This window comes from Centropristis striata, chromosome 6 (assembly GCF_030273125.1).
Source record: "Centropristis striata isolate RG_2023a ecotype Rhode Island chromosome 6, C.striata_1.0, whole genome shotgun sequence".
Taxonomy (NCBI): domain Eukaryota; kingdom Metazoa; phylum Chordata; class Actinopteri; order Perciformes; family Serranidae; genus Centropristis; species Centropristis striata.
Genome location: NC_081522.1, coordinates 6230672 through 6291619, shown reverse-complemented (window position 1 = coordinate 6291619; position 60948 = coordinate 6230672). Strand labels below are relative to the sequence as shown.

Genomic DNA, 60948 nt, shown 5'->3' with positions numbered 1-60948 from the left:
TCAAACCACACCCGCTTCCCCTTGCACAGCTGTGACTGCACAGGGGAGAGGAAAAGGTCAAACCCATTGGTCAGGATGTGAGGACTGGCAGAGTTGGTTTAACCTTTGACCTTGCAGTTAGATGTACAAGGAGACATCTGACATCCAGGTCTAAAAGGTCACTTTCCCTCAGCGTTCCTCTGTGAATCCTCTAAGGCTGCTTCCTCTCACCGTTTCATGTTCTCTGACTAAATCTGAGTCCGGCTAATTGACGGAAGTGTTAAGATCAAGCAGAATAGAGAGTTAAAGGGAGACGGCCGATAGAGATGGAGAGGGGGACTTTGCGAGTGCATAATAGCCGTTTCCCCCCCTCTTGCCTGGGGCCCAGTGTAGATGTGGTGGACCCAGCCCCAGACGCCACTCCATGGTTTGGCACGCTCTGCATTTCAGCCCTCTCACTGTTTCCAGCTGAACCAGCTCCCATGCAAACACATGGGCAACCGGTGGGTTTTCTTATTTAGTTGTCGGTCAAGAGAACTTAATAATATTCAAAAAGACAGTGCGACATATCATCCCAGGCTTGCCAAAATATGATCCCCTTCTCTCCCCCCCCGTCTTCCCAACATTTTCCCCTCTACAGTTTGGGCAGAGTGCATGCAGATGAAAAGGAACAGATACACAATGGTGCAATCTTTAAAAAAGTTGAGCTGACAGTTATTAAAGTAATAGAGCAGACTGAGAAGAGGGTAAGTACGGAGCAAGGAGGACAGCGACCGCCTTTCAGGAGACTGTAAGAGGAAATATTTCAAATACAATGGCCTGTAATGCAGCATAAAGCACGAGCAGTGATGTGGTGTATGACTTACTCAGATTGATATGTCCTCGCTGACCCAAATGCTCTCATCCCTGCCTCAGCTTTTTGAAGTTAAATAAACAGTGTGTCACAAGATCTTCCACATACCACCCAAGTGCTACAGTGTGTGTGAGAGTCTCCCTGTGTGTCCACGGTGCTAGTGTCTACGGTTTGATTTGTGAGTCTGTATGCATGCTCACTGTATGTGTGTACACGGAGAGACAGATAATGTGTGTTAGCGTGCACAGGAATGTGTGCACCACCGACGAGCAAGTGTGGATGTGTGCGACACGTCTGTAATGACAATGGCGGGTGACAAATAACGCTGACGCACACTGTCCCTAGTCTTGATCCTGCTTTAATAAAAAAGTGTTGGCTCTTTGAACATTTTAATTAAACTAAACAGGACCATCCCCACCCAGGCCTCGACGATGAGCTATGTACATTTGAAGACAAACAAGACCATCTGTTACGGGGTAGACATCAAATACATGTCTTTTTTTATGTCACCCTGGGCCCGCATGTTGACTTTCATTATTTCTAAAATCCATCTGGAATTTTGATGGGCATGTTTTGAAGGAAAAGGCCTTGAAACCACAATGCAGGGATGTCTTGAAACAAAGGTCTCTGCGGTTTTGTCTGTTTCTCGTGGTCAACAACAGCCCGGCAGTCTCTTCGCTCTGATAGCTCATGTCTGTAATTTTAGTTTATGCCATCATTATTACAACACGTTAGCCGTTTTTCATGTAGTTTCTTGGAAATACACTGAACTGATGGTTTATGTGCTCTTTTAAAAAATTGAACTAAACTATAAAATTTGGAGAGAAGAGAATGAGGTTGCTTATATTTCTGACTAGCAAAGCAGAGGAAAGTATCCGGATGAGTGTTGTTTGCTGCAGGAAAATAACTTGACTTAATTTGTGTGGATGAAAAAGGGGTTGAAAATCAGAGCGGCCTTGTCAAAATAATATCACCTTGGTTATAGTCAACACATATCTTTATATTAGATTTTCTCCCCACTTAAGACAAATTTATTGGGATGTTGATGAAAGAAAAACAGTGATAAGTAGATGGTATTTAGTGTAATAGCACTTACTTTTAACTTCCTGCAAAAGTCCTACTACAACACTTAAATTTAAGGCCCTTGCATGAAGAGGGTGATCTTATTTATAATTTATCTTATATATAATAGTCAGGATGAAAAAGGTCCCTAAACTACATTTCATTATTTGTAACACAAACATTAATGCATTTTTGTCTTCAAACTTTCTGTAGAGCGCCCACTTTATTTTATTCTTTTATTATGTATTTCTTGACTGCCATGCAGGAGGACTGCAGAGGCTTTCAGTGTATATTTCACCAGATCAGTTCAGCAGTGTTTTGTTGCCACCAGAGGGAGTCTTCTTAGTCAAATTATAGCTCCCATAGGAATTGACTCTGTATTCTGAACATCTGCACAAAATTTACATCTTTCTGAGTCAAGCCCAAGTAATGGGAATATTGCTGTTTTGTTTATATTGTTTACTTCATGCATTGTACTGTAAATCAAAGTGACTGACAGAACCTCCACTGACACATATTTATCATGACTCCAGTTCATTATTATTAGTCATTATTAGTCATGCAATTCTCATCTTTATTCATGCAGCTGGAAAGCCAGTCCTCGTCTGTTTAACTTTATGGGGCTTACTGTTGTGGTGGAGCCCATCCGGAGAGCCCGCACTGGTGGGGCAATGCCCAATGTTGCAAGGCACCAGCCTAGTCCGGGCCACAGGCCTATAAAAGGCCATTTCACTTGGTTTTCTTTTAGTTTTCTGTACAACAACTACACGTGTTGAGCTCAGGCTGGAAGCCCGTCCCCATTCCCTGCATATCCATGCTGGAGGAGGAGGAGGCGTGTAGCCCTTTTGTTACCTGTATTAGAGTACCTGGCTGATAGTTAGTAACATGGACTGCGTTTAAGATGTCTTCAGATATCAGCGAGCGATGCACAAAAGCTTTAAACAAAACAGGGCTGACAGGGCACTGCAGTAAGTGCAACTAGTTTTTTTTCTACCTGAATGGCGCAGCAAATGGGAATCGTTAATTAGGCTCTACCGTGAAAGTAAGGACGAATAGGAGGCACTTCCTCCAAGAACTCATTCACCTTTCAAGTCCGACCCTCTCTCGAGTTTCATTTTGGAGTTGTTAGCCACCTTTTCAGGTCGTCATCAGCATCTCACCTGTACTGCTTGGACCATGGATTTCACACGGTCGAACATTTCCAAGGCGCTTCAGCTTCACGTCGCGGAAAATAGGCGGTATACGTGCATCTGGAAGGGTTAGGGAGAGCTGCCAATGTGAACGGGAAAGCGTGTGACCACTTTATGTTACAGTGCATGGCCTCTGGACAAAGTGGGAACGATCATGCACAAACCCCTCCGAAAGCGGAGTCTCTACGTGTTCCTGTGTTTTGGCATCATATACCTCAGACTTGGGTGAGTTTTTCATTACCTGTGATTACATGCGTAGACTGTTTTTCTTCACATGCGCAAACCTGATTATGAAATTCATTGCGACACTCTTGACTATTATACAATTTACAGGAAAGCTGCCCTCTGACCTCACACTTAAGCATGATGTAAAAAAAATCACTTTTTAACAGGTGTATTTTAAAAAAAAGAAAGAAAAAGATTATATCCAAACGCCTGCACCTGGGGAATGTGTCGTGCGTAAAAGTGGGAGATCAGGTCTCATGCCAGCACACAATAAGATCGATTCGTATTCGCTATCAAAGAGCTACTTAGTTCACCTCATGAGACTCCTGCTCCTTTTGTCGCACAAGATAATTTGAGCCGCTGTCATTGCTCCAGATCCAGCTCACCCTGCATACCTTCATTAATAGCGGCACACTGAGTTGTATTTCCACATTCCATCGGCCAGACGGAGTTTTTACCTGTTTTGCAATACCTCACCTTGATGTATAAACAGAAGGACTTCTATCCATTCATACTCAGCGGCAGCCTCTCGTGCGCGATCATATTAGGACCCCCATAGACAAACATTAGAATTATGACGAATTATTTCTCATGTGGGAAGTTGTTGTATTTTTGTACACGGTGTGCATGCATGGGGCGGTTAATGTTTATCTACTATAAAACACTTCCCTGAAACTTAACTATAACTTTAATCTATTATGCACCAAATTTATGATAAGCCCCGTGGCTGTGAAGTTATACAGGTAAATATATAACAGTGCACAAGGCGATACAGTGTGTGATAAACGCACCAAATCTATATAGTAATTTTAACTTTTTTGATTTATTTATTTTTTTGCAGATTATTCAACAATATAATTAGTCAACCTTTATGCAACACTACATTTGGAAATAAGTAATTTGTTATTAACTGCAATATATTTGATTATGTACAAACCCATTTAAGTTTCTTATACTGATTTGATAGATTCCTGCAGCCACAATGAACCAAACAAGAAAAAAAAAAGTGTCAGCCCTCCCTGTGAGCACCTCATGTGGAGTGAAGCGTGTAAATGACTTCAAGTTCCACAGATGCTCATATCACATGACAGTAGCTCCACAACACGGTGGGGTAAAGAAGTCACCCATCTCCGTGTTTTTACTGAGCCGGAGCAGTTAGCTCATTCCTTCCACCCCTCCTTTTTAACCAAATCTTTCATGGTACCCTCTTCATTTACAATGGCTGGAGCCTGCAGGTGTTGAGTGAGAGGCACGATGCTGAGGCGATAAAAGCTCTCCAACAAAATCTCCGCAAGTATTTTATTTCTCGGCTCAGATCCAATCTCAGGCAACAGGAGTGCAATTTTTTTATACCTTCACCTTTAGAAATCTTTAAATCTGAGTGGATTATTACACAATTGTACAGCATCAAATACCACCAGGGCGCACCAGACAGAGCAGAAATATTGCCGACGCCTAAATGAATATTATTGTGTTACCCCAGGAAATAATAACGTCCCTGAAACTCATAATTGAGCACCACACATATGCTTTATTTTATATATCTCCTCGTGAAATATTATGGTAAAAGTTCTAAAAGGACATAGGTCCCCAGAATATTCTAGGACACTTGTCAGCAGGATAATGACGCTTTATGTCCACTCTCCCAGAATATTCTGAGAAATATATCTGTTATATTATGAGGATTTCTCTACTTTAATGTGACACCAACTTGTTGATTCAGAATGACACGTCCTGCCAGAGAAATGTGCTGATTTTGTGCACATGGAGCTGCGATGATGGTGCGAGGCTCGAGCAGCCAGCGTCTATGTTTGTTTATTTTTGGCTGGATGGAGGGGTGGGGTGGAGGTCGAGGGGTGGAGGTGTGAGGGGGTGTGATGATGAATGAAACCCTCCTGCACGTCCAACGGGGGGATCGGATCAGTGTCACCCTATTGTCCCGCTGTGGCAAAGTGGGCGGATAGCAGTGTCTCTCCCTGCCCAATGGCAGGCACGACTCTCATGAGAGTGGAGAGAGGCACTTTTCTGCCATGCAAAATCCCTAAAACCATCATCATTCCGGCTCGGGAACCCACAGTACTGTGTAACAGCCTCCGCCGCTGAGAGATGACAGAGCCAATCTCAGCGCACACACGGCCCTGGGAGCTTGGAGCTGCGTAGAGCCACCGCACCAAAGACAAGGAGACGCACAGCAGCACCTTCTTTTTTTGATTTTGTGCTAAAGGGACTTAAACCCGGGGAATTAAGGGAGTTTTTTTCATCCTGTCCGCGTCGTCTCACTCAATCCGAACGTGGCCATTTGCTCAATGTCATCATGATCATCTTCTCGTCACGCAGTGTACTGCTGTCAGTCTATTATCCGCAGATCTTCCTGATCCTGACGAGTGGCAGCTACCTGTAAGTTTGAGCCAATTAACGGGGTCCTTAATTAACTTCACAGAGTGCGCGCGCTCGTCCTCAGCAGCACAAAGACGCACGGGGTTTTGGTTTTGCTTCCGTGCAGCTTTCTTACCGGACAACGAGCTACATTTCCTTTTTTCACTAATCTTTAAACGCCGGTTCAGATATGAATTTCTTTACTTCTCTGCGTCCACACGTTGGAGATTCATTTGAAGTTGTTAATATTGTGTCACCAGACTGTAACGGCACAGGGAGCAGGCGTAGCAACTTAAATGGGATTTAATTCTGGAATATTTTTCACACACTTCCTAATGTTATACACGCGTAAATTCAGTAGAGTGTCCGTCGGCGGATGTATTAACCGGGGGAATGATCCACGTGGGAATAAACTAATTATGTGAAAACCCGAACGCGCTAATGCGCAGTGTGCAGGCGGATGGGCATGTCTTGTGAGTAAGCAGTGCTGGTTTGTGTGAAGCTGTCGTTTTTTGCAAATATTCTACAAGATCAGAAAACATTTTGGTAACTGCTACATAGAATCATTTTGGCCACAGAGTGGCAGAGATGTTCAAGACAATTGGATGTTGAGATTTTTCCCTGTGAGGATAATTTAACACAATATGGGCACTTTTTACGCACCGTTAACCTGTCAGAGCGTGTGAAAGATTATCTCCGAGCATTACCTCATCTCTGGTTAATTCTCAGTATTTCGATGTTATCATTTGAAACCCACATCATAGCATATCTGCCTGCAAACATGCACGTGATTGACGCTATAATGCGCTGCTGCGGCTTTGAATTAAACGGGAATTGCTCTTGCAGGAGGCTTTCTTAAAGCTTCCAGAATAATTACTCAGCCATGCTCCCTCGCTCCTTCCTCTGCTGCCCGGAGACCCCAAACCTGATGCTAAAATAGATGTGGTTTCTGGTTTTTCTGTTAAAAGTGGTCTACACTGCTAAGTATAGTAATGGTTTGCGCATTAAAACGACATACCATTGTTTGTTTTGATTATTTAAGTATGTTTTATGTTGAGCATTAACCACAAAAGTACGTTAGGAGGAGAGCTTTTCTGTATGGATTTAAAAAAAATGTCATGCCCCTTCCTTTAAAGCTGCACAGCTCATGTTTTGGTTTGTTAAAGTGTAAAATTTGTAGAGCTGTGTGTGGCAAATGAGCCGTTAGCAAAAGGATCTGACCACGTAGATCATTTGGACCGTTGCACACCTCACACTTCAATATCGAGGAATTTCGCACTTAATGTTCCAATGGCAATAATCTGACCATTTTCACTCTGATGTGTTCATACCACCCTGGCCTAACCAGTGTCTGACACGCAGATATAATTAAAAACAAATGTAAATAGGATTTTGTTGTGATTTAAACACCTTAAGTGCACTCTTAATCATCTTATTTGCAAAAGAGGAAAATCACATTCAGCACTAAAATAAGCGTTAATTTCCTGCTCTTGGAAAAAAGAAGAAGAGCATTAATTCTCTCGATTTAGTTAAGTTGTGTCTCAGGCATTTTTGAGAGTGCATTCCTCGGTAGAAGATGCATGCCTGGGAGCTTAATAGTGTGTCAGTTAGGTTCAAAGTGTTCCATGTGATGGAGTAGGTGGCTGTGAGCATGCTATATGCCATGACGTGGACTACAGTTTCTCTTAGGCCAAAGTACCCTGTGATAGACTCTGTAAGCTCCTCAGCGCTCAAACTGCTGCTGGTTTGATTTTTTCAAATCATGATTTTTTCCAAAGAAAATGATTGTATGTGTCGTGTGAAACTGGCAGAGGCAGTTTGCCATCACGTTTATCCGTTAAATCACACATTTTGTGATTCATATAACCCATGTTTTGTCAAAAATAATTTCAAATTATAAAGGATAAAGATTTGTGTCACCTGTAGGTCTCTTATGCACACAGTGTTTATTGATTATCCGTCAATCCAACAACATAAACATTTAAATGAACATATAACTCTAATATGGGCTCTTAATTTCAGAGATTTACTTACAATTTTTGATATGCACTTTCACTATCTTTGCAACAAAAATTGACCAAAAGTCATGCCACCTGTTGCTTTATAAAAATAGAAAAAAACGAATGTCTATCACAGCTGTGATGATATCAATGATCAATCAAACAGTGAACAGTTTGCATCTCTTTATACATCAGATCATTTGTGTAATACTACCCTGCTCCAAAGAAGATGCCATAACGTGCAAAATTATAACAGAATAGATCACATTCTGAGTTCAGAGTTTATATTTATAAAACAAAAGTTCAGTTCGAATGTTAACTTCTTAAAACCCACCTGGCCAGGTAGGTTTAGGTGTAGAGGAAGGCGAAGGATCAGTCTAAAAGAAAATTTAGCCAGAAAAACTATCAGTCCAAACTGCAGGCTTCCCTTTACAGGTAACATCTTCTAGTTTCTGCAGTCGTGCTTGTTTAGCATGTCGCTAAAACACATCAGTTAAAAAAAAAACCCATTCCGTTTATTTGCCTTTTAGACGACATCCTAACCTTTTTGGAATCAGGGTTGTACCTACTACATAAAATCAGACTTCCAAGGTTTGTGTTGGCAGTCTATCAGATGGTGGATCTGTGACTGGTGCTGAGCTGTCCCCAAGCCGCTGGCGTACACACAGAGTATACGCTAAGCAAACAGAATCGCATTTGTGCACTTTGATGATTTCAGGGATTTAAAAGCTTAGCTCTGGAATTCTCTGTTTGGTGTTGTCTGATGGTTTGGGTTGCCCGTGGTAGACACTGTGATTCTGTGAATTAGCAGGTGAATGACATGAGAAAGCACCAAGAGGGGGGCAGGAGGTCTGTGTGTCAGACTTGAAAATATCAGTGTGCTCTTGTATTAGCCTTTAAAGTGATGCATTTAAAAATATCAGAGGTATAAAAGACTCAAATCTACTTTACTGCGTTTGGATTTACGTAAACAAACCAGTTCCATTCACCCGTAACATGCATTATGCCAGACATTGGATTTCCCCAGTTGCACATTACTTGTCTTAATGAGCCTGACCTTTTGTTTCGTACAGACTACATGTCATTGTTGCCATGAACAACCACATATACAGCGGAGGGTCAAAGAGGGTCAGGGGAGTTCAAGCCTGTTTAACAGCAGAGAGAGCAAAGAGGGTATTAAAGCAGCAGCAGCAGGTCTCAGTGTTTACTGCAGACACTCAATGCACCTGATGCTTTTCTGGTTTTCATTTTGGAAGTGACACGTTTTGCAGAACAAAATGACTGTAACTGAAAAAACTTCTTAGTTCAGTTTGATTTTTGTTGTAACTTAGAGCAGAGTTTGCAAAAAAATCAACAGTTTACACAATAGCACTTTCCCTTTTTATGCACTCTGTTGCGTTCCCCGGACTGCACCGAGAAGGCCGAGAGAATGTGCGTCGTCCTCAGTCTGGTAACAGATACTTGTCTCGCTGCCGTTAGGATTTATTTGAACTTATGTGTTTGAAATTGAAATTTATGTTTCTCTGTCTTTGTGGAGAAACTCAAGCAACCAGCAGGAAACGGAGCGTGATTGTCCGAGGGCCATTTCTAATCAACGAGCTTATCTTTGTTCTTAGTCAGGGGGTACTGCTACTAAGATCACTGTGACCTAAAATCCACAGAAATCATTGTGTCTCTCCCCCTCGCCCATTCTTTCTTTTCACTCCTCTTGCGCCGCCATCACTATTTGCTGACACACAACTTGCCTGCGTTTGGTTTGCCCCGTTTGTGGTGAAGCCTTTGGAGGTCGACGTCATACTTCAAAGCTGGCGTATGCCTCCACGCTCGTTTATGGCTCCCCCGTCTCTGACATGTTTGAAAAGTATGTATCTACATGGTTTTGAGGGCTATAAACAGAGTTGTGGAGAAAGTCAGCGCTTTGTTTAGCTGTAATCTGTTTTGGCTTTCTCAGTGGTTGCAAAGCTATCTTTAACACATGTTTTGATATTATCACATCGAAAGATCAGATGTGATGACTGTCTCCCTGAGGAGGACTGTGTTATTTACTATACAGCACATTAATACCCTTTGCATTAAGGCGGCTAGTGTTAAAAACCGTACATATTTTCCATGCAAACCAATCTTAGGATGTGGCTGAAGTAAAAGCAGTCTTCAGGAGATTTATAGGCAGCACTTTACACCCTGAATAACTTTTAAAACACATAATCACACAAATCATAAAAAATAATATTTTATTTGATATTTGGTTGGTGAGTGAAGCACACATCCACATCGCAAGACACTGAGCAAGTGTGTATATATTTTCGTAAGAGGCAAGTCTGGCAGTGATTCACACCACTATGTTACCTAACAATTAACACAAAACCCCAACTCATTACTCAAACTACCACTATCCAAACCCATGTGGAATGGCGTTGTCAGTAGTCAAATAAGCATCTTGTTTTCTCTCTTTGCGCTGTTTTAGCAAGTATGTTTTTTTTATGTTTTGGGTTAAGTTTTCAAGTTTTTGATTTACCTCTAATCCATTAAATAGCAATCCTTTCATGTAGTACAGCTTTCACATCACTACGGAACGTGCATCAATCACTGGTTGAATTGAATCCTGTTCTGGAGAGTCTCACATAAATGAGTCAGTCTGACCATCCTCTGGAGGTTCTAACTGAGTCTGTGCGTGGTGTGTTTCTCTTATTTTGGCAGGGCCCTGTCCTCGGTGGTGGCTCTGGGTGCCAACATCATCTGCAACAAGATTCCCGGGCTGGCACCTCGCCAGCGGGCCATCTGCCAGAGCCGCCCGGACGCCATCATTGTTGTGGGCGAAGGCGCCCAGATGGGCATCAATGAGTGTCAGTACCAGTTCCGGTATGGACGATGGAACTGTTCGGCGCTGGGGGAAAGGACAGTCTTCGGTCAGGAGCTGCGAGTAGGTCAGTCTGGGTTCTATGACAAAAGGGAAAGGGCACAGTGTCTGCATGTGTGTGTATCTGTATATGTGTGCTGCTATATAGTGCTCGTTGCTGGAACTTAATTGAGCTTCAGCTGTTATTGAGTGAGAAAATAAGTGATATTAAGTAAGTCATTTCTGCCAGAAATCAATTCTTTTGTGAGCAAGTTTTGTAAGAATAAGGATGAATTTAGGTGTATTTACATTCATACAGTCATTCAGAGACTTCTTCTACCCCACAGGACTCAGATCATGAAGTCATTAAGATCATGACAAATGCATGTTCTGTAGCATGACTAGCTGACCTTTTTAATCTACTAAGGGAGCCTGGAGCAAATATTATCCCTCTGTTTCTGTGTATTAATTGGGTTGTGGTAATTTAATTAAACATGGTTCTATTTAGGAATAGCACAAAATAAACCTAAAATTATTAATATAAGATTTAGGGCCACAAAAATAGGTTTTAATACAGTCTAACTTTTGATTGATATACCTTCAGGGTGAAGATTCAAACTCTATTAGGTACATGCATGTTAAATTATGACTTTACTTTATATTTGAGGATGCAGCCATGAAAATGGCATCTTGCACTCAATTATATCTTCAGTTTGAGTAAAATTCAGCTCTAGTGATGCACTGGATCAAACGGACTCCAGCACATATGAGGCATTGTTGTGCAGAATCATGTTTTTGTAATGTTGAAGCTGTTTTAGGGGAGTATCAGGGTTCATGACGCTAAGGTTTGGAATGTTGTGTAAGGGAAACGGTCATTGCTTAAGAGTATTACGAGTGATGGATCTTCACAAGTGTGTGTGTGTGTGTGTGTGCGGGTTGTTCTCAGCGGATTATAAAATGAGTAATTGAACATTGAAAACACATGACAAAAAATTGATTACAACTTGGATGCTGTGTGTGTGGGGTGCAAAGCAGAGGATAGAGAACTTTGTTTTAGCAGCCTGTGATCACTGATTGTCATTTGGTAATGATAATGAAACCCTCAGTGATAATACCAGTGACTTTCCTCTTGAAGAGGGAACAGATGTTACATAATGCACATTTTCAAGCCATCCTATTGTCTCAGTTTTAAGAAACAGTATCAAAAAATGTGGTACCAGCCCCCGACCTTGTGAGCCCCATGAAATATGGCTTTCCACAAGCCAAACCCAAGCTGCACACATCACACAGTCAAAACTCAAACCAGCAACACACAGCCTCTTTGACTCTCTATTGTATAACCGTCCGCGTTGGCATTGCTCAAGAAGACTTCATATACTGCCGATTCCAGCCCATCTTAGTTGTCCTCTTTTCAGTTGACAATGTTGTATTTCTCCAGCACACTCTGGTTTCTGTTGATCCAGGTCCTGCAACGAGGCTGTTGGTTAGCAGCATGCCGACCATTGCTGGCTATGCCAAAGTTATGGAAAAGCTACCGAAAGGCACTGAAGCCCTAATGGAGAAAACGTATGGTTGAAAAATGATATCGCAAATGAGGAGACAACTAATGGTGTTATTGCAGAGAACGCATGTTGAACCAAAATAGATGGACACATCTGTTGTTAATCGGGCTAAATTGGTTGTGTCCATGCCTGGCTGTGCACATACATGCAGAAAAAAAGACCTTAAGCAGACAAACATTTACATTTACGATTCTTTTGTTTGAGAGACTTGGCTCTCCGCAAAAAACTCTTTTGCGTCGCTTTTTGTTTTACAGATACTTTTATATATTTCCTTTCATTTAGAAGATGCTTTGTTGCCATTATGTTGTGGTTCGGCTGTGCATTTAATCCAGTGGCTCTGTTAACAATCACTCCTCTTAAGGAGTAGCTGAATTAGCTCCAGCTCCCTCTCCAAAAGCATTTTTTCTTTGTTGTGAATGTGGTGCTTTCTTTTGTAATGGAGCTCATGTTGTTTTCCTCAACACTCAACATCCCCTTTCCTGCTCCTTTTATTCTCTTCTTTTATGCCCTTTTTGAAGGGCGTATATATTTGGGAATGATATTAGGCACGGCTCCAGCAGAAGCATCTGTGTGTCTACTCTGCCGGACTGATGTTTGTGTTTTTACGCATTGTACTGGTTACCTAAAGCACTTTGTAGGATAAAAATCTACTAATTTGCAAAGTTTTTGTTCTCTAATGGGGATGTAGAAGCATCTTGTGTATCTGATGCACATGCAAAGTTACATGAGCTCAATCAGGTTAAGGCCATTTAACCCCTCTTGGGATCTTCCACTTTTCAGTGATGTGACATCCCAAAGTGGCGTCATCTGAATTTAATCCTCGCCTCTGTTTGGTTTCCATAGTGGATCGGCACAAATAAATGCCCGCGCCGAGCACATTGGTGTCCAGTTCTGGTCAGAGAGCGATGACTACTGGGCCTGCCATGATTGTCCAATAATGATGGGACTTGGTGGCCTTCTCAATAAAGTATTCCAACGATGACATCTTATTTTTAGACCAGTAGGGAACTGGTTTTTCGCTCGGGGTTCCCACGACAGATTTACAAAGACAAGAAAATAACAAGGGGGAAAAACACTTATTTTTCTGCTTTTTTTATTCTACATGACAATCACTATAAATCTGACCTTCAGTTGTTGCATTTAAATCACATACATAGGTAATATTATATAATCAATTATAAAATTATTATTTAAACATCTTTGAGGATAATCACAAGAACACTTCTATTGGATTCTATGGCCCCATCTGTGTGTCGTTGGCTCTGTTGTTGATGATTTGTATAAACTCTAACCGCGGTGGGTTCTTCCTCTCTCCTTCAACTGAATAGATTTGTTCCTCTACTCCACGGGGGCAAAAAGGAAGAAAATGTCGCGTCGTTTGTGCCTCTTGACAGTGTTGGCATATAATGTGGAACCCATGGCTGTACTGAGGCGCACACAGCAGCTCTTTGTCCGTCGGGTCGGTAAACTGTCTAAACAGAGGCTTACGTGCTGGTTTTGTGATCTGGATGTGGGTTCATGGTTTTAGAAGCTAACACTGGCCCTAAAAAACTTCAAGCGCTAAACGAATACCAAAAAAAGGGAGTTCAAGTACACGTTTTAACATTTATATGAATTATTTCTGTCAATAAATGCACTGGCAAATGACAGATCAAAACCAGAACACACACCCAATCACACACAAATATTATTTGTTTAATAAATGTGTTTTTGATAAACTGTTGTAAAAAGCAAGCCAAAGGTCCAGAGATGAACAATAAATTCACTAACTTGCTGGAACATCAGTTACACAGAAAGTAGTGTCGTATTGAATTGGCTTGAAGTGAGAAATCCTCCCAGTACATCATTCTGGAGACGTGACAAATCTCTTCTAAGCTTTTTTTTTTTCAGCTCACACAGGTATGTTAATGTTACCTGATAAGGGAGTTATGATATTGTACATTTAAAATAGTTTAAAAATAGATTTTTACCACACAGACACCCAGAAATGATCACAAAACTCTTGATCACCAATGCTACAATGATCATTTCTGCACAAAAGTATTTATTTAGGGAACATATTAGAGATAAGATGAGTAGTGAGATTTATACTTGTGTAATCACATTCATGATCTAATCCACTTTATTATATGAGGAAAAGAAAAACACCTTTAATGTTGTATCCATTTGCACTGTCAACAGAGTGGACTTTTTCATAATGATCCTAATTATTACCCAAATTATGAAATTATTGATTTTATTTTCATCATTGCTGCCTAGTGATGTGTACAGGTTACTGCCATGCTAGTATGAAAGATATGTTCAACTGTTAAAACCAGTCAAAAGTCAGCTGTGCCAGCCACCATCACCATCTTTAAATGAATGAATGAAATGAATCATCCTACAGATTATAGATGAAGTGCAGCGGCTGTGCCAGTTGACTTTCTACATCAATCTATAGTCAACCTGGCTTGTTTTAAACAGCACAGAGTATTCCAGAAGAAGAAGTCTAGTTATCTGGAGTGGCACTGGCCTCAGATTTTTTTTTTTTTTTACACATATTAAAGGGATAGTTCGGGATTTTGGACATTAAGTTGTATAAAATTCTTATCAGTAGTGTAGTGGATGCAAAGCTATGTAACGTGAGGGTTCAATGTGTGGTGGTTGGATCTCACTTTATAAGGAGAGACAGCAAGATGGAGACAGATGACTTTCTCAAACAGCCTTTTTACTCAGTAACCAAACTTCAATACAACTTCACTTCCTGGTTTCTCACATCCACCAGACTGAATCAACCAATCAGAAGCCAGTCCTAAACTGTCTTAAAGACGCAGCTTTCACATATCAACATGTAAATATGTAAATAATAAATGTGCAATATAAATACACAAACAGCCAATTAATGAAAATGATAACATTGTAAAAGCATATTTTAGTCAAATATAAATTATATTAACTTCTGAACCTTACAGCTATTAGCTTACTTTCCGAGCTCTGGTATCGACTTCTGGCCAGTTTCCGATGATGGAATAGATAGCTCCAAGGTCACAAAACTACAAGATTTTACACCACAAAACTACACTAACAGGTCACCCATTCCCCCACAAAACAATGGCTCTCATGCATATCAGAAACCAGTTTCACTTGGCACTATTTTTTTTCTTGAAAAAGCCGATATATACAATGGTGTAACGTACAGGCATCCTGTACCTGCAGTTCTGTGTGAAATAGGACAATAGTTCAATATTATGGCTGTAGTTGAGATGTACGTCATCTTGCAGTAATAGAGGAAGAAGGATGAAGGTGTTCTTTAATAATCCTGCAAGGGGAAATTCAATTTTTTCAGTCTGTTGTTGTTGTTGTTTTGCCCAAAAGACACACATGCACAAGCAGGACCTGCACACATACACATGCATTATGTATAGAGAGATGCCAGAGTGAGGGGACTGCCTTACAGGATGGCACCCTGAACAGTTGAGGGTCTTGCTCAAGGGCACTTGGGCAGGGTCGAGCAGGCAAACTGGCACTTCTCCAGCCACCACACACTAAGCTAATAGCACTAATAGAATAAATATCAGATAAAAACTTAATATGTGCAGCTCCTGAAAAGATATTTTCAGGAGCCAAGATATTTGGCTTCAGATCGTTCTTAGAGAGTTCCACTCATTCAGTTTCACTACTTAACCATTAATGAGTTTTTCAGCCTTTTCCTTATTTTGTTAGCACGAAGATACATAATTGTTAAAGTTTAACTCTGTGGCTGTTCACTCTAAGGCTGCTGGTTGCTAAGGAAGGCTGCTGGTTGAGAACTGACAGCGCTCGTTCAGTTTTGCAGTGTCCCACTAGGTCATCGTGGGAGACCACAGAAGCCACAGCTACTGCAGAAACTCCACTGCCAAAATTGGGCGATTTAGCGTTTTTTTCTCTCAACACCTTATTGTCAAACTGCCATCGGCTCGCACACGACATCCTCAATTTGTGATAGTTTCCAGTGTTTGTTGCTCGCGATTAAAGATGTTACCATGTTTTCTGACCATGTCTGTGTGTATTATGGAATTCTTTAGCATGGCATATGAAATCATGGAATACACCCCTTCAACAAAATGTTCCAATCCCTTCTCCGAATCTGCAAATTCCCACATCATCATAATCAAGTACAGGGGAAAAGCTATTCCCGTTCCGCTCCCATTTAAGTTTTTCATTCAAATCCCCCAAATTATGAACACTAAACCTTTCCCCCCGCTCTGTGATCCAGTCTTAGTTTTGGACTGGAGGGAGGAGATGTCGGCATTTTTTCAAGAACTAAAGATCAGCCGACCGCAAGTCTAATGCATTCTCTCTGTGCTGCCTGCTCTTGGAGGCAGTCTTTCTGTTCTGGAGCTTCTCCATGGTATTACATTGGCTTTCCAAGAGAGCACACATTAATAGTTGGGTTATTGAGCATTACAGAGCCTGAGATATCTTCATTCAGCAGAGGTGGTTCAGTTTCAAAGGCCGGTCATTTGATATTTATTTCACTCTTCTACTGTAAACAGAAAGTGTATTCAGTTCAGAAGATGGCTTCTGCTGGCTCCTTCCCTGTTGAATGAACACAAGATTTGAGGGTGGACGGATTGATGGAAAAATGAAAGCATCCCCATTCTTGTTGCAGCTCTATCCCTCAGCAGCTTCTCAGTTTTGTGCAAAAGAGTGTTGGCTGCCTTATTATGCTCTGACAAATTGGTGAACAACACCATAAACCTCGCAGTGAGATTTGAAACTGGCAATTTAAGTTCGTCTCTGTTTCCTCTGCAAAAGCAGATTTAGCGGTCCTCTGCTTGTGCCCTGCTACGGTGCTGGCATGAGTTGGTACTTTCAGTCTGTAAAAAATGTGGAATGAATTATCCTGTGCTAACAGAAATGGGTGTTATTGAGTGGCTTGTTGCAGTCTATTAAGAAGTAATAATGAAATTAGAGACAAATCCATCAGCGAGTCAGGGAGGAAAGGAGGTTTGAGGAGGGATGGGGTGGGGGGGGTCAGGATAAGAACATGGTCAATCCTCCAATCATAAGCCTTGGCCTGGTTTCTGGATGAATCATTCTATTTTAAATATTTCTGTCAAGACTGATCCCAGGGCTGTGATTTGTTGATGCCTTTTTATTATGCGTATTTAAGTGTGTTCACCCACGCGTGAAGTGCATCGAAAGCCCCATGTGGTTTCTGTTACACATCTCTCATAAGAAGTTGACGTGTCTTCGATCCAGCCAGTGATCTTTGCCCCATACCTCAACTTTTACACACAAACAGTATTCTTCCTAATACATTTATTATATTGCACAATCGTCCACTATTACTGTTTACTTGTACTTTTTTCTTTCTTAAATGTTTTGACTGGGGGAAAAAAGTCTCATCTCGTGCACCATCAGACACTCCTCTGGTTAACCACCTGTAATAAAGATGCCTTTCACTTAAAAGACCTGCTTATGAACACCTTACAGCTCCGTTCAAATCGCAATGCACTTGATGTCGGGCCGATTAGAGCTTGAAAACGGACACCTTTCAACGGCTACACTCAGCATCAAAGGCCAACACTGGCCCCCTTGTCATAAAACGGCCCGCTCTGGTTACTCTCTGTTTGACTTTCCAGCCAGTTTGTCACCGTCCTGATTCATGCTTTTCATCTGAAAGAGGTTTCTTGTTGTCCCGGTAGTGAGATATTACAGAAGTTCAATCATTCTGCCTCTGGCCCATTGCACAATATTAGATGTGGCACTTGAGCAGGTGAGCCTTTTGCTGCAGTGGGATTACTACAGTGTTTTTTTAGCAGTGCCAAAGAGGACCAGATTGACATGCTTAGGTAGAGTTGCATGCAAGACATTGTTTTATTAATGTTACTTTTAAACAAACAGAAACGCTGGGAAAAGTCTGTTTTGCTCCGTGACCTACATCGTACCTCTCTCCCTTTCGCTTTCTCTTCAGTTTACTCCCTTTTTTCTGTCTCTCTCTCTCTCATTTACCTCAGATAGGCACTGAGTTGTTGCCCCGAGCTGTGCGTCATCACTAGAAACTCTCAGGATGAGAACAGGGAAACTGGATGTCTATCTTAGTAGTTAAAACAAATGCAAGTATGATAAAATGTGGATGTGTAGGCTGAAGGGAGGTTGGAGAATAGAGGACGTGTTCACGTCTGTATTTTCCCATCCTCCTTTATAGTATCACCTCCTTCCCTCTCTCCTCTCTCATTCACCCGTCTCCCCATCTTGGAAGCACGGAGTGTGGTGAAGGCAATAGGCGATCCACCTGCCAGGACTACAGGGCTGCAGGGGCCAAACCAGCGTCTAGTCAGATAAAGGATGTTTAAGTCAGCAGGTTCATTGAAAACCACTTGTGTGGAAATAACTCCCGGACAGGCATGTACTTGATCGGGAGAGATGCAGGACTCCTCGGAGCAGAGTTTCCTCTGAGAGGAGGGGAAAGGTCACTACAGACAGATAGAGCCAGACATAACTCACGGCTGAGGTCGGGTTTTGTATTCCCCAGTTTAAATAGTGGAGGAGGACATGTGCAAAGAGGATGTGGTTGATAGAAGTCTTAGAGTTTGGTTTAGTGTTTTACCTAACACAGGCTTTTAAAAAAGCTGAATTCGATGAAGATTCAAGCTTTTTTAAAGCTCTTTTCTTATGTTAGACAATAGATGTACAGGATTTGGTGCAAAATCTGTGCATGTGTATTCTTTTTTTTACATTGTTATTGTTAATTTTACCCAAAATCTTCTATCCTGATAAAGGTCAGCACATATCACGATATTGCTTTTTTGGGGTTATTTAGGAAATAAATATTCTCTATGAAATTACCACATGGTGCAGCCCATTTTGTATTCTCTGAACACCTGCCAAACATCTGTATCAGGTTGTTGATTGCACTCCGTCTATCTGCACATAACATGATGATGATGATATCCACTGATGGAAGTGGCTGATGCTAGTTTAACACAAGTCATTATTTTTTTAATAATGATTTATGATTTATTTGTTTCCCTGGCATAAAAGAGGTAATAAATAGCAACAAAAAACATTTCTATGGGCATCAACTATTGGCCAAATTGTTATTTCAAACATTGTACCGGTCCGGAAACGTGCAAAGATCAGAATGTAAAGTTTCGCCTAAATGACGTTAATATTGTCAGAATGGATTCAGATGCTGGTTTTTCCACATCATGATAGAAGTTGAAAGACTATATACCGTCATATCGTCCAGGCCTACCACACATTCTTTAATGAAAAAGATTGGTGATGGGTTTGGCTGTTATTTGAGAATCATTGTGTTGTCAATCTAATTTTCCTGAACAGTTTTCCACTGAAGACAGTTCTTTGGCATCCAGACTAATTTTAAAAAACAATCTGCTCACAGCAGCTTTCACAGGCAGAAATGAGTCACATGATTTGATTCATAGAATCAGGTGGAGTAACAAAAATACACTGGCAGTCGTAGCTAATCATTATGATCCTTGTGTTTTATTTGTTGAAGGCTTAAAATAGCCATTCATTTGCTTTCCCCCCACATAAGCAGCATTTCTCCTCTAATACGCTGCACTACAAGCTCCTGGTCTGAGGACAACAAAATACTTGCAGATTATAAATGCATTGGCGGAGCTCCTTCCCCTTCTCGGAATCAGTTGATGGTCATTTGTGGTGAAATCATATCCCCGCAGAATGCAAGTACAACATCACAGTCCAACCTAAGGCTAATAATGAACGGACGAGAAAATCTATTCAAATGACCATGTGGTTCCATTCGTGCTTTGTTTCCTCATTTTGACAAAGTAAAAGGAAATGCAAGTTGAAATATTAATTTCGACCAGCTGAACTTTCTCGACAAACTGCCTTTAAATCATGTGATGCCGTCTTAAAACAGACTTGCAAGTTAAATATCAACTACAGGATAAACATTCTTTCCTTGAAAGCAAATAAGTCAGCCGTACAGTGTAACTGTAGCCACCTACAGTGCTTATTCAAAATGCAAAAAAGGAAGAAAGAATCTAAAGACTCAATAGATTTCTTCGCTTCTCATATTTTAAAGGCTATCATCATTAGGGAGCGAGGCTTCACAGTTAAATTCTTCTTTTTAAAAAAATGACAACGTTACCCTGTTTGACATATGAGCTTAGTGAGTTGGCTATGAGTGTTATACCCAGGACTAGTGTAATAAAGACAGTCAAAAACTCATTCTTCAAAACTGGGGGTTTTTCAAGAGCACACAATTGGGTACTTTGACACTGGTGAACTCTACTAAAGTACCATCAATCATCTCGCTGCCGCCGAGGTTTTTCCCTCTGTGGGATTAGTTTCTTGTTGGTCGTACACCCTTCAGGCACATTGTGGTTTTTGACTCCGATATGTAATCACTCACCCGATTCTGTATCCCGTAAAGATAAAACAATATCATAAAAGGGTGCAATATCCAGGCAGCTATCACAAAAAAATAAAGAAAGATAAAATATCTGCACAAAAAAACTGCAGATTCACTCCCAGGCAGCCAAGTACTTGATGCTCTGCGGATAACAGCGTTGAAATGATGCGTGTATTGTGTTATGGTGGAACGGTGGCGGATAAAAGGCCTATTTTTCAGCCCATCATCATGTGGGTAGCCGTAATCCTTTCTGCCCTTCTCTATGCAAGTCCAGGGAAAACAGAGCAGTCGTGTGTGTGTGTGTGTGTGTGTGTGTGTGTGTGTGTGTGTGTGTAGGATGTTTCCCCTAACTTTTATCAGATACGGGAGTCTGGTGAGTTGTTGTTCTACAGTGTGTGGGCTCTGGTCATCACGGCTTGCTAAAGGTCATCTCTTACTCTTTTTCTCCGGATTTTTCGCCTCACATCCCCTGCCCACAACATGTGTCAGTATCTGGGGTGGGGCCTCTCGTCCTATGCGACCAAACAGCGCTATCATCATTGCCAGGCCCCTTGTTCATTCATCAGCTCTGTCTCTGTCTCAGACTGTGTGGGTGTGTCGGGAGCTGGGGTCCCTCTCCTTTCCCTCACTCTCTCTCTCTCCTGCCCACCCACCGGCTGTCTGCTGACGTGGCCCGGGGGTCGTCCTGGGCCCTGGACTTCGGGCCCCTGTGTATGTGTGTGTGTGTCATTTGCCCCTCCCCGCCGCGGCTCTGTGTTATCGGTGGGATCTGCGTCTGTCTGTGTCTGCCAGTGCCGCTAGACGCAGGAGGAAACAGGATGCAAGAGGATCAACTGTAATCTCACAGTGCGCTTTGTTCCACACAATCCCAGGCCGATCACTGTATTCTCTACACGCAGGGCCGCCACTGGACATTTACATGTGCCAACAATCACACCGCTGCTGGCCCACTTAGGTGAGAGCTCAGAGTGAGTGAGAGCTAGTGGGTTTGAGGCAAAGAGACACCGCTGGGAGGGAGAGGATGTTGAGAGACCTGGAGCTTTATGTGAGGGTCTGATGAATATCAGCGAATATGGAAATGTTAGGTTTTTCTTTTGTAATGACAAAGGAAACATGTCATCAGTGGCATATTTGACTCGCTGATTATAGTCATGATGATAATGATATCTTCAGTGATATGATGTGGGATTGATATATATCTCAGTAAATATGTTTCCATCGTAGATGAAACGAAGTCAAATGGGATCGAAATTGAGGAAAATCCTCAACAATGTCCTCGAATGAACTTGATGATTACCGTGCACGGCACATACAGGCCTACATTTCCAGATCTGAGCAGGTGAGGTCCTGATTCAGTCTCATTATTAGGATGAAAGGGTGGGAAGAAGAAGGATTTGTGCCTGTTTTAGCAAGTCTCGGTATTCAGTGAAAAAGCTTTATCTCCACCTCAGGGAGATCAGGGAAGAAAAAGGATGCTTTTGAGATGTTTTCTGCCAGCCCAATTTTCTATGCCTGGGGGGCAGCTTACTCAGATTCTCAGCATTTAATACCGGCAACGTTAAATACCCTCATAATTGTTTTAGCTTTACTGCTCAAAGCCCTCCTTATTATATGAATCAAACTGGAGACCCTACAGTGAGCGGCTGTGCCAAAGCGTGTCACTTCCCTAGCTCCATGATGTGAGTACACTGAGAATGTGGAGCCTAGTTCTGGTAAAACAATATTATTTTATTGTACAGGAACACGGCTGTGCTAATTCCTCAAGCTGCAAACCTCACGGACCACAACTTTGTCTATAATTTGCTGGGAGCATATGTTCATAGCAACGGTACATAAAGCGGAACGGAAAACAGTAGTAGAGAGCGCATTAGTCAGTTCAGTGATTGGTATACAAAGCAAGGGGTTTTCCTCCAACTTTCTTCCCCTTCCATGGGGCCCTGGAGACACAGTTCCAGGGCCGACAAGGCTTTGGTTAGAGCTCGCTTTCAGTGTTTTGGGTGTCATAACTTTATTATAAATGTACAGTGTGGAAGAATAACTTATTTTAATAGAGTGGGCAGGAACTTATACATACAATTACTGATAAAGAAAGAGAAATCTGAGATTCTTTTAGGCCTATTTGTTTCATTCTTTTGCTGACGTTTTTGCTGGTATGTTTCCTATTTTTAATTTATCTCCATGTATAAAGTGTCTTGTTAAGTTGGGACTTTCTGGGTTTTCACTTGTTTTTGGGAAAGTGCAGCAAGGCGGAGAGAGTAGAGTGAATAAGTAGAAAAAAAGCAGAATTTCCTCAGTGGATCTCCTTGTAGCTGCAGAGTCAGCAGTCAACTTAACTACTTTGGTTACCTTGCTGTCCATCTTTAAAAAATACACTGGGTAAATACAAAGTGGTGATGATTTTTGGGACTTTCTAACTGCTGTATCCTCTAGATTATAAAAAAAAACAACTCCCTTCCTTTCCTGTTTGTAATTTACTGTCAGCCAACATCACCACAAGTGTAAAGACCCGTGGCCGCCAGCAGGTGACACTTTTCCCTTTGTTCACTGCAGTGCCATTTGTCCATGACAGGATGTCCTTGTGCTTAATGGATACGAAGCTCTAAAACTCCAGCGTATCACCGCGTCGTCGAGATGTAATTTCTTATGCAATCCAGTCCTCCTCTGTCCCCGGGGTGTGAGTGCATGTCCGGGGATGAGGGGGGCCTTTAAAAAGCTTTCCCCTTCACTGCTTCACCAACAGGCTTGGCTTGTGTGGAGAGGCCATTCAACTGCACTGCTGGGCTCTGCCGGTCTGTGTGTGTGTGTGTGTTTGTGTGTTTGTGCATGTGTGTGTGTTTTCCTGTTGCTTGGCAAGACCCCCACAAGTATTCCAGCCTAAACTACTTCTCTCTAGCCCTTCTTATCTGCTGAATTTCTCCTCCTGTCCTCTTATATCCTCTATATCCGGTCGTCCTCACCCTTGCAGTAATTAAGTTGCATCTCTGCTATTCCACCATACATGGCTGCAGCATACCAGGCCACACCTTCTTATGCACTTGTGTAACCATAATTAATCAAGTCAGGATTAAGTGTTGTGGCCAAATATGCTATGAGGTTGAAGCAGGTTGTCAGTAGCTGTGTTTATAAGGTAGAAATTGTAAATTTGTTGTCTCTCTCCAGCTTGAAAACAGCTTCCTTCAGTTTAGATTCAAACACTTTATCTCATGATTGGATAGACGCACAACAAAACAGACCTCAAGCTGTTTTTTGGACAGAGCAGTGCCCTCTAAAGCCCTGCATCCCTCCAATATATCTCTTCCCTTCCCTCTCTTGTCAACGACACGGCCTAATCATGGCTTGCGAGCGGTGAAGAAAGCGAGGCCCGTTGAGGTCAGCGGCAGTGTTACTACAACAGCTAGCCTACACTGCACCAGCGCTGCCTGTGTAGTGTCGTCGGTTGTAAATCTCCAGTGCTGTGTCATGTGAAATTTGTCTAGCGGTGTGCCTGCCTCCGGCTCTAAACACAGATTGCCGTCTTAGCGGCGAGCCACTACATCCAGAGATTTCTTTTTGTGTCCCAGTGTTCGGCAGATGGTCAAAAGACACGACGGGTACTGCAGCAGGGGCCGCTGTCCAAAGTGGTGTGGTCAAGGCCAAGGCATACAGAGTCAGTAGCTTTCACTACATCTCTTGTTTTAGTCCCTGACGCAGGGATATAACAGGGCGCTTGTCTGTGAATGCTTGTACCTGTTCTGAGTGAAGCAAATCTTCTTCTGCTTTCTTGGAGAGTGTAACAGACACTTGCCACTAAACTCCATTAGACATCTGGTTTAATATTCCCCCATTCTTCTCTCCTGGATGTTTCCAAGTTCATTGAGGTTTTTCTGGTCACTCCAATTTTCCACTGGCAGCCAGCGAGGCTATCCCAGGGTGGTTCCTCCTGGAGGGCTGTCAGGACTCTGGGGCCAGCCTCTGTAGGGCTTTCAGCTGCTGTTATGGGTGCTTTTTCTCCTCCGCATTTCATCAACCGCACGGCTGCTCAGCAAAGCAGGGCCTTCCTTTCCTGAAGGCATGGGAGTGAAATGATGTTGCACAGACAACATCCAACAACAGAGCATTGTTGGTGTTTCCTGGTTGGGGTTACATTAATATGTTTGTCTTGTTCATGAACATTTGTGTCTCTGCATCCTCTATTCGTCATGCATTTTACTTAAATTATAACCTGAAATAAGAGTTCAGTTCAGACATTTATATAGAGTGAATCACTTTTTTTCTGTGTTTTTGATTTAAAAAATAGTCACCCATAATGATTGAATAGTCAAGAGGGAGATTGAATGCTCCATACACATGGATTTTTATACCCAGCGGACAACATATTTAAAAAATCTGATTTCCGATGTCTTCTTTGGTTCATTGCACAAAGAAAAAAGAGGGTCTTGATCGCCACAGTTCCATGGCTTGTGTAATTGGCTTTCATTATGGCCAGGCAGAGTCTTGGCAGTGCCAGACCCACCAGGGGGTGACAACCAGTACAAGCCCCATCATCATCATTTTCCCCATGAGCAGCACAACTCAATGGGCCCAGAAATGGGCATGCATCTAGGCTCAGGGAACCACCCTTTCTCTGGAAACTGCCTTTATCCTGTTTTAAACATTACACTGACGCTCTGTTTGTGCGTCTATGTGCAAATGTGTTTTTAACAGTGTATGTGTGAGGGTGGAGGGGAGTGTGTTGTGTATTTTTATTATGCGGCCAGTCACCGTGCATATGCATGCGTGTGAATGCACGTACATTACGGTTCCTCCATCCATGCATGTGTGTGTGTGAGGTGGGGGCAGCAGGATGTTACCACAAGCTGGTGGGGCACAGCTCTGCTGCTAACCAAAGAAGCAAGTGGTTGTGAGTCAGTCCCCACCAGGCAAACCTGTGGCTGTGGTATTAGCTCTGCAGCACCAGTGCCAAGATAGGAAATTAACAGTGGCTTTGGGTGAAAACGTCTGAGAGAGTTCAGAAAATGCCCCTGAGACTAGAATAAGAGGTGCAAAAAGAGCCCTCTGAAGGAAGAAAAGGAAATGAAATAAAAAACAGCTGCAAATGACTGCATAAAAGCAGTTAATTTAGAAGTATGTGCAAAAAAAGATCCATAAAATTAAGCATTAGGCAAACTACCCCAACAGATAAGTACATTTTGCTTTTGTGTTTTATGCAAAGCAGTCATGCCAAGATTAGACTCCAGCTAACGCTAGCAGCCTTGGCTCTATCTGACCACACTGTCTGGGCCCATTAAATTAGGTAAAATAAGCAAAGAGTTTTTTTTATTTCTAGTGACTTTTAAAATTGTTAAAAGTTTATTTCGTCAGGGAAAATTACACAGACCATGCTGACGCATTTTTGTGTTTTATTTCCTTGTAATTTCCACTTTATTGTTGTACTTTGCTGCTGCAGATGTAAACATTTCTTCCATTAACTCATTTTAAGGATATTATTTCTGTTTTTGGTGGACACGACTGTGTGTATGTCTGCAGTATCTGACAGCTTATTTATTGAAGGTACTGCATGTTTATGAAGTTTATTTCTTCACCAGATTCAAAACTCTCCTAGCACACTTGCGCACTCAGAAACTTTTGTATATTTGTTTTAAATTCCATGCATTTGCAAAATATTCACATCTGACATGTTTGAGCATGTTACAGCCAAATACAAATAGATTTATATTCACCAATAACTCGTTATAATTCGTCAAAATTGTATTCCCTTAACTATTTGTTACAAACATAATTAAATTATTCTCTGAAAGAGACGGTTTTGATATATCCTTTTTTCTTCACACCCAAACCATCTGCAGTTACATAAAGTCACAGAACATTGGGGTTGCTGTTTGGGTCTGATGTAATAAAGTGAACTTTGTTGCCAAACTGATCTGACAAGCTTCTTTGCTGTTTTTCTGAAAGCAATTGAAGAAATGATAAATCATCAAGGAGCTTTTGGCTCTCTGAAGGGCAGAAAAAATGCATTTCACCTAGAGAGATTCAAATAATTGCAACTGAGTACATTACACAACATACATCAAAAGACTTATAAAACATTCCTCTCTGCTCTGCGGTTAGCCTTGTTTCTGCTGCTCGGCCGGCTGCAGATTACTGCCAGTTGAAGGGAGACTGGGGTTGTAATAGCCCACAGTCTGTTTTAGACCAGGGGAGGCCTTTTAAGCCAGCCCTCTGAAGCCATTAGGAGAGTGGGAGAGGACTCTGAGATATTTAAAAGAGATAGGAATGGTATGGCATGGTTACTGTCACCGACCTTTTGGCTAAAAATGTCCCCTACTCCTTTGGCTCCCTTTTTATCTGAAATCCATTATTGATATCCAAAAAAACTTTTATTTAATAACATAATACTGTAGTAAAAGTGTGCTTTGTCTTAGGTCTGAAATGACTAGTTGATCAACAGAAAATTAATTCAAAAATAATATTTTAGGTCTTTTATTAAGATTAAGATTCCCTTATTAGTCCCACAGTAGGTATGTGCCTTGCTCAAAGGCACTTCAATCATAACCTGTAACCTCTCCGGTTACAAGCCCGATTCCTAACCTCTAGGCCACAGACTGCCCAAGGACAAATGACAAACAAAATCTGATGATTTCTAGTTTTCTATGATTCAAACTTGAATATATTCGGGATTTTGATGATTATTCCAACAAACAAGGCATCATACTGGACTCAGGAGGTTTCTGAATGGCATTTTTCACAAGTTGTGATATTAAATAAACTCAACAGTTATTCAGTTGTTTGAAAATGAATCAATAGAGGCTCCGTTGTTCAGTCCTTCTGCATGAGTGTGTGTCTTTTTGTCTGCGGCTAGTCTTGCTTGCTACTGGACCCTTCAGCCGAAAATATTTTGTTCACATTTATGACTATGTTCAAGGACCTCTTGTGGTTGAAATGATTCACAATTTCTGTAAATCCTATTTCTGACTGCTCTGTCTTGTATCATCATTGACTGCTGACTCCTCACTCCTCTTAACCAGCATTTAGTGGATAATCAAAAAATTGCATCAGTTACAACTGTCTGGCTAAAAAAAGTCTTATCTAGTGTGTTGCAGGTCACATTTTAGCCTTTGTCATGGCTAAAAAAAACCCTGACATCCATAGAAAGATTTAGTCTTGCTACCATCTTGACTGTAAGGGAGCTGGGAGGGACAATTGAGTGACAGTCACCTCTTCTTTGTTTTGGAGGCGAGAGGGAGATACACCTGTTGGAGATCTGCACTCTTGAGAGCAATTTCCTAGTTTAACATTTAAAATGGTAAATGGACTGCACTTATATAGCGCTTTTATCCAAAGCGCTTTACATTACTGACTGCGCTCATTTACCCTTTCACACACATTCATACTGGTGGCAGAGGCTATTCTACAACGGTGCCACCTGCCATCATTGGGATTTCATTCTCACACCGATGAACGCAGCATCAGGAGCCGTTTGTGGTTCAGTATCTTCAGTATCCGAAGGATACTTCGACATGTAGGCTGGTCAGGGATCGAACCTACGACCTTCCGATCAGTGATCAGTGATCTACCAACTGAGCCACTTATTAGTCATTACAGTTCATTTCAGTTTTACCTGGTGGCTTAAGTTCGTGCTAGATAATTGTCTGTTCTCAAAGAAAACTTGTAGTCATTGAATTTGATCATCACACATGTTCACATGATCAGATGAAAGCACAGAAATAAGATAAGATTTTCACACAGCTCAGGTAAAACTGTTCACTGTAGGTTTAGCTGCTGATTTAAAGTCTGGGTACGATCTGGCTCCTGCACTCCAGAGTGTCTCCTTTCTTTCTTTCTTGTCATGGCGCAGTGTGAGCGAGGCAGGCAGACCTGCAGACCCCAGCTGTTTGCACTGTGGGCAGCAGTACAAGGTGCTCCTGTAGAGGAATTCAGCACTTTGGACAGCACCTAGACCAGCTCTCCCCACACTGGAATTCCAACACTGCAGTCTCGGCAGACTGGGCCCAAGGACTTTGCGGTCGGAAATGTGACCACATTTCTACCAAGGTGCAGGAGGGAAGCTGTTAGGAGAGGGAAGGAAAAATAGTTAGCTTATCAAGATGATGGAGCAGACTTGGAATTTGAAAGGTCAAAATCTCTGCTGCAACTCCTAATGTGAGTGGAGTGGCGTGTTGAAAGTTTGCTGTGCTGAAGGTGACCGTGGTTAGCATTTGATGCATGTTCACAATAAAATGAGAGCATGCTTAAATTCTTACTAAACAATGTAGGAAGCTGTTTTGAGTTGGTTTGCAAAATATATTTTCATATAAGGTTCACAAACTAAGTTAGAATGGGAAACTGTCATATGTTTACATGGGTTTTTAATGTTATGATGGCTTATAAACATACAGTACAGGCCAAAAGTTTGGACACACCTTCTCATTCAATGTTTTTCCTTTATTTTCATGACTATTGACATTGTAAATTCATCAAAACTATTAATGAACACATGTGGAATTATGTACTTAACAAAAAAGTGTGAAATAACTGAAAACATGTCTTATATTCTAGTAAGCAAAGGGTGGTTACATTTAGGAATCTAAAATACAAGACATGTTTTCAGTTATTTCACACTTTTTTTGTTAGGTACATAATTCCATATGCGTTCATTCATAGTTTTGATGCCTTCAGTGAGAATCTACAATGTAAATACTCATGAAAATAAAGAAAAACGCATTAAATGAGAAGGTGTGTGTCCAAACGTTTGGCCTGTACTGTATAGTGTCTGCTCATCTCATCATATTACTCAAAAAGAGATCTCTTTTCCCTCTTCCAGGCAGCCGGGAAGCTGCGTTCACCTACGCCATCACAGCGGCAGGGGTGGCCCACGCCATCACAGCGGCGTGCAGCCAGGGCAACCTGAGCCAGTGTGGCTGCGACCGGGAGAAGCAGGGCTACTACAATCAGGAGGAGGGCTGGAAGTGGGGAGGCTGCTCGGCTGACATCAAGTACGGAATCGAGTTCTCTCGTCGATTTGTGGACGCCCGCGAGATTAAAAAGACCCCACGGCGCCTCATGAACTTGCATAACAATGAAGCCGGGAGAAAGGTAAAGGGTTTTTTTGAAATCTCAGGAAACGGGAAAAACATTTTTGAGTCTTCTTTGAATGATATAAAACTTTGAAGGGGAATTCTCATTTATTACAACTTGGATCTAATTTTTTTAGTTTTGGCGACAGTCAGACTAGTAATAATAAAACTGTGCTCACCAAGTGAACTACAATAACAATATAGAAATGTGGGGAAATAGGTAAAAAAAGAAGTTATTTTTACTATTTATTTATTTTTTTTATCAATCTTGCAGCAGGTTTTTCTGTGAAATGAAGGATTATCGTCATCTCCAAATCTAGTGGTTTAGATAATCTGCCTAACTGTTTGGCAGATTGTTTTACTGCTCATGTTTCATGTTTGTTGTGCTTCCACATCTCAGCAATTACTTTGGTGAGTATAATGTTATTTCAAGCATTGGAAAATATGTCCAAAGTGACTAAGATCAGACCCAAGTTGTAATAAAGTGGAATTATTATTTAAGTAGGTCCTTGAGAAAAGATGACACAAAATAATCTTTGAAGGCAAAAAAATATGACTCATTACTTGACAGGCTTGATGCATACATGTTAATGTGTTCCTTTGCAGAAGAGCAAACAGTCCCAGATAAAGAGCTAAAAGTCACACAGTCATGTGACAAAAGACCCAGTTGCTGATTGATTGATCACCCAGTTAGCCTTTCAGCAGCTTTTTTTGTTTCAGGCAATTATTGACATATCTTTTGCTTCTAAGAGGGCGTCTTTTATTTCTGAGAGTGTGTTGGCAAACTGCATCATGGACGTGTTTGTTTGCTATTAGTCATCAGAGAACTGCCATGGAGAGAAGAAAAGGGGAGAGAAAGAGTGCAAGATGTAAATAAGAGAGCATAGATGATGTTATGGTGACAAATGGATCTAATTAATAACTCAGGCTTTATGGTGTCCACTGGGAAAGTGGAGCCTGGACAACAGTTGCCAGATGGAGAACTGCCATCCCCTCTTTCCAGCTCCTTTCATGGAATTATGAAGTGTAAAGTCAGGAACAGGATATTATTGCAGATCTCTGCACAATACCAAAACATGTCACTGCCATTTGACTGCGTCTATTCAGGGCGTGAAAGCAGGCCGACAATGCCGGTGTTAACACAGCAAACTGACAGGGTCTGTGCTGCATGCCAGGGTGCTGGCATGTTGGACTGTCAGGGCTGGAGTTGGCACTGTTGCTGTTCTCACTCTGGGGCTCGGAAACTCGGATTCTCGGAGGATGTGCAAAAGTCAGATTTCCTCTTTGCTGAGACAGTAAGAAGCTGAAATCTCTCCCCGACTGGAAGAGGTTATTAAGGATACAGAGGTCTGAGCCTCAGAGACTTTAGTCTCGCTCATAGTCCCTGAATGTGATTCATCTATGCATTTGTGTTAGTTCATGGATGATTCTTAGCCAAGTCGCCATTACTGCTCATGCACAACTTAATGTTTTTCTTGCATTCTTGATAGTTACCAAACTGTTTTTTGGGCCTCTGGATTGGAATATAGACTGTTTTGAATGCAGCCTTGACAGTTTGCCATCACATTTGTGAGCCGACCAACAAAGACAGATATAGTGGAGTATAAACAAAGTATATTAAAGGGAAACTTAGTTATTTTCCAACCTGGACCCTATTTTCCCATGTGTTTGTGTGATCAATGGGGACAACAGTCAGTTGCAGCAATAACAGCAATAGTATTGAGCAGGAGAAATGTAACATGAAGTGCTTGTTTTTGCCACTGACAGGTTCAGATTGTTATTATAAGTGTCTGACAACATTATGGAAAGGACCCTACAGAGAAATAGAACATTTTTCTTGACCTTTCACTTGATCTGGTCTGTTTGTTATTGTATCTAAGTCCCGCTCAAGAAGTTTTGTTTTGAAATCTGAATATCAGGCAGCAACAGTCTGTCAGGCAGTCTCTGCAAGTTGCCCGACTCTCTTCTCGTCTGCTCTTAATTTGAAGGATCTCTTCATCCAGCTTTGGCTCAAATAAATAAGGGAGACCAGAATAAGACATTTCTAGGGTTCTTTTCATAATGTTTTCAGACTTTAATAATAACATTCTGAGCTGGTCAGTGGCAAAAACTAGCATTTTTTATGATGCTGTTTGTTGTTCTATGCTGCAGACGATTATCTTCCTCTTTCTACTGGGCTTTTATTGTGAAAAATAGCTTACATTTAAGTTGTTTGTTTTACCCATCCACTGCAGGTTAGTTTAGTTTATTCTTGCATCATGTATCAGCATGAGCCATGAAATTTTGCACAAATAAAAACAACTTCAAGACAAATGAGCTGATAAAAACGATCCTGACTCTGATGAGGAAGGAAGTGGTTCATCCAATGGGTTCCAGCTGAGATTGTGTTTTCTAATCACTGATAAAAAGCATCATTGAAACCGAAAACTGTAATTACAATAGATTCCGTGACTAAACAGAATGTAAAAGAACACCCAGTAAATCACCAGATCTCTTTCATCTTGTGTCTGGGCTATGTGTTTGACAAGTGATCTTTCGATGGGAATCTGCTCATACTGGACTAATTAGTAACAGATCAGAGGCTTTGATGGACACAGTTTAAGTAAATGTTTCCATGCATCTGTCAGACTCCTTATGCCAGGCATTCCATGTGGTTTTTGAGCTATACATTTTTGGAAATCCTCGTTCTGAATCAACATGCGACTCGAGATTGACAGCTGACCCCGGCTTTTTATGAAGCCGGCGGAGCTCATGTTTTTTCAATCAAACGTCCCAAAAATGTTTCCAAATCGGGAAACTGCGACCACATGAGTCCGCGGACAAACAGACAGATATTGAACAAACTCTTGTGTACATTTAGTAAGTGTCTGATAGAAATGATGACTTGTGCTTCTGGCGAGGCGTGCTGCCAGGAAAAAGCTGCACTGGAAAACTGCCCTGCCAACCGAACTTACATCTTCGACAACAAAGACACACGCTTCGTTCATGCAAGTCAGGGGTTCCTAATTGGGTTAAAGGAGTCATGTCAGGACTATTACAGACGTGTTAATACATCCCATTCCAACCCACTCTTTTCCTCTGTTCCTTTGCCTTTGAGAAAAGTTCAGCAGAAAATGAAGAGGGTACAGTTTTTATTCTGAGTTTTTTTAGTCTCTCAGTCCCACGGGGCAAAGGATTGACACTTAAATACTGACGACAGCGCACAATATTTCCCATATGCCCCAGGATTAGGCCTCAAGGAGGAGACATTCTGCCCTGTGTACCATATGTTGGACATAACCTCAAAGAGAAATTGAGTCCAAGTCTGAGTAAGGGAATAACCTAAAAAATTCAACATTATTGCATTTAAAATGAGTCTTTGACTAAAAGCATCTGAATATATAACTGTGATCCACTTTCATGCATGTGGAAACATTGCTTTCTTCTATTTATCAGTCAAATAAACCTCAAGACTCTTGTCCAGCTGTAAACAATTAATCGAGTTTGTCTTTGTTTTGAACTGCATGTGCAACAATGAATGACACAATCATCTGGAATCAAATTATCCGAGATGATTGATAGCTGTATGAGAGCCATGTTTATTTTTCTCTCTGATTGATGTGGTGTAGGGAAGGTAGACAAAATTACAGGATGGAATATTACCAGTAAGTGCAATTTTCCCTCCCTCAGGACATGAAACTGCATGTCATCCATGACGAGAAATTCAGATATGCTTGGATTTGTCGGCTTCACAGAGATCTGTCACTCTGCACTCAAGCCAGGTTTCGATTTGATTTAAGTACCTGTGGCTCTGAACTCTATCACCACTTACTAGAAGTATGGATATAGATAAGAAACACTACTAACACATTTTTGATCACAAAAAGTCTAATAGACATTTCAAAGTTGAGTTGTTCTGACATATTTTCGCATTTGTTTACACTTACATTGACACAAAGCGAGCATTGAGCCAGCCTCTGGGTAAAAAAAAAGCATTAATAAACCCAATGTTTACTGCCCTCTTCACTCAAACTATGTGTTTATGGAATGCAGAAAAAAAGAACAGAGAGATTTCAACAGTTCCTATACCAGTAGAGTAATTTAACATGTATTTGATCATGGAAAATGTCAGTGGCTCCATGTGTGATTAGAAAAATAACAATAATAGCTGAAATTGTGTTGGTTCACCATTGTATGTTTTTTTAGTCCCTCTAGTGGCATACAGGCATGCAGATAAGGTCTGATGGTGTCACGTGATATGAATTATGTAGAGCATAGTTCCTCAAAATTCAGCCAATGGCAGCCCTCAGAAACATTTTGTGCAGCTTCTGAATGAGACATGGAATGTATGAATTATATGCACTAGTGCAATGGCCGTAGGAAGTATGTATTACATTACATTACATTACATTACTTTACATGTCATTTAGCAGACGCTTTTGTCCAAAGCGACTTACAATAAGTACAATTAGTACATTACATGCCACACTACAACATCTGCAACTCCATACAACACTTACTTTTCATAAGGTACAAACACCATCCAGCACATACACATTGAACATTGATATTCGCTGGAAACTATTTGAATATTATTGGAAAATCAAACATTTTAGCGCACTTTAAAACTCTGAAAGATAGGTAGGCTAAATAGACTTACAGATGAGATGAGTCAGGGTGGAAATCCAGAGTGAATTGTGTTACTGACCAGGTGTAGGCCTATCACACAATGGGGCGGAGCTCCCCTAAAAGGCGTCCGATCGGAAACAGTGCAATGCCGCAACACGGCCTACGTAAATAATGATATTTTGAAAAATCTTAGGTCAGACACACACACACACACACACACACACACAGGCTTCTTGCTCTGGCATCAAACTACGCTTGTGAAATTGTCACTTTGTCATCAAAACTTTGAACACTTTTGATATAGAGTAACAGGGAAATTTAATCAATATGTTTCTTTTGATTTTCTTTCATTGCCTTTTCTTTTTTTTAAACAAAAAATATTTTTTCTCCATTGTATTGGAATGTGAGAAGACCTAGAGAAAAAATCCTTAAATATCTAGCTATGTGGCTACTAAGTATGTTTTTTTCATAAATTATGTGAGCTTCTAAGAGAGGGACGGGTTGTTCTGTCCTTGGGATTGGGATTGGGATTCCATTTCTTTATGTGCTGCAGTTCTCCAACTCTTTTGTTTTCTTTGTTACCCACCAGGTACTAGAAGAAAGGATGAAGCTAGAGTGCAAGTGCCACGGCGTCTCTGGCTCCTGCACCACCAAGACCTGTTGGACTACACTTCCCAAGTTCCGAGAGATTGGCTACGTACTCAAGGACAAGTACAACGAAGCCGTGCACGTGGAGGTAGTCCGGGCTAGCCGACTGCGCCAGCCCACCCACCTCAAGGTGAAGCAGACTCAGGGCTACCGCAAGCCCATGGAGACAGACCTCGTCTACATCGAGAGGTCGCCCAACTACTGTGAGGAGGACGCAGCCACGGGGAGCGTGGGCACCCAGGGACGCCTGTGCAACCGCACCTCGCCACACACAGACGGCTGCGACCTTATGTGCTGTGGCCGGGGCTACAATACACACCAGTACACCAAAGTGTGGCAGTGCAATTGTAAGTTCCAATGGTGCTGCTTCGTCAAGTGCAACACATGCAGCGAGAGGACGGAGGTGTTTACCTGCAAATAAGGACGCTTAAGGAACGCAGTGCCAGGGAGTGAGGCGCCAAGGACTAAGTGAACGAGGAAGACTCGAGCGAGCGAGATAAAAGTGTGACGTGGACCAGTGAGAGATTTAAAAAAAATAATGAAATGGAATTTACACTATCAGCTCTTCATGGCATCGTTTTGCACAGCAAAATCTATCTAATTTCTTTTCAGAAAGTAAATGCTAAATATCAGTAGGTAATAGCCCAGAACTTTACTGTCACATAGAGATTGTGCTCATGTACTGATGTATCTGCAGTGAAGTCGGGACTACAGGTAATGAACGAGGCCCTCGTGGGGACTGTGCTTTGCACTCTGGGATTGTAATTGTTGAATTCACAAGAGACTCGTGCATGGAGAGGAAACACAGTAACCTGGGAGTTGATCAAAATGACAGCAGCTGACGAGGGGTGACTGGGAGACATTTGTCAAGTCTTTGATTGAAAACTTTTAAGGGTTTTGTTATATTTTCACTTAAAAGGGGAGAAAAAGTGAATCTTGACATGAATGACCCCCCCAAATTGGCTGGGGCTTATGTTGGAGGTTTGTAGAAATGAAGAACATTTTGTAAGTATGGTGCGTTGGGGTGCGCCAAAATCTGAGTGGAGAACTCTGTTAAACCCTCTGCTGCCAACTGGAATATGGTGGAGTATGTTAGTTTTCCAGTCACACTGGAACTGTCTGTTCTGAACACTGAAAATAAATTGTTTATTTATGTTATAGTATCTTAAAACGAAGCACTAACGGGTAGAGATGTCTTTTTTGTACTAAGTGTAAAGAGAAATACTTTTTAGAAACGCTGACTGAAAATGTTTGTCTATTAGACACCCCCCCCCCCCCCCCCCCCCCCCCCCCCCCCCATCCCTAAAACACCATATTTTCTTTAAAAAAAACAAAAAAAGAAAGGAAAAAAAAATGGACAACAAAAAAAACATCATTACAGTGTGTTTCACATTCAAACATCTTGGCTCTATTTGACTGTAGTGTGTCTGTATTCCCCCGAGCAGGTACCATCTACTTTGCATTTTCAGTGAATAGACAGTAGCAAGAAAAGTCATTTAACTTCAGAGATCCTTCCTCAACTCATTAAACATGAAGCTGATATGTTGCTGGATGTGTTGTCGAGTGCTGCACTGATATTTTCTATTCAGATACGACTTATTAGAACTAAATAAACTCCCATTTGGCTCACTTTTCAAAATATCGGTTGGAGTTGAACCTGCAGTCTGCCTTTAGAGATACTGATTATTACATTTTCTAAATATCTACAGAGTTAGTACTAGTAACATATACACACCTGTATAAAAGAGTAGAGATAACTCAATTTATAGAAGAGATTATTATATTTATTTAGCCTAATATGCTGCCGGACGTTTATAGTTAAAAATAAATAGAAATTGCTAAGACAAGGCTAACTTGGGTCTAATGATTTCCACTTGCTTGTTCTCATTAGGCCAAAAGGGGAAGTTTGCTCCTGGCTAAACTAGCTCTGTTCTACAACATAGAGTGCTTCAGGGATGATGTTTTTGTCGGCTAAGGGATTTTTCTATTGGAAAATTGCAGAAATTAAGTTCTGTGTCAAACAAAAGACACTTGCATGTTTTGTTCAGCATGATACAAATAAGCATCACTTCATTTTTGAAGCATAAATGCAATCACCAGAAGTAAAATGTCTATAAACGACCTAGACCAAGGCTAAACAAACCTCAACGTCACCACCACCAGGCTGACAGGCTCACAGAGACATCACCATTTTTTGGACACATAAAAGCTTCAAAATTCACGAGTGGAGTATTTATTGATGTATTTTATGTTGTAGAATAAAATGTGAATCTCTTGAGCTTATCTTAATCCAGACATTTAATTATAAACATCTTCCAAAAACCCTCCGGACTTCATGATGAGGGGACTGGAGATGCAAACATGCAGATTTATTCCTGTGTTTAGGACTCATTCCTGCAGCACTCTAGAAGAAAATTCCACTTTTTCACAACTTGCAACTTGTTATTTTTTATATTTGGACACAATCTCTGTTAAAATAACATTGTACTCACCATCTGGGATCTAGAGCCACAGTAATACACAGACATACTATACCCAGGCCTAGATCATCTAAAGCACTTTGCTGGTAAAGAGGAACTGAGCACACCCAGAAGTAAAATATAATGAGTGCACAGCTACAGCAAGTACAGTCAGATCTGTCCATTTAAGTTCGCCTTTTGTTTCTTTTTTTTTAAAGAACTTTAGCCAAAGTCTTTTTTAGCAATGTTTCAGCATTCCCAGATAATTGTTATTTGACTTGGTAAGTACAATGTTGTCATAATTGATAAGAACAAGGGCCAAAACTATAAAAATGAGTTAAGTGCTGTAACTTTTAGTTGTTCAATAGTAAGTCTGTGCAGCGTCTTCGCTGGTTGCTGGTGATAACAAGACTCCACAAAGTCAGCAGATCCATGATGTTGTTCTCCAAGAACTTGTTACTGCATTTAATTCCCTGTAAAAACATAAATTATTATTCATTTGAATCTTGGAGAGAGAGAGTCAGCCTACTAAACTAAGATAATTACCTCCTGGCTCTAGCTCCTGATACTTATATCAATCTTCTCGTCTAACTGTCGGCAACAAAGTGAATAAGTGAGTTTTCAAAAATGATTCCTTTAATTCATGCAGTGAGAATGAACCACACACTAACAGCAGGCTTTGGGCTGAGAATGTGCAGTGCTTTGTGGCACTTTATGTTATAACCACTTTTTGTTTTGTTGGCATATTCATGTTGTTTCCGTCTATTCAGCTTTAATATATAATACCATATTTTTTCAAGGTCATGTGAGGTTTACCGACAATGCAGGCCAGTTAATCTTTTGGTTAACATATTAATTAATAGGTTTAGAATGTATTATAACTTTTGCACATTAACCACACATTACAGAGATTTAGAGACTGATCTAGCCTAGTCTTGCACTTTGCATGATTAGTATTTTGTATGTGCATCAGTCTTTAACTTATTTTAGTAGAGGGGCTACTCAGATGGATCAAACAGTTGTCATGTAAATACATTTGCATATTTACTCAATTAAAGTAACTTATTAATATAACAGCATATAGCCTCATTCTGACATTTATATTTTTCTTCTGAAATAGATTAGATTAACTCCAAACTGGAGGCATTTCAAATAACCATGTTCCCTTTGAGAAAGATGACATTTCCACACATAAAGAGCTGACTTGTCTTTAATTTAATAAGGAGTTGTATTATGAAATTTTACAAGAAGATTTATCTTTGAACCCTGAGTAAGGAATCCACATTCTTTATTTTATTGTCGACGCATGTTGGTACAAGAATGTTCCCGCTCAGTGCTCAGTTGCCCATATCGACTGTTCCAACAAATATCCAAAGCTATTATTTTCATAAATTCTCTCCCTATGAAGAAAAACACACACACACACATACACATTAAATCTGGTCATTGTGTGTGTCCAGGTTTGAAGCCAAACTTTATGTAGAAGTCTGTTATTCAAACATTCCAACCACGCTCAATATAGTAACTGGCAAATGCTTTAGGAAGCATAAATCATTAAAAATCAAAAATAAATAAATCAAGCCGTATGCTGACTTGCTGACGTTATTTTGTACACAGCACATTTTCATAATATACTGTGGTCTTCTGTCTTGATTGTGGCACGCATGGAACAGAAGTCAATTATCTCTCCCAGCATGGAAAGGCGCGTCTTCTCCGTGTCTGTGTTGAGCCGAAATGTGATCAGAAACACAGAAAGAGAAGGAAAAAGGCAAGAAGGATTATGGAAACTGTGATTTTCTTCCATTTAAAATAAAAAAGCAATGCCCCACATGAAAATAAATCCTTTGCAATCCTGCAAAATGTGATTATTCATCAAGTTGGAATTGTTTTTTGTTTAAGGATAAAAAGCACCCATACTGTTTTCTTCGGGGTAATTAGGGCTGCCAGACTTGGGTGGTCACACCCACCTGTGACACCCGCAGTAACTCTTTGCATGTTTATTTTCTGTTGTGGTTGAAACGGCAGATGATATTAGCAGCGTATTCTTAAATGCATGATGCGGTACGATTCATGATACTCAGGAATTAAATGAACAAGGATTTAGGACGGACAGGATAACTGGCTGGGCACTCCAGCCTCTCCTCGTGCTTTCTGTGCTGGAAGAGCCGCTCGGGAGTCACTAAATGGGAAGAGGACCTTCATGCAAATGACCTGATGTGAATAGGAAGTGGCTCAGTGTGCCTCTTGTTTTTAGACACACAAACAAGAGTGTAGTTCTTTTGTGAGGGTGTTTTTGAGATGGATGGGATGGCTTGATGAAACAAGGAGGTGCATGTGTAGCCGGAAACTGCAAGTGAAAAGAGTGGTTATTTAGGAGTGGAGCTAATTGAGAGTGGTTTGGAGAAAGACTGGGTACACTATATAAGTAGGAGCAGCTGTCGAACCAAGTCAGAGACTATGTGCAGAGCATGGTGAAAGATATGGTCAAACAGTTTTCAGCTTACGGATAAATTCATGATACTTAATTCATCATTTTCACTCTCTTTCAAGCCTTCAAAGTGATGTACTCTGTATTTTTGAGGCAGTAAGGGATAATTTACATCATTCATAAATTACCATTTTGGACATGATCACCGTCAGTGGTTCAATCCAGCTCTTTCTATGAAGTGGCTCTTGTGAAAGAGTGCCATGCTATTTCATTCATTTGCTGGACGCTCCCACTTGTCCTCCTGTATGTGAAAAGCATTGTAGGCGGGCAGCAGAGCAGAAGTAAGATGTGTTTTGTTAGTTGTCTGAAGCCCTGGGGACCGGAACCACATAAGCTCCCCATACTATGCCCTGGATTGAGAAAAATAAATCCATTTGTTTCTGACAAACATTTTGTCATTAAAAATATGAGATAGAAAAACAGAGTCTGCTGTGTGTGCCTTCTTCTAAATCAGCTATTGTTTGGGTGTCAGGATCATTAGTTCATTGGGATATATTCTGCAAGCTAATGCTTCTGGTCTAATTCACACTGGGAGCGGCACACCCGCATTTCCAATTCAGGGCCCAGTTGGGAGGAAAGATAGTTGTGAGGTAACTCACATCAGTGGAAAGGATGCAGCTCAAGTTAACCAAGGCCATGCATTAACTATATGCTAATTTATCATATGTTTCCGCTATTCTGAGACCACTGGCAAGACATATCGAGGTCTGTAGTGCTTTGGAAACCAGGGTAGCTTCAGTCGACTCCAAAGAGGATGTTAGGAATCTGTTTTCATTTACACTGATGGAAGAGGACATTACTGGACTAAAGTTAAATGATTTGAGCCAATAGAGTAGCTGAGAATAGGCCGTGATGTCCTCATTTGGCTGAGGAAGCCTTTTACTATCTGCCGTAAAGAGAATTTATAATGGCTGTCTAGGTTATTGAATGGATCTTAGCCAAATGTATAAAACAACTTTAAGAATTTTTATTGTTGAGAACAACCCGCCTGATGCCAAGTTATTATTTGAAATGTTCTTGGTGTTTTGTGCAGTGACAGAAACCCTCACAAATTCCTTTGAATTAACTCCAACATTCTGCCTCCGTTTGTAATTTGTAACTTTGGCAAAGTGAGACAGGAACGTTGAGATCAGAAGCCTCTTGGAGATAAGACACATCTGCAAGAGTGGAGGGGGAGAGAAGCAAGGGTGGCAAAAGAAAGTAATAAATTGCCCAAATGAAGGGATTAAATTAAAAATCATGGAGTCAGAGGTCTTCTGAGCTGGTGCTTGAGATTAGCCAGATACCAAGTGAGAAGAAAAGGATTGTTGTCTTCCAGACGCCGCACTTCAATTATAGACTTCGCCTCAGTTGAGAAAAGGGATGTTTAACAGTCTCAGGGATGATGGATTATTCTGGGGCAATCCTTTAAGCCTTGTTTGTTATTCCAGGATGTGAAGGCTTTGGTTAAGGTGATACGACATGGAAAAACATTGAAGTACTACTGTGCTGAAAACCTCTCTTAAATACGCTCTTTGCATCATGACAATGCTCATTAAAAATGTTAAAATTTCTCAACAAAGCAGAAGAAACACACAATACAGTTTAACGCTGCCCGCAACCCAGCCTGCAGCAATTAAAGAACGTATAGTCTCTCTTTTTTCTTTTTTCATGTGATCACTTGGTGTTTTTCTGTGTTCCTTTAACTTTGTTTTGACTGCTTGTCTTAGTGAAAGACCATCATTTGGAGGTTTCTCATCATCTGTTTGATATTAGTGGTGAGGAACACATGGCCATTCAAAGGCAGAGCCCTGTGTGACATCATAGACCACAAGGCAAAGTGGGGATCGTCAAGACCCCAGACTGAGGACTCTGAACGCTACCTGACTGCCTCTATCCATCTGCAGCCGTATTGTCCAAATAATGTGCCAGTGTGGGTCTGTGTTTCGGATGCGTGTCTTTGGGTTTTCTGTTCTCTGTGTGTTGTCTCTTCTGCACTGACGGTAGACATCTGAAAGGCCCTTTTTCAGAATATCTGAAATGAAATCAACTGTCACACCTATTAGTAAAGACATGACGTGCATGGTGATGAATGGAAAGAAAACAAGAGGCAAGATGCAACAGAGTTTTTAATTAAAGAGTTTAGGTGTGAATCCACTAACCAACAACAACAAGACGAATGCAACTGCTCTTCTACGTATCGCTCTGACTGAACAGGTTCAAAAATGCCTGTCACAGACATTGTAAATAACTTTAGATTCACAGATATTAAAGTGAAAGTTCTTACTATATATATAAGCAGACAAGACATTAGCCTGGGGAGTAATGACGCCCAATTTGGCATGCACACCTGTTTATATTGGACTGGAGAGTAAGCTCTGCTTGTAAAATACGAGCGAGGTTAATACTTATGCGGTGACGCCCTCAGGCCTCACAGCTACAGTAAGGACAGCATCAGCAGTCTGAGACGATGGGATGGGTCTAACCCCAGGCACTGCTGTAATTGTGTACGTGTTTGCAAAGCTCATTCTGTAGATCACAAGAGCACTAAGCATTTATTTGTCCGCTCACTTCACCTTGTGTTTCTGCCTGTATGTTGCTTACATATGCATGACTATGTGTGTCTGCATCTGCCTGCTGGTGTGTGAGACATCCCTATGGGAAGTGGGTTTCTACGTGGAGACATTTGGCAGAGGGAGTTCGAGGACAGCCCACACGCGCTTTTGTGCTGCTCAGTGTCCAGTGGTTGGCTAGGCCACGGCTTCTCCTTGAGGTTATTTTTCTCCTCACGTTTTGTTTTCATGAAGTGAGGTCGGGGTTCTAAAAGCAGACTCCACCTCGGGAAAAACTACAAGACCCTTAAGGGCCCTTTTCTTAGCACTTCGCCCCTCACCCTCTGAGACGAAGCAGAAGACAAACGTTCTGGTGGAAGCAAATTACAATTTTCATGAAGATAATCGCAAATTACCTTGTATGTCTTGGAAATACGTTTTCCATGGCCTGTTGCTTTTAACATGCACTGAGGTTCAGTATTTCCAAGGACACAGCATGAATTGTTACAGCTAATTGCATTGCAAATCATTTTTCTTCACTGAGATTCATCTCTTTAACAAATTGAATTTGGCATGTCAGTTTAATGCTGCAAATAATAAACCGAACTTACTAAAATTGCAAAGAATTAAGGCAGTCCAAACCAAAGAAAGTGAGAAAGGCTCCAAGTGCTGTGCTCTAAATGATGTGTTCTGATAAAACAACATCAATATGCTACACAGCTGAGACCACAGAACTCGACACTCTACAGCTGCCATTTGGAAGATATTGGCATTTTTAAAGTTTTGGTTAACTTACAAGGCACGCAAATGTTGTCAACAAGTTCCAAAAAAAAGTCTTGAAGTAATTTGCTCACCTCGGGCAACTTCACTTCATCTCTACGCTCACTGAGAAGCAGAGTTAGTTAGTTTGCTACTGTAAATCAACAAGTTGTAGCACAAGCAACAAGTCGATTACTCTTTTGCTCCACTAAAGAGCGACACTTTATAGTCAGATCCAGAGAATAGTCCAGGAATAGCCAAACCCCTTCACACAGCCAGTCCCATGAGATTCGGTGCCAGTGTATCATCCCTCCCTGTCTAGCCTGTGGAAAGAGCAGTGGTGGAGGTGAAGAGGTTCCATGATGTGGGTCATATACATGGAAAGTTCTGTTGGATCCTTTGCTTTTCCATGGGGATGGAAGGTCACCGGAACACCACACAAACAGCTCCAACTCAACATCGCTCGCTGCAAGAAACACTGGGCCCTGTTGTTCAAACTAATCATCTTAGTACTTTAATGGCTTTTTCAGCTGTGTCAAACCCAACGAATACTGCAGATTTTAAGCATTTGTGGCAGGTAATGATGAGCAGCATGGTGACAACGTTTGCTTAACACAAGTGAACTTGTCCATCTCCTGCTCACAGAGTTGATGGCTAACTCAGTCTGTCAGCAGAGCGCACCGCATGGAAAGCAACATCAGAGAAACTGGTTGCCCAGCGCTTGTATATTTCTGTCTCCATCTGTGTCACCGGCTGGAAGTGGGCTAGTGTACATGCCTTTGAATATGTAGGGCATTGGACACCAGCTCCATGTGGTTTGGGAGAAGTTAAAGGCTGGTTGGGGCTTTAATCCACCGAACCCTCCTCCCAGTTTTTCCCCTCTTTTTCTTGTCTCTGTGGGTCCTGTTTCCCCCCACCAGTTCCCCATCTACCACACAGGCCCGTCAGCACCCCGGCTCTAAAAGACCCTCAACTCCCCCCTCCACTGCCTCCACACCAACTGGGCCTTGCCTCGCCGCAGTCCTGACGTCCTAATGGCTGATGGATGCACCGAGGTCACACTGATGATCTAGAGAAGTCCTTTGGTCCATCATTGAGCCTTTGATCAACATACTTAACCCTTTCTTCCTAAGAACCCCCCTCAGTGGATGAGAATGTGGGGAGATTGAGTTACACAGTGCTGGGGAGCGGGCAGGCTGACATCCCTTTGGTAACACATGTCTTTGTTTAAGGCAAAGCTCTGGCACTGACAGTCCTCTTCCAAGCTCCTCTCCTTCCCTTAATACCCCACCAGAGTTACCAGAAGATCTAGAGGGGAGATCCAGCCTGCAGTCTATGAGAGTCTAACCTTTGACCCATACTGTCTTTGTGTATGTAAGCACACGTTTAAGAAAAAATAACTTATTTGCTTTGGATCAATACCACTTTCATGTCATTTATTTTTTTGTTATATATAACAATATATACAACAATATATAAATATATATAAATATATATATACATATATATATATATATATATTTAGCCAGCATCCAGTTAGCTTAGTTTAGCTTAGCATAAAGACCGAAAACCGCTAGCCTAGCTCAGTCTGAAGGTAGCTGAATTTGCGGTGCGAGAATCACTTCACTCAAGTTGACAAAGCATAAATTACACCTTTGCATACATCAGCATCATGATATAGTTATTTCAGCGTGATTTTGATCCATTTATTGCAATTAAATCACAGATAAAGTTAAGCAGCAGTCAGCATAGCTCTGATTGATCAGAACTCCATTAAGAAAACGAGCATTTTAAAAGTTGTTTGCTTCTCCAGGTCTGTCTGCAAGACAGACCTGGAAAAGCAAGAATTTTGAGTTTTTACACATCTGCATCATTATGGAATTATTTTGGCACACTTTTTTTGCTTCTTTCAATAAATTCACAGTAAAATATGTGTATTTTGGGTTCATACTGATGTAGTAGCGCTGTAGCTGCAGTCATTCAGACACCAGGAAAAGGTGGTGAAAGTCACAGCTGTATGCACCTCTGGATTATGTTATAAATCGGGGACTTCCAAAACAGGTAAAAAGCAAGAATATTATTATTTTGGTCATGGTAAATGGTAGAAATAAATGGCAGAGTTGTTTACACCGGCACGTCTCATGTAAGTATTGTGAATGAACACAAATATGATCCAGTGGTTAAACTCTTGCGTTTATTGTGAGGCAAAAGTTTGCTTCGTGTTTAGTATGAACAGTTACATTATTTTTAATTTATTCAATAAAGTTTTACATTTGTGCTTATCTTAAGATGTTTTTACAGCTGTTAAACATACACAGTGTCACAGTAAAGCTTTGCATAAGCATTACATTGGAAAAATATTTTTGAAACATGTTCCATTAGTCGGTTTCTGTCAGCAACGTGAGCAATAATTTTAATTTGCAGTGCAGGTGTCAGCTTGTTGAGCAGGAACCTCCCTGGCACTAAAACAACAATTTTTTTGGATGCAGAAAGCTGTGTGCTACCACAAAGTAATTTAGTTCAATATTGCTTCTGAGAAAACTGGGTGCAGGTTTTGCTTAAAGCCAGAACTGGGTGTTTAGAATTAATGAAGTTCATCTGAACAATATTTTCAAGCCATTTTGTGAATAACTTGTTTTTTTAACCAATTAAATTCTGTGGGTGGGAGATTAAAACATGACTATGAAGTGCCATATGTGTTGTAAATCACATAGGAGCGAAATGGTTCATTATATGGTGTTGATCAGATCTTTCACTTTGAGTTCTGTAAACACAACAAATCAAATTTATGTTCTCACTTAGCAAAACAACATCTTTGTTGTATGTTTTGAAAGATTAGTAAGATAAATTCCTTACTTTGAATGTGCTCAGTGATGATTTTCATTAGCTCTCCACAACATATGAAATGTGGTTTGAAAGAGTAGTTTTTCCCAATGTTAATTTTAGGATCACCTTACCAGTATTCGGATATGTTCTATCAATTAGCGGGCTTGGACTGAAAGCAGAGGAAAAATTAATGTGTTTCTAATTCTGAGTATCATGGTTTCTGCACATGGACCTGTATATCATCCTTCCAAAGAAAACTTCTGCCCTTACATTTCTCTGTTTTATTGAGCTGAATTGCAATAAAATGTAATCCACAAATACATAAACGCATTAGACCTCATTGGGAAGTGCTATTAGGTCTGTCTTGGGGCAGCAGCAGTAAAATCCATTTTTAACTCCTGCCAGTTTTTCTGGCCCGTGTCCTGCAATTACACCTCTCATCACTTGGGACATTTAAGAATACCAGCTGCTCCACGTGGAGTCAGAGTGATAGGACACTCCTGACCTGTCATGTCCCCGTCTGCTTGGCTTTCTGTGGACTTTTCCCATGCGCGCAGGTTGGTGAAGCAACAGCAGCTGTCAGACGGTGGTTGTTGGCAGGGTGTGGTGCCTGACCAGCGGGTCTGACCAGACACTTGTATTGCTGCGCTGAGCCACAGGCAGAGAGTTGACCCCAAAGCCTGCCTCAGACTTCTGGTTGACGTGCTGTGGTCGACGGGGTCCATGACAGCATGGATGAAACACAGAAGCGGAGATGACCTGCACTTCCTGGGTGTGAGTTGTCGCATCAGGACTGGCTAATCCTGACAGAAGATCTTTTACATGTGTATTCATCTTCCTTTGATTGAGCCTTTATACACAAGCTGGCTAAGTAACTTCACAGCTAAACAAACTGTGATTTGTGACCCACAGTAATTCTGTTCTTGGGTCACATCCCTTCTTCTCTCTTTCCTAAAATATGCTACTTGAAGTTGCCTCAGAGAGATCTTTAGATCTGGCTGGAGAAAAAATAAATAGCGAACACAGCTTGAAGCAAAGTTGGTTTGAGAGGAATATGAGTGATGACTGTCACTATAGCAACCACCTCATGTTTTTAGTTTGAAGCTGACATCTCAATGGGTCCTGTTGTGTCCTGATATGTGGGGATAGTAAATGTTATAAATGTATGAGGTGAGTTATTAGGAAGTCTGTTAATTACAGGGGTGGGATGAGGTATAAATCTTGCAGATTAGAGGCTGGATGTATAAGCAAAACAATCTTCAAGCTCAACACTTGGTACTTTAGAGGGCCTGTGATGGCAGCGTTGGATAGCCGCAATATAAAGACATGGCATGGAAGACTCAATTATCTAAGTCAAGCTGAGTCTGCATGAAACTGAAGCTGATGAATGTAGATTCATAAAATAGGTAGGGGGTGGCCATATGCAGTGAAAGAACCAGTGCAGGGTGTTTTCCATGCGATATTAAATTATTGCCATACGTTTATTGTGTGACCTCAAACCCCAAAATTTTGCATTTTAACTTAACGTGCTGATAGTGGCAAAGGAACACAAGCGTGGTGTTCAGCTGCACTTTAAACAATGTCAGACCTCTAAGTCATGCTATATGTGGCTTACTAAACCACCTAAATCTCTGCAGTCATGCACTCCATTATCTTAACTTAAAAGTTGTTTTATTTTCTTTTAACTTTTTTTTGACCATCCACATCCTATCAGTTATGAACTCATTGCAGTCTGGATTGTGACAGCTACTCTAGGAACCAACATGGTCTCACAGAAATCTGTGAAATAGCCACGGATTTCGCTTAACTCAAATTTCCGTGAAACTGACACGGATTTCGCTACAATGCAAGTTAATGACAGTCATATTTTTCTGGCGAGATCTTCACCACAAAGTGATTATGTACATTCACTGAGTGAAGATTTAGAAAATAAAACATATATTTCTCGCTAGAAATGTGATCAAAATCCATTTTTATGCAGAAACTAAGTCAAAATATTGATTTTTCACTAAAAATGAGAGAACTGTCCGCCATGTTTTTTGTTCTGACTGCTGGGACCTTGAAAGTCACGTGACTTGGAACAAACCAATAGCCACGGGATATGACTGTCATTAACTTGCATTGTAGCGAAATCCGTGTCAGTTTCACAGAAATTTGATCGATTCCGTGGCTATTCCACGGATTTTGAGTTAAGCGAAATCCGTGGCTATTTCACGGATTTCTGTGAGACCATGTTGCTAGGAACACAGTGACATTGCTCAACGTGGCAAGAAACACAGATGACATGACAGAATGACAAAATGCTAGAAATAATCCATCATTGATGGCCTAATATTGACCTTATTAAATGGATCAAGTTTTGGCCATACTGTGAATGATCTTCTTTGTATTTGTAACTGTCATAATACAATGATGGGTTTTCCTTATCAGTTACAATCCTCAGTCATGGCAGGCCACCAACTCTTTTTAGTGACATGGAGACATCTGACCTCTGACCTCACATGAAATAATTCCAATGAGTTTCATGGTGTAATGTACCGTAAACAGATTTACATTTGAGATAAAGAGAGCCCTAGCATCAGACTGGTACTCAGTAAATACCCTGACTTGAGGTATTAAAATTTGTATTTTCACACATTTTTCTAGTGATATCAACAATATAGGTCTGAAAATGAAACACATTATTTTTCATTTTGTAGTCAAAAATATTGCCAGCATGTTTTAAAATGTACTGTCAATGTGTATTTTTTTGTTTCTTTGTTTTTAATTATTAGAAAGAAGAAAAGAGGTGACCAGAGGAAGTTATTTACAGCATAGATACTGTGTTTGCTGTAGAAGACAACATTTAATTGAATTTCTGTTGCATTGCATTGTACAATGCTATTTTTTACCAATAGGAGTGATAGGGAAACCATTAAAATAAGACCCACTTTGTGATAAACTGGAATTATTCTTTGTGTATGTGTATTTGTATATTGGGAAAGGAAGAAAACTGCTTCACATTGAGTGATGTGCTATGTGACTGTATGGAAAGTTTTGCAGGTCTGAAATGTCAAATGGATCACAAAAAAAGTGAAAGTAAAAGAGGTACACAAACACAAACAAACATTCCTCCAGGGTGAGAGAAAGCAAGCCTGGGTAATACGAATGGGTGAGGAGGGAGGCTGATGGCTGGAGCTGGAGAGACAGGTCTCGAGGTTGGAGCATTCATGCACAATGGGCCATGAGAGGCTCCTTTCTCCCCTGTGGCAGGCCCTTTCACAGGTTCCTCCTCCCCAGGCCTGAAAAGGACCCCACATGCGTCTCCACTGCCCTGTCAGTCCACTTTGCTTTCCCATCATTCCCCAACAGCTGTTTCTGGGTGGCGTTGTGTCATTATTTGTACTCATTTACGGCCCCCTGCCTGTAAAGAGCTTGGTTTTCTTCGGGTTGTTGTGGTAGCTCGCTCACATTTGGTTTCAAATATGTTGCATGTAAGTTATTTGATGGTTTGGCCGTTGACAAGCACTGGTTAAACTAATTTGGGTGCTCTTAGAGAAAAAGCACGAGCCTCCAACGCAAGTGAACACTTCAGTACATTTTTCAAAAGTGACGTATTTTTTTTTCAGGGCTGCTGTTTCGACATTGTAGGAATGGTTTCCTTTAACCATAATATAATGTTGCTGGCACAAAATGTTTGAAAGAGATATTTCCTAATTATGACTGGGGAACATAATCTGTGATCAGATATCAAATGAAACCAACAGGGCATGTTTTCGTGTGGAGAGCAAAACTCCGCTCTGCAATTTTGGCGAAGCAATGAGATGTCTCAGACACTCACTGACACTCGCGCTGACTCGAAAAGACAAGGCATCGTCTACCACAGTAGCTCTGACATTTTCTGGGTTTTGGATAAACAGGTGCACCACCGCGACCCTCATGGAAAGAGTCTTATGTCTAGAATCAACCCACTATCACTCCCAATCCGCATAAAGACCTTGTGGATTGTGCAGGAGGACAGTGGTGGATATATCACGTGAAAAAGTGATATGGCATACTGTTATGGTTCTGAGCCAGAAGAGCTATAGGGGAGCCATGTGTGGTCAAAGTGGTGAAGGGAGGCCTCAATGTTGGCAGCCACGTGTGCTATACTTCACCAGATGCTGCATTCACTGTCATTTGTTTGAGATGATTGCAGCTTTAAGGATCTACCTGCTTACTTTCTAACCAAACTGCATTATACTTTCCGTACAAAATGTAATTCAGGCTTTCCCATTAAATTCAACTTAGATATTAAAGTGTATCATTATAACAAACTATAATGCGTGAGACCAATAATTGAAGTTATTAGCCAACACGGGCCTTCTGAAATGGCTATACAACTATTACAAATGTCACGACTTCACTATCCATTTGAAGATTGTCCAATTGCCATGCATTTTACATTTGGACACTGCTTGTGGCGCATGGAATGCTTTATGTGGTCCATATAATTAGTCGCTGTGTAAACAAGTGGAATCTGTTACAAGGATTTCAGTTATCAAAGCTGTGCAGCAGTTTTTTCCCCCCTCAAATTGTTCATATTTTCATTGCTTTGTTATTGACTTTGTCTCAAGCTGTGTTTTGTGAATGAGGGTTCTGGTATGGGGCCTCCAGTATGATCAGTAATGTTAATATTTTGTGACTTACAAGTGTTTTTCATCACAGTGGGAAATGAGCTGTAACGTTATAGAGGAAAAAGCATGGAAGTTGTGTGTTTAGCCATTTTTTGGGTGAAAATATGCAACTTGGAGCATGCGGAACATACAGATGGAGAGCAGAGGATTGCAGTGGCTTGAGGAGTTTGTATGGAAAAAAATTTCCACAATAAAAAATGGTCAGTATTGAAATCCACTGTAGCTGGCATCAACTAAAACTGGCCACAAACTGAAAATAAAGAGCAAGAGAACCAAATATGTGGTACCCATTGATTTAGAAAAAATAAGTTAAACATAGGATGCAATGATCCATTCCAATTGGACAGGTATCAATACTCATACGTACAGTTTCATTGTTTAGTATTTCTCCTGTCAGGCCTCTGACTCAGTTTTTAGTGCCTTTACAATGTCAGGCCTCATGTTACCTACATAGACAAATTCATCACAACAGCTATAGAGATTTTAAGGTTATGATATACAGGATTATCCCAAAAAACAAGTATTGCTTAACAGAAAAGTAATCCCTCTCTATCATCAGTGATGACCCACACAGATGATACTGCCCTCTAAATGCATTCTGTATTTCTTCTTATTTTGCTGTGTTTGGGACATCTTTGGGCATCAGCAAAGACCCTCTTGACCAGACCTGGGCATTGGGCGGCCCGCGGGCCACATCCGGCCCGTTGGCTGTCCTTGTCCGGCCCGCGTGAGGTTACCAAGAAATTAGAAATCAATATAACCGCAGTGCTTTTATTTTGAAAAAAAAAAGCAAACATTATCATTAGCACTAGAGCAAACAGGCACTTTTACTATAGTTAAGACAACAAATATAGCCACTAATATGTATGACAGAATAAAATAAACTTGTGTCCTGTCAGTCAGCCACTATAGAAGCCTTTTTGATACTTTATATCAACTTTCATTTAACCGTTCTACCGGTTATTTCCTGTCACTACCTTTCAAAATGAAAGCACCGGTTTTACACTGGACGGCACCTTTTCCAAATAAAAGCATCACAACATTGTAAAACACCTTGAAAACATGACATGAAACATGAAAAACAAGCTATATAATACAAAAACATAAATATGAACCTTGCTAAAGGTAATTTACAGTTGTGTTTAAAATAAATGGAAAAGTGAAATAGTGATTGGAGTATTTACTACTTTTTACTGCTATACTTGATTTACTCCACATTAACAGCCTCATCATAACATGTGTTCCTATCAGTAGCAGCTCAAAACCAGATAATTTACTATATTTTATAAAGCGATTACATTAATATTGAGCAGAATTTATTTCCGAGTTTTGGTCCGGCCCCTGCAACCTTCGTGGTATTGGTCATGCGGCCCCTTGGGAAAATTAATTGCCCACCCCTGCTCTGGACCCCACGTAAGTGAGGTACCCTCAGCCAATAACAACAAGTAAGGCGTGCAACCTGTTCCCAGGTTTTCAAATTATTTTTACTCACCCCTCAGCGCCTGATATTGACACATAAAGATGTTGCTGCATCTGTTTGACCAGTATACACCTGCAGTGACAGCATGAAGCTCTGCAGTCACTGATAGTGAGGCACTTTTGGGCAGGGTTATACAGAAGTGTGAGCGTGTTTATTTGTGCTTTAGAATTTAACCGCTGTAAAATTATCAGAATTACAACATTATATGCCGCCGATTTGCAGCTAATATCTTGCTCGGGCCTTCCCGCCTCTCTTCATTTACTGTCTGGTTCACTTTTTCATTTCACCTTTATTTATTCAGGGAGGGCCAATTGAGAGCAAGCTCTCATTTCCAATGGCGCCCTGATTACAGTACAAATACAACTCAACACATTACACTACATATCCATAATAATATGTACTCAACAGAAGCACAATAAATTCAATGAGCACATGCACATTCAGAAATCATAAGATGAATAAGAATGTCTTTAAAATGATTAAAAGGAATCAGTGTATCCTGAGACAGTAGATTATTCCATTTAAAAGAGCGAAATAAACAAAAGCGAATTTCCCTACCTCCATTTTAACAGCAGGGATATTAAGAGCCAGTGGGTTATATGAACGAGTTGGATAGTTAAAATATCTGAAGCTCAGTAGGCTCGATAAGTAGAATGGAAGTTTTTTCAGTAGTGCCTTATAAATAAACAATATACAGTGTTGCTCCCTTCTTAGAGCCAGGGAAGTCCAACCTACATTTTGATAGAGATGGCAGTGATGGGTCATGAACCCATCGCCAGTAATAAATCTAATAACAGAATTATAAATTGTATCAAGTGGTTTAAGGACCGAGGGACAAGCATGCATATAAATAATGTCACCGTAATCTAAAACGGATAGAAATGTAGCATGCACTCATGCATTATTTCTATAAAAGAATGCCAATATAGGCTTCAGCTTCTTTAAGAGTTCTGCTACATGTAATTTAAAAGACACTTGACCACCAATTCTCTCCAGGTATTATACCTTTACATTTCTAGATAAGAAGGAACTGTATCAGATCAGTATTTGGTAGCGGCAGGTACCCTGAGCTGCGTTATCTGAAGACATATTACGTAAGAAAAAGTAGGATTGGTGTATTCATAGTTAGACAGTATACATAAGACATGTTTGTTTCACCAGACTTACAAATTAGAGAGCTGATTCTTCAGTAACAAACTTTTCAGGCATCACACCAGAACCCAACAGATCATTACCATGGTGATAACTCATTCATTCAAGTAGCAGCTCAAACAAAATACCTCCCAAGCTTCCTTTCCATCATTGTAATCAGAAGGTCATGGCTAATGGTGGAATCAGGGCCATAGGATTTCCCTGCCTGTGTATGTAAGTGGCCATGCCAGTCATGAGGCCTGGGTCACAACAGCCATTCTAGTCAACGGTCACCATGGTCCAGTTGTCAATGATTGAGTGTGTTCCTTGTGCTGACACTAAGTGGTGAGTCAGGTCAAACGGCCATTCAGAGGAATTCCATCTCGGACATTCCAATGCTGCTGTTCCCTCAGGTTCACATCACGGAGGGTGCGAGGGAAAAAAGGTCGAACAATGTGATCTGGAATCTGGGAGGGAGTTTGCCACCACTTGTTCACAGCTCCTGAGATATGAGTTAAACATGCGGAATGTTAATCTGTCAATGTGTGGTCATGGTGCGTTTTTGTAAAGCGGTTGTGATTTGAATCACGAGGCCCTGCGGTTGTGCCCAGGCCCTCTCTGCCTATCAGACGCGATTAGAGGTAACCAGTTCTGACACCCTGATGGCCATGAGAGACATCCCTCGCCCGCCAACAAAGCCACATGTCACACACGGCCATCTTGTTTTCTCCCAGCAGGCCTCTGGAATGTAGTTCATCCCCTCAGCCTCCTCAATAAGGCCATTCTACAAATTCAGGGTTGGCGGCTATTGAATCTTAACTCTTCAGGGGGATGCAAAATAGCTCTCAGCATGTGAAACTATGTAGAACGAATGCATTTTAACACCCTTTATGTGACCCTCAATGGACTGTCTTCATTGACATGGGCATTCTGAAGCCTGTCTTGGTAAACTTGTCTCCAAAATGAAAAGGCAAAACAGCAGGGAAGACATATGTGATCATCAACTCAAGCTCTAGCAATGCTAACGCTAATATTCCTGCACTGGAAACATTAATCATCGGATTTTACAGTTCACAAAAACAGTCAGCGTTGTTCTGAATTGTTTGCATGAAGTGCATCTGAGCCCCCAAACCCTGAGTGTACCAGCCATAACCTTCTTTGGTTTCTCGTTTGAAGGAAGTGAAAAATGCATTTTTTAATCTCAGTATGCAGGGATAGATCCATGCCATGTTGGAAAAACATTTGCACCACAGCTCTGGTTTGTGGCTGGCTATTGTACAGGGAGTGGTATTTCACTTATGAAGTGATTCCGTTACAGCTGTCCCCTCAACCATCCCCCCTCTGCACGCACTCACTTACTCCCATTCAACCACACACACACACACGCAGAACCATTTAAACACAGTTCTCCATAAACACGTACAAATCAGTTCCAACGGGTGCTCCAGCAAAACTCAGACATGGACCCAGACCCACAGCACTCAAAAACAGGTTATTTTAGAAATGACATGATATGCCAAGTTGCACATCTGCAGTCAGATCCTGCCAAGCTGCCATGTGAAATACGATCTAACCCTGGTCTGCTTGATTCCAATGAATGACATCCTTACGCTCCTATCTGTTGAATAATGCATTTCACTTAAGTCCTCATATAGGGGGGCTCTCTGGCTGGTTGGGGGGAAACAAATCTTGAAAGGATTATTGTATTTACTTTCTTTGGCGAGGCTCTGAATTGGTATGGGAGGTAGTTGTGGCTTTTGTGGTCACATGTTTATTGTTTATGCTTTGTATTTATCCTTAATTAATGCCGCGCTGATGAGTGCTGTCACAGACACCAGCGAACAACGGCCGGGTCTCACGCAATGTGCGGATGATTTCCTCCCCACATTCAAGGCCTTGGAGAGGAGCAAAACGCTTCCTCCGGCTTGTCTCTTTGAGCCGGAGCAGGAAGACAGATGCTCTAGAAAAACACACACCAAACCAAAGACTGTCAATCTGCGTTCCCGCTACTCCTCAAGTGCACGTCTTTTTTGGAAGCCCTCTTCTTGTTTTCAGCATGTACTTCGGAGCAAAAGGAAGTTCAAAGATGTGTTTTTCAGCATCACAATAGTTCCACACGTTTTCCCCAGATGAAGGCTTGTGATCCAGATGCAGATCACTCACGGGGGTCACTGCAAGGTCTCTCTGACCCCCCTCCATGTGGCTACTCCATCCAACCAATCTCAGTCATAGGATTATTGTTTTCAAATGATCTGCTCACTGACAAATGATGTGTGACCAATTTTATAATAATGCATCTTGTCTTCCCTGAGAAATGAATTCCTGAGATTTCATACAGTTGGTAGTTGAATGAACATGCTGTGTGGAATTAAAAGTGACTGACATTGATTAATGTTTGGCTTTATACACTGACACTGGCCTTTGAAAAACACTCTCATTTATCTATGATAGCTAACTTTGTGGTGCCATATAACACATGAAAATTACATTTTAATAAGTCATTCAAATGTAATTTTTCAAGGGAAGTCAGATTTAAACATGCCCAAACTCATCTTTTTGGCCACCTGGGGAAGACACAGACTGTATTAAAGAAATTGACATGGCCATCATACACGCTCACCTGTACCGGCAGTCTGACTGCACCTGGCTCTGCTTTATGAAGGTGCTGCAAAATAAGTTTGCTTCCATAATTCAAGGAACTTAAAAAACAAGTTCATTAAAATGTACATGGTTGCATGCATTGCTACGCCTCTATCCTGATTGACAGGTTGCCTTTGAAGGTAGCCCTACCCTAAAGCATAACCTGTGCTGCATTGAAGAAGACTTCAAACTTGCACTGAGACAATAAACTCATTAGAAAAATGTTTGCTGAGGTAATACTTCAAGTGAGAAGTACAATAATATTTTTATGGACTTGGACTCTTTTCGTAACCAGTAGAGTCGCCCCCTGCTGGCCATTTGAAAGAATGCTGATTTATGGCATCTCTGCCATATGTATGTATAATGCAGAAGCTTCAATAAAGTCTTTAATACAACAGATGTTAGCTAGAGAATAAAACACAAACTCCTTGCACATTAAAAGGGGTTTGTTGCCATAGACTATTGGAAACAATATGTTGTACATCACACATGGTAAACACTATTTAAATGTCTACAGCTAGTTGTAATGCGCTTTTGATTCCCAGTCTTTGTTTCCTCTAGAATTTTCCAGAACAAGAGCTCTTCCATATAGTTTACAATAAAGACCCGTGTGGCTTGCTAACTCAAGCATGGGGGACTGTTTTCTGGAGATGTTGACTCACCCTAAATATACTCTTCTCTATTTTGGTTCAAACGCTTAACATGTCACGGCTGCTCTCCCCTATAGAGGAAAACACGGCTACGCTTCATTTTTGCCTGGGGTCAGGATCTCCCCGAGGGAACAAGCAGACGGCTTTCTCAACCCACCATATCAGCGGGGCCATCCCTACATGTATAATCTGTAATGCACAGCTGCCTTTTACTACATACTACTGTTCTACCACTGAGGCCTGACAGTGCCAGGGCCTGTGGTGACTTGGGCGGTACAGGCCTCAGAAGTTTGTTTTTGTCTCAAAAGGCTTCAAAGTCATATCTCACCACCTGAGTGCCTGGCTTTATGTTTCAGTAGTGTGCAGCAGAAAAGCTGAAGAAGAAGGGTGGATCACTTCACTTTGGATTACATAGATCTTTGTCTCACGAGCACTATCTCAAAATCAACTCTGCTGTAATTTATTCTGATCTAATCTCATCTGATGCACTCCCAGTTTACTGTTTGGTCAAAGCCCATACAGTGGAGTCAAATTCCTCAAATGAATTGAGAAAAAACAAAGAAATCAAGCAGATGTTAAAGTCATAACATTCATAAGATCGTATGAAAGAACACACACAAAGTAAAAATATCATTAAAAAACAGTTAGGATTCAAAACTGGCAACAGAAGCCCAATATCCAGACTAAGCAACATAATCTGTCATCTATTTCTAATCCATTGAGACATCTGAGAGTCCGACACTGTATATTTGCGGATTTATTTGCTCAGTTGAAGTCTACTTTTTAAGGCGGGATAGGACCTTTGCTGGGCCATGTTGAAAGACTGATCCATTATTGACACGTAGTGAGAGACAGAGCCTGGAAACCAATCAACTCTACTCAGACCAGGCCAGGTTAAACTGGGCCAAAGTAGACCAGGCTTGATCCAATCTTAGATTTGACAAAAGAACAAAACAGTAGTTCAAATTGTTGGCTCAAATGCTAAGCTTCAAAGACCAGAGTGTGATTAAAATTAACAATTTTCCCTGTGCAAAAAAACCCATTTCATCTACATGTTTATGCATAATAATCATAGCATCCGATGGAAGCATATAGCTGCAGCATGTTGACGAGACAATAAACCAGTTTTTATTTGCATGAGGAGGAAAGTGCATCTTTCATCACTTCTTCCACAGCGCCCAAGGCTGCTTCCTTCTCCGTGGTGTGGCCAGCACCCATCCAGCCACACAGGAAGCATCTTCCACTGCTCCCCCTCTCCCTCCTCTCCTCCTCCTTTCTCTCTCTTGGTCTCCTCACTCGCCCATGGTGGAAACTATTAACAGGGCAGGGTTCCATGGAGCAGTGTGGCGAGGTTATCGTTCACACAGCTTTCCCTCTTCTTTTCCTTCTGTCTGTCTCTCTCCCTCTCAGAGTACAGCAATCCTGAACACACAGCCCAATATAGCGGGGGAGACTCGCTGCCCTCTGTTTTTAAACCTCCACAGCCGCAGGGTAACGATTTTTCCTGATACGCGCGTGGTGAAAATGCGTAAGACTTGACCTTTTTTTCATGGGCCTCAGTGTGTCACAGGCAGGGGTGACATGGGAAGGAAAATGTGATGGCCGGCCGACTGCAAAAACAGTTTTGTTAAGTGTCAACAGAAGAGTAATGTAAAGATGTGAATAGGCAGCTCAGAGTTTAAAGGAATAGTTCAACCTTTTTGGAAATGTTCTTGTTTCTTTTGCTTTCTGAGAGTAGAGATAGAGAGAATATTAAGATAAATTCCCAAGCACCAGATTTTATGCAATTTTTTTTAATGTATGAATAAAAATGCTAGATATTTAAAAGGGGGGTGGGGGGGTGGAAATGGCATGTCACGGTCATTTTTAAATTTGTGATCATGTCATGGTACCCGGTTCTGCTTCTCCTCTTATTTAATTTCAATTCATGGGGCTTTATTGGCATCACATTTGCCATGTATTGCCAAAAACTATAAAAAATGATTATGAAATCAACAAAAAAAAAAAAAGTAAAACAAATAGAATAAACTGAATAATAGGTCAATTAAAAGGCTGTTTTGGGGAACCAGAAATCCCAAATATGAGACAGAGATTAAAGAGCAAATTGTTTTCTTCCTCTCTGTTGCATAATAATTGACAAGGTATGAACAGATCCACATTGTGCATTGTGCATTGTGCAGTATATGTTGCACTATTCCGTCAACATGCGTGCATTATGTACATGCACATAGGTGCATTCTTGTGTGCATGAGGCTGCATTCATCTGTTATTTTCATCCCTTCCATACATCTTGAAATTCAGTCTCCCTGATTGTAATGTACCTGCTCACATACTGCGTGCTGGAGTGCAGTCTGTACTCTCACTTCTAATCTCTCAGCCAGCCTCATCATCCTCCTTTCCTCCTCCTCCTCCTCTTCCTCCTCCCAGCCTGCTGAAAAGCTGTCATTGATGAGAACACTGTGAAGGGGTGAGAGGTGCTCGGGCACCATGGGCTCGTGTAGCAGCTCCACTGAAAGACTCCCATTTAAACACACACACCTGTTAACAAACAGCAACAATGGGCTGCATGGCTGCCAGCTCAGTGAGTTCCATACCCTGACCCCACTCCCACCCCTCGGCCCCCTGGCGGATATTAAAGGGCCTCTATTTACCCATACTGGCACACAGCTCACAGGCCCCACAGAGGCTGGCCTGCCCAGGGTGTCCTCAATCCACCATTGTCCAGCGACGGAGAACTAGACGGATGGATGGCGCGATATGCTGAGGTAAAATGGAATGCTGGATGGCTGTTTTGTCCTGAATCTGTCAGAAATGTTTCAGAGGGTGTAAAAAACTGAGCTTAATGTGGCCCTGATTGTTCCCATAGAAATGTTTTTGTGTTATATGGAATGGTGTCACTTTTATAGCTTTGTTGTGGATGGTGTGTCATATCTGTGTTGGATGTGATGAAGTCTTGTTCGATACACTAACATTTTGTTATGTGTTCTTTGGATTTTAATTAGAGGGTTTCAGAAAAGAAACCGCATGCACAACTAGCTATCTGCTGCCAAAATTTCATGGCAGCATTACTTTTTGATACTTTTTTTATGCTGGCTCTTTCTCTCATTGTTTAGCAGGATTAACCAAGCATTGACTTGTTCAACCACTTCTTAAGAAAACTCAGTCAGGAGTAGTGATGCACCAAGTTGTGATGCCACATTAGTGAGTGCAATACAACACTTCAGTGTGTTCAGAAAAGGCTTTAAAGGCCAAGAATCAGGCAGGTAGAGTCAGACAGATAAAATGCATGAAAGCTGGGCAAAACACACTAAAGAATCAAGCAGAGCAGCATTTGATATACATAGAGAGTATGGCTGATGAGGGTCCAGGTGATAAACTGGATTGCAGGACAGGTGGGAGTGATCCGATCTGAAATAACATGAAAGTGGCAGAAAAACATGGGAAACACATAAAATATGCTTTATATTAGACTGAACTTATAACACATTCATCAAAGAGTGTTTGGTTGTATTTGGTTTTATTCCTTGTTATATCTTTGATTCAAGATTAAATCCAAAAATAGGTTATTTGTCTTTGCCTACCAAAACAATGCATATCAGTACCTCCATTTTCAGGATGATGTCCTTTGAAAATGCACTGGAGTATTACAAAATCGGTTTAAATTACAGTTCTCATATTTTTTCCTTGGTTATAATGGTAATGGTTTAAATTGGGGCTATAACATTTAAAAAAAATAATAATAATAATTCAAAGCTTCTATTGAAGTTATCGAATGAAGCTTAAATTTGTCACGTTCCACAAACTTACTTTTTTAGTCTACAAAAAATAAAAATAGTTCTTATACCTCAAATAAATCAGTACACCTCTTGAATTTAAGTTTCTCCGTTCACTGAATTAAGAATAGCTTCACACACTTCATTCAAACTCAACAGAAACACAATAAAACAGTCTTTCCACTGTTTCAACAATAACCAGCTCTGGTTTGATCAAAAATAAATCCTTAATTGTCTCTCACTGCTGTTACTGGCTTCTTTGTAAAAGCCAAGTGAGAACTGCTGCTCAGCAGGGGGCTCATTCTTTGGAGGCAGACCATTAAAGTAAGAATATAAAATGACAAAAATCCCCCCCAATAAAAACAAAAACACTCTGCGATGTACTCAGCCAAACATCAGCCATTTCAAATTATTGGCGCCTTAGATTCACCATGAGACCAAACCCCATGTTGGGAACAACTGGTTTAGTCTACAAGAATCAACAATATGCCTCTTTTGTCCCATGTTATGACAACATTAAACATGTAAAAGATTGATAACTGGCTTGAACAATTAACTTATTATCTGCAGAAGCTTGCTAACTATTCCAGAATAGCATTAATCAAGTCAGGTGATCCCATCCATAAAAAGGGAACTGACCTTTCTTTGAATATGTTTTTGAGGATATAAAAAATATGTCACTATTGAGACTAAAGGTTTTTGCAGAGTGTATATCCTTAGATATAAAGCCAGCAGGGACCAGTCACCACTGATGGCCACCATTCTTCAGATGGGGCCGCTCTCCAGTTCGGCTGTG

The 60948-nt window shown here is 41.1% G+C and overlaps 1 protein-coding gene across 2 annotated transcripts; it reads left to right on the top strand.

The window, feature by feature from the left end:
• Window positions 1-3168: 3168 nt before the first annotated feature.
• wnt7bb (wingless-type MMTV integration site family, member 7Bb) lies at window positions 3169-36042 on the top strand. Of its 2 annotated transcripts, none has more exons than XM_059336000.1 (4): window positions 3169-3309; window positions 10383-10609; window positions 29252-29523; window positions 34702-36042. In XM_059336000.1, the coding sequence occupies exons 1-4, from the start codon at window positions 3239-3241 to the stop codon at window positions 35179-35181; spliced, it is 1050 nt and encodes a 349-aa protein (XP_059191983.1). In that variant the 5' UTR covers window positions 3169-3238; the 3' UTR covers window positions 35182-36042. The 2 variants fall into 2 exon arrangements, with proteins under 2 accessions (XP_059191983.1, XP_059191984.1); XM_059336001.1 differs by lacking the exon at window positions 3169-3309 and adding an exon at window positions 5439-5706.
• The last annotated feature ends 24906 nt before the right edge of the window (window positions 36043-60948 follow it).

Excerpts from the sequence above, each read along its gene's own strand:
- wnt7bb (XM_059336001.1), top strand. The coding sequence starts at position 5,624 with ATGATCATCTTCTCGTCACGCAGTGTACTGCTGTCAGTCTATTATCCG. Across the intron at positions 5,707-10,382 it reads CTGACGAGTGGCAGCTACCT|GGCCCTGTCCTCGGTGGTGG; the intron begins GTAAGTTTGAGC and ends TTATTTTGGCAG. Across the intron at positions 29,524-34,701 it reads ACAATGAAGCCGGGAGAAAG|GTACTAGAAGAAAGGATGAA; the intron begins GTAAAGGGTTTT and ends GTTACCCACCAG.